Raw genomic sequence first — 72,089 nt, forward strand, 5'->3', positions numbered from 1 at the left:
TGCAAGTTCCGTGTGGTAACGACCAGACCTCTATGGCACTGTAGGCATGGTCCATGAACTTTTTCAATTTTTGATACAGCTTAGCCCAATTTTCTTTTTCCTTCTCCTTTCTGATACGGACTTTGAGAGCTAGAGGAATTTTTTAAAAACAAGAGAATTTTGATAACCAACTGGGAGACTTTGGTTTAGAAACCTTTCCTCAATTAAATAAAACTCAGTTATCTGAAATGACTGTCTTGCTTCAGTGTTTCTTTTCACATTGGGAATCAATCACCCATACCCCTCTTGCAAAGTGTCTTTGCAACTGTAATGACACAGTTGAACTGACTAAGAGGGATTATGACTCTGGCTACTTCAGCTAAAAAAGAGGCATTATTAGAATGTGCAAGCAAACAGTGAGCACAGCAAATATCAAGTTCAGCCTGGAAAATCACATTACCTTCTCTGATCTCTTTAATGTGCTTTCTTTCTAGCCCATGAACTCTAAAAGGCAAATAGAAATACGATATTAATCTGAGTATTCACAAGTCTTTGTCACACTTCTGCAATCTAAGTGTAATTAAACTTATGGACAGGGTTAAAAACACTGTGGAGAACCTACACGTGTAAGAATTGAATCTGTGGCATCTACTCTAATGATCCAGAACCAGGCTGACCAGGCAGTGAAAGACACCTCAGAGCCCATGATTCTTACAAGTCAAAACTAATTTAAGAACAGAATCAGTGAAAACCCAACACATCCATGCAAACACAGAATCTGAACAATAAGATACGAGTAAGTTTTCAGGTAAGACACTAATGAAAATAGAAAACTATGCCAAATAGCATACTTCTCTACAATTCTCTCTGCCATGATGATGACAATGGTCGGGGTGAGATAAATTGAAGGACAGCTTTGGAAATATTCTCAATCTATCCACAAGGCTTCGCAAAAGCTTCTTTAAGAAAAAAAGAACCAAGAGTTCAATTAAAACCACAGATGTATGAATTGAAGATGTTCACAGTGCCAGTTCTGGGCAAACTGTGAGCATGGGGGGAGTGTGCCTAGCCTGGGTTTTGTGCCTGTTTGCAGGTGTCCTCCTGCTGGAGCCTGATTTCATGGGTTACATGAAAGCATCAGCCCTTTTTCAGGAGGGAGGCCCTGGGGTGAATATGACATATGGCACCAAGAAAGAGATTCTCCATAAATAAAGAAGTTTCCCACCAGGAGACCATAGGCTGTGCCCTCACGAGCTGCATCTTGGAATGGTCGTAGTTATTACTGTGAAAGACTTGTCTTATGGGATTTTGGTCCTCTACCCTCTTGACTACTTTGCCTGTGGGTCCTGGAGAGTTTGAAGAGGACCCTTAGAGAGCCAGAGTGTTTTACTAAACAGGCCAGGTGCCATTATTATAATTAAAACACCAACAACAAACTGAACTTACCTAAGTTAACACAAGGAGGCTCACACACTTCATAATGTAAACTTTGAAAGTTATCTGCTTAACGTGAGTATCACTACCCAACTTTAGACTTATTGTCTGGTAAAATTAGCCTATTGTTTGTTAGTTAACCATCAAGGTCCAACCTTATTTGCACTGAGTCCCAGCAAGCAGTAGGGTGTTTCACTTGCAGTAACTCAGGGGGGAACAGCAAACATGTGGGCGAGTCACTGCTATGCACCTAGATCCTCTTCTCCCTTCCTTCTGGAGCAAACAGAGGACTAGGCTTCCTGGCTCCCTGAAGTTAAGTGGGGCCACGTGACTGGTTCTGGCCAATGAACTCTGAGCAGAAAAGTGCCCATGCTGCCTCGGGGCAAAGGCAGAGGAGAGTCCAAGGGCAGTTCTCCATTCCCTCTTCTCCTGGAGGGGCAGCTGGCAGCAGAGAAGCCACTCCTTCAGATGATGCTGTAAGAAAGTGGAGCCTCCACCAGCCTGCGCCCTGGGGTGACCATGGAGCAGGGTCTTCCACTGACCCATTCTGGAAGGTACCATGAGTGAGAAATAAACCTGTGTAGCTACCACCGCACAGCCTGGCTTATCCTAAGTCACACAGGATGCCATGAAGAGAAGGCTCAAGAGGGCAGGAGCAAACCACTCTTTTTTATTTCTATCATTCATTATACAAATAATTCACTGTGGAAAAATTAAGAAAATACAGATCAACACAGTAACCCATGATCCAGAGGTAATCACTGCTACCTTCCTGGGGTATGTTCTTCCAGACATTTCCACAGTCAGGTATATAAATGTGTATTTATGTATTTATGTATGTATAAATACATAATGTATTTATATAAATATAAATACATATGTTTAAATGTACTATTATAACTCAAATGTTTTTGTTTCACTTCATAATATCTGTAACAACTTCACCCACAGGCCTTCTCTCGAGGAGTCTGTGGGGGATCTGGACACCCAGAGCTGACCTGCAGCGACAGCCCTGGCCTGGCCACTGCTGGCTCCACGGCCGCCAGGTCGCTGCACTTCTCTGAGCCACCTGCTCATCAGGAAATGCAGAATTTAGACCAGATCAGCCTTAGGTTCCTCCTGACACCAAAGTACAGATTCTGTGACTGTTCCACTTCTAGAGAAATATTCCAGACCTGGCACAGGGCCTTAGCCATAGTGGGTTCTCGTGAAATATTTTGTGAGTGAATCAATTTGTATATTCTGTATACAATAGAACCCCACCCACTTCCCCCATATCTCGAACTCCTCTCTCAGGTCTTATCTTAAATATTACTTGCCCAGGAAAGGCTTCCCTCATCCTACACGTTAATTCAGGTCTTCCTACTGTATGCTTTCATTGTGTATTTTCCTTCAGAACACTTATTTCAAAAGGTGAAAAGGATTACTCCTGTAATTTTATGTTTGAGATCTGTTGCTCCACTGGGGTAGGGATGACCATGCTTGTCTCATTCATCACTGGGGCCAGCGCAATGCCTGGCTTACAGTAGGCACTCAGTACCTATCTGCTTACTGATTTATTGAATTCAAAGAATAGCTGATAAAGTTAAGTGTTTTTTTATGGAGGCCATTCTTATAACACATGCATTCCTCTTTGCAAGTTCAGTCATATGCGAGAACTCATTGACTTTTTAAGATTATTTTTAACACTTTACTTGGAAAAAATTTCAAGCTTACAAAAAAGTTGCAAGAATAAAAATAGTACATAGAACTGAATCTCTCACCTGGATTCACCAATTTTAACTAATATACTGATCCTTAAAATTTGTGCATTAAGAACCAGTTATTTTGGGTGATTTCAGTCTCTTCCCAAAAAGATGATGTGCATATCAAACACATGATAAAAACAGATTATTCAGAGATACTACGGGAAAATATGATTATATGTGAGTTTTAGGATCTCAAATCTCCAAAATTTGAAATGGGAAAGTATGAATATTGTAAACAATTGAATCTGTAATGAGCTCACACAGAATACACACTGCATATAATGTTTTGTATCTGAAGTAAGTTATTGATCTTGATACTATTCTGAATATTTTATTTCAAATGTCACCATCAGAAGCAGAAGATATGGTTGGCATAGGTTACATTTACTCAATGTATGACGCATTATTGAACATAAGGAAATTGCAAAGACCCCTTACCAGCACTTTGCATGCTTTTCCTGCCTTTCAAAAGTACATCTCCAAGAATTTGGTGATAAAATATCAACAAATGAATGGAGCACATACTTCCAATTAATGTTTCTGGCAGTAGACTATTAAAGAAGAAAAAACAGTATTCATTAAACAACCCCTACAATCCAACACGCAATGTTTTTAAATGTATGTTTTTACTTAAGGAACAGTTCCAAGTTTTGCTTCATTATTGGAAAATATGGCAACAATTTTAAGGAAAATTTCCACTATAAGTTGGCCACATTAAATCTCAGATAATTTCTATTTTTATGTGTACACTTTCAAGTCTCAACTCCGTGTTGCCTTTCCTGTGCTTCCATTTTAGCATACCCACCCATGCTAAATGTCAAATAAAAAAGAAAAGTCATCAATTACGTGTTTTGGATAGAAAGGGACTAGTCAGCTACCAGTTTTAACAAAGCCATGTGGCCACGCCTCTTGATGTGATGAAGGCCGAGGAGACATGAGTTCAGACCGTTCATGAGGCTGGGTGGAACATGGGAGGATGTGGCAGACCTGGACTGAATTCTGACTTTGCTACTTCCTAGCTATGAGACTTAGGGTTAATTAATTATTTTCCTTGTATTTTGGTTTTCTCATTTGTAGGATGCAGATAGTAACGCCTGCCTTTCAGAAGGTTACTAAAAGCATTAAAGTAAGGTAAATGTGGAGTGCTTAATGCAATGCCTGGGATACAGTAAGGGCTCAAAACAGAAAAACATTTCAATATTGAAGTTAAGTTAGTATCAGTTTAAAATAGATTGCTATCAATTTAGACAGTTATATGTAATCCCCATGGTAACTGCAAGGAAAAAATCTATAGAATATACACAAAAGGAAATGAAAAGGGAATCCAAATTTGTTACTACAAAAAAAATCAATTAAACACGAAGGAAGGCAGTAAGGGAGGAAATGAGAGACAAAAAATCTATAAGACATACAGAAAACAACAACAAAAAAATGGCAATAGAAGGTCCTTCCCTATCAGTAATTACTTTAAATGTAAATGGATTCAACTCCTCAGTCAAAAGAAATAGATGAGGGGGCCAGCCCCGTGGCTTAGCGGTTAAGTGCGTACGCTCTGCTACTGGCAGCCGGGGTTCAGATCCCAGGCACGCATCAACACGCTGCTTGTCCAGCCATGCTGAGGTGACTTCTCACATACAGCAACTAGAAGGATGTGCAACCGTGACACACAACTATGTACTGGGGCTTTGGGGAGAAAAAGGGAAAAAAAGGAGGAGGATTGGCAATAGATGTTAGCTCAGGGCCCGTCTTCCTCAGCAAAAAGAGGAGGATTGGCATGGATGTTAGCTCAGGGCTGATCTTCCTCACAACAAAAAAAAGAAACAGATGAGCATAATGGATGACAGGATCCAACTGTACTCTACCAACAAGAGACTCAATTTAGATCTAAGGACACTCACAGGTAGAAAATGAAAGGATGGACAAAGATATTCCATGCAAACAGTAAAGAAAAGAGAGCAGAGGTGGCTATAATAATATCAGACAAAATAGACTTTAAGCCAAAAAAACTGTTACAAGAGACAAAGAAGGGTATTATATATTGATAAAAGAGTCAATTCACCAAGAAGATATAACAATTATAAATATATAGGCACCAAACATTAGAGCTCCTAAATACATGAAGCGAACATTGAGAAAATTGAAGAAATACAGAGATCTACAATAATAGTAGGAGATTTCAATACTGCCCTTTCAATAAGAGACAGAACATCCAGAAAGAAGATCAATAAGGAAACAGAGGATTTTAACAACACTGCAGATCAATTGTAATTAACAGACATGTACAGAAGACTCTGCCCAACAATAACACAATACACATTTTTCTCAAGTGCACATGGAACATTCTCCAGGATAGACCATATGTTAGGCCAGAAAACAAGTCTTAGTAAAGTTAAAAGACTGAAATCATACAAAATATCTTTTCTGATCACAATGGAATGAAACTAGAAATCAATAGCAGAAGGAAAACTGGAAAATTCACAAATACATGGAGATAAACAACACACTCTTTAAAAATCAATGGATCAAAGAAGAAATCACAAGGTAAATTAGAAAATACTGAGATGAATGACAAAGAAAACACAGCATGCCAAAAATTATGGGACATAGTGAAAGTGGTGTTAAGGGGGAAATGTACAGCTATAAAGGTTTACATCAAAAAATAAGAAAGATCTCAAATCAATAACCTAACTTTACAACTTAAGGAAGTAGAAAAAGAAGAACAAACTAAACCCAAAGCCAGCAGAAGGAAGGAAATAATAAAGATTACAAAAGAGATTGAAAAAATAGAGGCTAGAAAAACAATAGAAAAGATGAATTAAACCAAAAGTTGCTCCTTGGAAAAGATCACCAAATTGACAAACCTTTAGCTAGACGGACTAAGAAGATAGAAGACCCAAATTACTAAAATCAGAACCGAAAATGAGGATATTACTTCTGATTCTACAGAAATAAAAAGGATTATAAGAGAGTACTATGAACAACTGTAAACAAAAGATTGAATAATCTAGATAAAACGCACAAATTCCTACAAAAACAAAACCTAGTAAGAGTACATCATGAAGAAATAGAAAATCTGAATAGCCTGATAACTAGTAATGAGTATGAATCAGAAATAGAAAAAATCTACCAACAAAGAAAAGCCCTGGATTTGATGGCTTTATTGCGGGATTCTACTAAACATTTAAAGAAGAAGTAATACCAATCCTTCTCACACTTTTCCAAAAAGTTGAATAGGAGGGAACACTTCCTAAGTCATTCTAAGAGACCAGCATTACCCTGATACCAAAGCCAGACAAAGATAGTACAAAAAAAGAAAACTACAGGCCAATATCCCTGATGAATATTGATACAAAAATCTCCAACAAAATACTAGCAAACAGAATTCAACAGCACATTGAAAGGTTTATACACCAAGCGGTATTTATTCCTGGAATGGAAGAATGGTTCAACATGAGAAAATCAATCAGTATCATACACTACATTAACATAACAAAGGAAAAAAGCTACTTGATCTTCTCAGTTGATGCCAAAAAAGCATTTGACAAAATTCAACACCTTTTCCTGATAGAAACACTCAACAAACTAGGAATAGAAGGAAACTACCTCAATATAATAAAGGTTATATATGAAAATCCCACAGCTAACATCATATTTGATGGTGAAAGATCAAAAGCTTTTCCTCTAAGATGAGGAACAAGAAAAGGATGCCTGCTTTCACCACTTCTATTCAACATGTTACTGGAAGTCCCAGCCAGAGCAATCAGGCAAGAAAAAATAAATAAGGCATCCACATTGGAAAGGAGGAAGTAAAATTATCTCTGTTCACAGAATATTTGATCTTATATGTAGAAAACCTAAGGATTCCACAAAAAAACTGTTAGAACTATTAAATTTACAAAACTTTCAGGATATAAAATCAACCTACAAAAATCAGTCATGTTTCTATACACTGACAATGAACAATTTGAAAAGGAAATTAAAACAATTGCATTTACAATACTGTTAAAGAGAAGAAAATACTTGGGAATTAAAAAAATACAAACAAAATTTCAATATTGAGATTTCAAAATAACAAGCTTGAAATATGATAAGTGAGTACTTTAAAACCCTGACACATGATACACACTAAATGTTTACTAGGAATATATTGGCCACAAGAGTCAACTTTAGAAGATGCCCTTGTGTGGCATCTGCTGTGACAGTCCCTGCCCTCAAAGAGCTTATGATTCAGTGACAGAAGATGGAATAAACGGAGAGTTGGCAAATTTTCTCTGCAAAGGGCCAGAGAGTAAATATTTTCAGCTTTGTGAGCCACATGGTCTCTGTCACAACTGTTCAGCTCTGCCATTGGGGCACAAAAGCAGTCACAGACAATACTCAATTGAACGGGCATAGCTGTGTTCCAATAAAACTTTATTTACAAAAACAAATGGTGGGCTGGATTTGGCCCATGGCCTTTAATTGCCAACCCCTGAAACATATGATTGTTTATACTTGTGTATTTTGAAGAATAAAAATGTAGCGTACTTGAATCGACATTTTGTACAGTGATTGCTAACAAATTATCTGTGATAGAACCAGCCTTCCAGGCATAAAGCCAACACCTCTCACTGCACTTCTATCTGTTGCATGTTTCCTGGATGTTCTTCTCTAGGAGTTGCCTTGTGTCTTATTTTATTTTTTAACATTTTTAAAAATCACAGCAATCACATATGTATTCCTTCTCAGTAAAATTTCAGACTATAGAGGAACCTAAAGGCCCTCTTGATGCTCTTCTATCTCCCCCGATCCCAGGTGCCACCCCCAAGGAAACCACTGCTCTCGTTTTGGTATCTTTCCTTATGACATTTTTTAATGCTTTTATATACATAAATACCCTAAAATAAATATATAATTTCTTCTTTTTAGAAATAATTAAATTATATCACATAGTACATACTGTCCTATAATTTACTTTTTCACTCAATAATAGGTCTTGGAAATTGTTCCACATCAGAACCAATAAAACTACCTCATTCTTTCAATTTGGTGCAGAATATTTCATAGGCGGATATGCCGTATTTCATTTAACTATCCCAATACTGTTGGTCATTTAGATTGTTTTCATTTTTTGCTTTACAAATAATGCTTCAGTGGACATCCTTGTCCAACCACACATGTGCCTTGCACCTGTATGGGGGTGTTTCTCTAGGTAACACCATGATGTGGAATTACCAGCTGTTAGGGTGGGTACATTTACAATTTTAATAGACAGTGCCAAGTGGCCTGCCAAGTGACTTACATTAGGTTAAGCTCCCACCAGCACTATCATTATCTGTACACCCATTGCCTGGCATTTTAATATTTAAGATGTGAATATTTTTTAAAAATTCTTATTTACGTGTGTTTTTAAACCTTCAGGGCATCATGGCCTTCTGTGGCCTGGTCTGCATATCTCTGTTATGAGTAATGGAGCCGTGCAGACCATTGCCCAGAGAAGCAAGGAAGAGCAGGAGAAGGTGGAGGCTTATATGGTCCAGCAGAGACAGGAGTGGGACCAGAAGAGGAAGATGAAGGTTAAACAGGAGCGAGGATGGAGTGGAAACACGTGGGGAGGTGTCAGTCTCAGTGCCCCAGACCCTGGTCCCAATGGAGGTATCAGAGTCCTGGTGTTGCTTACCTTTGTGACAGAGAGATTACTTGTAATTCTAGAATTCCTTATTATGATTTTATTTACTTGTCTGGTTAGATTACGTTTTCCCAAAAGAGGATTTGAGCATCATTGCAATAACTTCACATTATTATACAAATGATTATCCAAATGTATATTAGGAACACATGAGACCCATAACCAAGAAGATTCCACAAACAAGATGCAAAGCACTGGGTTCTGGCATCTTGATTGTGTAGCTTCTCAGAGCCTTAATGTGGTGGTGTGCATTGTGGATCTATACAAGCCACCTACATGGTACAGTTTCCAAACACAGTTGGTCAGGGGGTGTCTATGGAGCAGCATAGCTTGGGAGTGCTGTCTCCATAACAGAAGATAAACCAACTGGATAGTTGTCATTAAGCCCCATAAAAACACACAAGAAATAAAAATTGATGATACTTATCAGGCCAAATTAGAAAACCAAGTCCTCCCCCCACTCCGAGTACATAAAGAAGTAAAAATCATCTGAATAAAATTTATTCTTGTCAATGAATAGGAGATGAGGAGATAGAGGAGAGTTTGGCTGCTACCTTAAGTTTGGCTTAAAGAGGAGAGGAGACGCTGAGATGGAGAGACTTATGCAACATGGTTAGAACTTCTCAAAATGCTTCCACTGGGAGGATAAAGATATGGGAGGGAGAGAAAAACCCGACAAACTCCGTCCCTAATGAGGGCTCTGATCTAGAGTGTAGATAAATGGATTAACTCCTGACAGAAGAAAGGGCAGGGTACAGACTCAGGTGAGCCTGTGTTGTTGGTAGTGGACGTGTGTGTGGGGGCGGGGCACGTGCGTGGTATCTATCTGGTGACATCATTTAGTCCATAAGGAGGAGGTGGGGTCATCTGCTGAAAGTAGGATGATGGCATTGATGAACATGGACAACAGAATATTTTGACGAAAAGGTAGGGTATCTGGACTGGCTTCAAAATTATCCAGGGGAGTGGAAATTGGACAGAGTTTGGAGGAAAGAAGATTTATATGGGTTGATAATTGTCGAAGTTGGCTAAAGGGTACAAGCTTTAATTTTGCTGTTCTCTCCATTTTTGTACATGATTGAAATTTTCTATAGTAAACAGTTAATAAAAATGAAAGAACGCAGAGAGTGTTTGAAATGGCTTCTGTGGTGAGTGGAGAGAGACCTAACTAAAGGACATGAAAGGCCAACACGCAGCAGGGAGGACTTGATTGAGTTGGAGACCATGGATTTTCAGTGGCCCAAGTGTGTACTCTGCTTTGACTTCTCTCCAGCAGCACCCAGCAGGCCAGGTGTGGCAGACAGCTGCGTGGATTCAGGCCTGGACGGTGTGGTGGAGAGAGAAAAGGGTGAGAGAGTTGAGGACATTCACAAGATCTGGTGGAGGTGATGGACTGTGGTGTCCTGGCTGAGTGGGAGAGGCTGTGAAGAGCAGAGGGCGTGAGAGATAAGGGGAAAACAGTGGTCAAGAGTCTGGAGGTGCTGGGAAGCTCCAAGAACCATTGCCTTGGGAGTCGTTGAGTGCGAGAGCTGGGGGGTTAGGAGGATGCAGTCAGGGAGATGGTGGCCGAGCTGGTGAATTCAGTGGTGGAGCAGTCTCTGGTGATGATGGAGGACCAGGGCGTGGCCTTGGGAGCGGCACCAAAAGATCTGAGATTCTTTCTCACTCAAAAGTCGGTGATGGAGCCTGTGTTGAAAAGTGCTTTCACGCACTAACTGTACAGACACATTTACCTGTATGCCTGTTTCTTCTCTCCCTGCAGAAACATATGACGATTTTGATGCCAGGATTCTTGAGGTAGGCATGCTGCATTAAATACCCAGTTAAGCCTTTGGAGAAGTTGGGGTGGGTGGAGTGGGAATAGGGCAAGAGGAACTGTGAGGGAAAGCTTTGATGCGTGACTTTTTCTGAGACACAGAGCTGATTTGAGTAAGTAAATGATGAAACTTGAACTTCAATGACTTGATACTGGCTTTCCTGACTGCCGCCCTTTGTGGGGGCTACCAGTTGAGGTCCCAGGACAAAGCAACTTCGGTGGCATTGTCGGTAACAGAATTTGGAGATTAAGTTTCCTCCTTCCTAAAACTAAACTAGCATTAGCAATCTGTCCTTGAATTATACACCAGCTGTATGTGGCACTCAATGCAGGGAGCAGAGCCTGAGAGGAGCCGTGGGGTGGGGGTGGGAAGCTTGGAGTTGCTGTGAATGTCCAGCTCTTGATGGGAAGTGACCTGCTGGGCTGCTTGCAGGCACAGGGATGTGGTGAATTTAGTCAACTCTCCAGGGCATTCCCTAAAAGAGTCAACTTCCCTGTGAGCTAGTGCTGCACACTGGGTGTTAAATACCATAAGGAATGACCATTCATTGAGTTCGTGATTGAGTATGTATATTGTTTCTTCAATGTCAGTTGTATCATAGAATTTAACATCTGGTCACCAGTGTTTTATGTCTTTGGTCCCAGTTTGTACCTTTTGGAAGTTAATCCCTTTGAAGAATCCTGTGTGTGTGGTGGTTTCCTGTCAGGTCGTGCACAGGGTGGACGGGAGCTCCCGTTTCCTTGAACCCATTTTATGGGAAAGGGGCTGCCGGGTGAGCAGTTTAGCTCACAGTTTCATAGTCCCTGCCCTTTTAAATATGCCCTAAAATTGCATATTTTCCTGTAGTTCATAATAAGCAGTTGTTTCCAGGTTTTCTATTCTCAATTGAGCCTAGTCCTAAGCATAGAGATCCAGTCCTATGCTAATTCTTTCTGTAGGCTGCATTTGTCATTTCTAAGATGCACATTTTCTTCATATTTTAACATCTCTGATATTGGGTATGTCTTATAGTCAATCAGTTATAAACCGTGTCAAAGTATAATCAGCAACTTTTTTTTCTTTCTTGCGGTACGTTCATTAAAATAGGGTATGTTGAGTTGTACAGTTTCAGGTCCCTTTAAAAGTTACCTCAGTGGCACCTTCTAACAACCCTGTGAAATAGGAGGAGAAAGTCTTGTTTCCTTTTTGCTCCTGAGGAAACAGTCCCGAGAGAGGTTCCTTTGGAGAAAGTTTGCGTTTGTGCTCGTGGACTTGGAGGATGATGTACGATTCAGCACATGTGTGTGTGTAAGGAGGTCACCCCAGTTCCCTACTCCAGAATGTTATTAAGGTGTAATATTTATGAAACACCTTGTCTTTTAGGTCAGAAATGTTTTCAATATGACAGCAAAAGAGGGAAGGAAGAAACTGGTCTGCGCCCTGGTCGCTGTGGGGAACGGCAGAGGAGCCGCAGGTGAACGGGGTGTGATGGTCACGCGGTGCTGGTGGTGGTGGCAGAGGACAGGCGTGGCCGGGCTCGGCTGTGGGGTCTGCGGGTTCATGCTGCAGCCAGGGATTTCCTCCTGATTAAATCTGTTAGTGGTTTGGGCTCAGGAGCCTTGTGGTAAATCCATAAAATCCCTTACAGAGGAAAGAAAGAATAGATCTTCCTACATCTGTCCTTTCCTATGAGGACAATGGATACTTAAAAGACTTAAGACACTAAGGTGTTACATTTAATAGTGAAAAATTAGGGAGAAAAAACACCAAATATTCAACCATAGGGACATAGTTACAGAGGGAGTATAGACACACATTGTAATGTTTGGTGGCCATTAAAGAATTAAGGAAAATCACCTACAAAATACTGCTAATTAAAAAAGAAACTTCATATAAGACTGTGTAATATAATCCCAATTTTTGTTTTTTTTTTAAAGTATGTTTACATGCAAAAAAAGACTGGAGAGATATGCAATGAAAAAGTTAATAATGTTTAATTAGTAGGTTTGCCAATTGTTTAAATTTTCTTCTTTCTACTTTTCTGTAAAGTTTTCATAGTGAACATCTGTTTTTGAAATGTATACATGAATATGTAAGGGAGAGAAAACTGGGAAACTATCTATTCAAACCATACTGACACTTTGAAAACAAGTACTAGATCTAGATAGTATTTGCCAAAGGAAACGACTCTGGGTGGATTGTGGGGGAGGAAGGGTGGTCTGGGTGAAGGGAAAGCAAGATGAACAGAAGGCATATTTTGAGGCTGCCCGTCCCAGTAACATCCAAGACAGGACGCAAATCAAATGCCAAATGAAACTGCAAATTTCACAATGACTCGGGATGGGAGGAAGGAGAGTCACGTCAGAGCATCATCTGCAAAGCCTTGGACTATTAAGGGTTTATCCTTAGACCAATTTGCCACCGAAAAAGAGAAAATAGAGAATGACCATATCAAAACTCCTTTCAAGAGAATTATCAAATTTTTGAAACATGGAAAAACACTAGGGAAATCCAACTAACCCTTTTGTTTCTTTTCTTTTCTTTTTTTTTTTTTTTGGTGAGGAAGATTGGCCCTGAGCTAACAGCTATTGCCAATCTTCCTCTTTTTGCTGATGAAGATTGGCTCTGAGCTAACATCTGTGCCCATCTTCCCCCATTTTGTATGTGGGACGCTGCCACAGCATGGCTTGATGAGCAGTGTGTCAGTCTACACCCAGGATCCGAACCTGCAAACCCCAGCCTGCGAAAATGGAGTGTGTAAACTTAACCACTACGCCACTGGGCCGGCGCCTGTTTGTTTTTTTTTTTTTTTCGATGAGGATCAACAATGCGCCTCTGATGGCATCATGGTGTGGCTTCTCAGATTGCAATCAGGCAGTTTTGTTGAAAAAAGTGAGACTTCCCTCGATCAACACTTGATTGCACATTTTGTTAAACACGTGACAAACTTCCTATCATTTCTTAATTTGTACTTTAATTTTTCAAGATAAAGCCCCAATTAAAGCTTTGCTTCTAATTTACTACGAAGTTTTTTACTTAAATTATGTTTTAAGTGGACTCACTAAAAGTGGCCCTTTACTGGTATAATTATCCTGGGATAACAGAGGACCTCCTGGAGACACCACTGAGACCCAAGTTAGTCATGGGGTCCCCAAGGTGGATGGGAAGGAAAATGTCACCCAGTGAAACCTCTGCCTGAGGCTTGAAGCTTTGTCCTCATGGCCCCTCCCCAGAGGTCAGCCAGCTCCTGCCCGTCCGCCTCCACGGCTGGGGACTGAAGGCTTCTGAGGCCCCTGTTCTAGTGTCCAGCTCTGGAATGTCATGGGTTCTCTGAGGGAAGGATGAAGGAGCACTTGACACCAGGAGCTGACTTTCAGGGTTCCTGACTGAGCGCCCCTTCCTATCACCTCCTCTCCTTTCACCTGGACATCTCACTCCGAAACGTGACCTCAACTCTGTCACCTCACTTCCTGTCACTCTGTAGTCTGGTCTCCTTCCTCTCCTCTGGAGTGGCCCAAGGAAATTCTAAAAACAGTTTATTATCCAAATCACTAACTGGAACAGAACACACAGCCCACCGCCCAGATCATATCTGATCAGCTTCACAGAGTGAGAAGAAACTTCTGCACCTTGTTTTCTTGTGGCTTGAGGATTTTCAAATTGAGCACAGACCCCTTTGTCTTGTAGGAAAAAGAAGGGGACTCCCAGGCCAGTACTTGGCAAGTTTCCAGAGAGGGTGAAGCCATCTGACGCCCCTGGTAGCTGGGAGAGTGGGAGACCGAGCGCCGGGCTCCCTGAGTGCAGTGGCCGAGCACACACAGCTGTCATCTGAACTGCCATTTGATGCTGCCTTTAGAGATTCCGTGTAAGCCAAAGGATTCCCCAGAAAGAAACTGAAATGACGGTGTTCCTGATACTGGGGAATTAACAAAACCCAAAAAACACTCCACAAAAGTATTGAACACAAAGGCACTTTATAAAGTAGTTCAAAGGTTTGTCATCTTCTACCATGGACATCTGCAGATATTTGTGGGGGAGGTTTACTCCTTATGACACGTAGAATATCCATGAAGACTTAGAAACATGCCACTAGATTGGTTCTCAAAAGAGCCTGTGGAAAATTCCAGTAGAGACTTCTCAAGATCCAGTCCAGGGATCAGCAGGGGATCTTTGTTTCCTGGTCTCTCAGATCACAATCCCCACTTCCCACCACACTGCCCCCTGTCACAAATAGGAAATGACCCTGAAAGACGGCTCAGTAGTTGGAGGTTAAATGCAGCAAATGCCCAACCCTGACATGAAGCGACATGGGAGAGTCAACATAACCGCCACAAGATGCAGAGTGTTGCTCTTCTTTTGGTTTCTTTTTTCCACCATCGAGAACATTTCTGCATTCTAAAGAGTTATGCTGGAAGGCAGGCCAATCAGCTAACACCGCCTGGGTTTTCAGCTAATGGTCTTCAACTGTCGTCTAGCAAAGGCCACTTCCATCTGACTACAGAAAACACTGCATGGACCACGTACAGCAGCGTTGCTATGTATGAAAACATCTGAAACCAAGATAAGTGACCATTAATGGGCATGCATGGGTAGAAGGTAAAGCATGGGGTGTCCACACTGGGCTGACCACTCCCATGGCACTGGGGATGATGGAGCTGAAGTGTGTGGACTGCCGCTGCTTCCCATCACTCAGGCAGACATCCTTTCTTGCTGAGCCCAGATGTGGCCCCAGAATGCTTTCAGCATGGAGCTCCAGGCGCCCTAATGATCCACCGGATGTGGCGTGCAAGGTCAACTATCTGTCACCTCACAACAACATGTGGGTGCCACCCAACTGGAAATGGGAGGCTTCAGGGGCCCCTCAAATGATACAGGTGAGTATCAACTGCTCTCCATGGGAAATTGTCTTCCTCCACACCAGTAAGACTGGAGTCCACCAGCTGTGATCCCAGCGGCCTTGGCGAGGAGAATATGAACACACGGGTTTGCTGGCTCTGGTTAAGGTCTCCATGCTGCCTGGACATTCTCAGACCCCTCTCAGAATTTTGTTCTGGATTCTTAATTTCTCAGGCACGGGCAAGGGAGCCAGGCTCACAGGACTGAGGGACAGGGACAGGCAGGAGGATTTTGAGCTTTTGCAGAAAGGAGCAGGCTGACTGAGAAAGCTGCTGGGAAGATCCAGTCAGCTGTTTTTGGTGCTGGGAAGAAAGACCCTGGAAATGTGGCAAATGGTCACTCTGTGGCCTGTCAAGCCCCTGACGTGTTGTGTCACGTGGGCACCATCTATTCAAAAGGCTTGCCTGCCCCCAAGTCCAATATCTGCACCTGGTTCTGTGACCTTGGGCATAGGGTCAAGAGTTTCCAGCCCAGGCACAGCATTTAGGGGCTGCGCTTCCGTGACCCTTGAAAATGCCCATGAACACCAGCCGTCCCCGCGCCTGCTCTCTCCCTGCCCCACACAGGGGCGAACCCTGCACCCTCATTGACCAGAGGCGATGAGTAAGCCCAGTTATTTAATAACAAATTTAAGAGAACTCATCCGGGAACTCTGAAGTACCCTGGCTGAAAGGAGCAGTCACACGTGTGAGCAGCCCCCAAAAACACCTCTCCCCATCAGGTGGGAGCAGTTTACTGTCTGAGCTGTTCCAGACCCAGTGAGAACCCTTGGGAGATGCACCTCAGAAGTCCCCACGGGAACAGGAAACAGGCTTATTTTCCAAGTGAGGGCAAGAAATGGCACCCTGGGGACATTGACAGCCAGGGACATGAAGGGTCATCCTTAGGGTTTCAGAAACCCCTCTCCCTAAATGGCTGCCATTATTGCCCACCACTGTTAAGATCCAGAAACCTCCAGCTTTCTGCAGAAATTTGCAGCTACCCTGAGTCAGCTCCCACCAATCCCAGGGGTCCCTTCAGTGCAGACTCTGTGCTGCCAGCAAAGGAGGGAGAAGCTCAGCTTTTGAGGCAGGTCCCCATCAGGAACCACAGAGGGCAGGAGGAGGCCAGATGCTTCCAAAGGCCAGGGGTGTGTGGAAGAAGGTCTTGAGACGCCTAGACCTTTGGGAAGGGCATGTGATGGTTGGGCGGGGTCTGGGGTTAAATCCTCAGTAATCATGACCCCTCCTCCCCTGTGCACTGACACAATTGATATTGTGAATAGAAAGGTGAGACTTCACAGTGAACCGGGCTCATATTTCTCCTTGGTGGTTCCAGCCCAGCGCCCCTGCCTGCCGAGAACATCGTGATGCTTGATTCTGGCACTCCTGACTGTGCCTGGGCATGCTCATGTTTCTCCAACTCAACTAACAAACGGGGGGACACGATCAATGGTGGAGTGGATAAAGGGACGCTGGTGTAGTCATGAATGGAATACTCCACAGCAACGAGAATAAACACTGTACATCTCCACCCAACAGTGGGGCTGAGCCTCACACACCTACGGTGGAGAGAAAGAAGCCAGACATAAAAGAATACACACTGTGTAATTCCATTCACGTGAAGTTCACTAGCAGGCAAAATTAAACAAAGCAGCTAGAAATCAGGACCGTGGTTCTCCTTGGTGTGAGTGCACAGTGATGGGGGCAGGACAAGAAGGGGATTTCTGGGAGCTCTGTATGATGTTCTATTTCTTAATCTGGATGCTTGTTACACGGAGGATTTCACTTTATGGAAACCCATCAAGCTGTGCACTTGCATCCTGCTCACTTCTCTGGATGTGAGTTGCAGTTCAATAAAAAAGTAAAAGAGAAGTCAGAATTTGGTGGAGCCCAGAGGTTCTCAGCTAGAGATCTGTCCAGTGGGCAAGGGCACTAATTCACCCCATCTGGGTTGTTCCATCAAGTGCTGACCCACTAGCCACATTCCATCTACATTTTAGTACCGTGGTCAGCAATAATTTTATGGAAGTTGTTGTCAAATGCCTTGCTGATGTCTGTTTGGAGAGAAGCCTTGTGGGGTTGGGGTGGGGGAGTATAAGGCTCTCTAGGTGAGGGGGAGATGAAACAGAGTCATTTGAAGAAATAACGGAGGAGGCAAATGACCAGCCTCCCAAGGGATGGGAGAGCAAGCAAGGGGCTGCCTGGCTGTCCCACTGTTTAGAAACCAACCATCTTGGGAGATGAGCCAATATGGGAGACATTGCCACACTGAGGGACATTTGAGCGGGATGCAGGGACCATGAGGTGGCCATGTTGATGACCTGGGGAGTAGGCTGGGAGCTTAAGAGGAGCATGTGCCTTCCCCAGGGCAGAGGACGGGCCCACAGGGACCAGCAGACAAGGCTTTGAGGAACTTTCCCCCAGAGCCCAACAGTGCCCACCCTGTGGGTTTTCTCTCAGCCTCTGCTCTGTCCTCTCCAAAATGGGGGGACAGCACAGCTTTGGCTCCTGGAGCTGACATCTTGTGATCCGTCATTACGTTTGACCTCAGGCTTTCTGTAATTCATAGGTTGACCACTAGAATTCTGAGGAGTGCTACTTCCGGAAATTCTTCTTATTTCTTAAACAATACCCATGGTTAGAAATAATTTTGATATGGTGCATTAGCATACTGGTGCAAGCCCACCCATGCACGGCTCTGGAAAAAAGTTTTAGGAAACAATACATTCTCTCCCTCCTGTCATTCCAACCCATTCCATTAAAAAGAAAATCCAGGTCATGACCTCACATGACCTCACCCACCGATGGGTCTGGCCCCTCAGTTGGAGAACGTTCCTATTAGAGCTCACAGACCTGCAGGCAACGTGCCCCCCAGTGACACACAGTTGGCACCCCCATTTGTTCTGCTGATGGGGTGAATGAGGTTCAAGCCCCTGTTCCACCCAGTGCTCCCTGTGAGGCCTCGGGAGGAAGCTGTTTAATATCTCTGCAGTCCTCGAGGGAAATGGGCAGGAATTACCGTCTCATTTCATAGACGAGCAGCCGAGGCCCAGAGAGCACAAGGGACCTGCACAGGGAATTGGTGGAGACGTGACCTCCAGCCCTTCCTCCTCCCACAGTTTCTCAGAGCTGTGGGGCAGGAGACACCGTCATGAAGAGCTGAAGGCCTGATCACAGCAGCAAACACCCACAGCTGGGGGTCGGCACATACTGGGTCCAGAAGGGCCTCCCCACAGCCTCAGCCCCAGAGCCAGGGCCTGGGGAGACACTGGTCACTCGATTTTCCAGCCCAGGCCTCAGTGCTCCCTACCCCACTGTGTGCTTCCACGGAAGACCACTCAGGGAGAGCCAGGAGACCCAAGTGGCCAGACTCACTGCTCCAAACTGGTGCTGAGTGTGGGTGACAGAGCACCTGGCCGGGACACCAGCCCCACCAATTCCTGGTGATCTGGAGCAGGTTACCCATGCTCTTGGTGCCCTGGCTCTCCACCTGTGAAATGGGGATGATAACAGCGCCTACATCCCAGGGCTGTTGTGAGGGTTCAATACAATTGTTCACGGAGAGCTCAGGCAGTGCTGGGCACTCAGCGGTCATGTTTCCTCACACATCCGCCCCCACAAAGCCCACCCAGGCACGGACCCCCGGCCAGCCCCGGCCTGGGCAGCGCAGCACTGACTGGATGATAAAGGGAGTCTTGGGCACTTCCCTTCCCTTCTCTGGGGTTTGTTTTGTCAGAAATGAGGGGGAAGTTTATCTCACTCAAAAGTTAGTGAACTAAAATGGGGGGTAGGCAAAGGGGTAAAGCAGCACATTTATATGGTGACTGATATATAACAATATACACCTGAAATTTCACAATGTTATAAACTATTATGACCTGAATAGAAAAAAAAAAGTTTTCATCACAGGAAAAAAACGTTTGTAACTATGAATGGTGATGAATGTTAACTAGACTTATTGTGGTGATCATTTCATAATATGTAGAAATATTGAATCAAAAGAAAATCTAAATGCCAAAAAAATCCATTGTGAACAAAATATCCAAATTTTAAAGATGGGATGAGTAAAAAAAATATTTAGTGAACTAAAAAAAGAGGGGAGGCGTTGGGCAGCCTTCCTCTCAGACCCTCTGTCAGTGGGCGGTGGGAGCTGTGAACGCGGGCAGGACGACTCACCGCAGCAGAGATGTTTTCAAGGTACTGTTCGTAGGTGACGCTATCTTCCATGGAGATGGTGGCCAAAGCTTCCAGGAAGGAGGCGCTGAGGTAAAACAGGGCGGCGATACAGTGGTAGGCTGTGTCCTGCAGGGTCAGAAGGGGCCATCAGAGAGATCAGGAGACTAGACGTGGAGACGTGGTGCATCTGTGGTCCCAGCAGGGCCCCTCCACCCCACCTGTCCCCTCTCAGCATGCTCAGGTCCCTTGGACATCCTATGCTACTTCCTTTGACTCCCCCCACCCTATCCACCATCACCATATCCTCCAACCCCCTCCTCCCAGAGGTCATTTGCCCCCCTGAGTTTATTCTTGCTGGTTTGGGGGCGACAGTAAGGACTTCAATGGAGAAGGGACACTGCTTTCTCTCAGGGGCGATCAAGTGAGGGGGGGCAACTTGGGATTGAATAGGTAGAAATTGGTTCTGGACCTGAGGAGTGTCATCCGTGGTCACAGTCCTGGTTCAGATGTGGCCTCGGTGACCAGCGCACGTGAGAGAGGCCCAGGACATTTCCATTGTTGTTTTGTTGCTGCTCGTTTTTTTTTTGGGGGGGGTGCTGCAGGCATGTTTACAAGCAAAAAAGTACTAGAATGGGGTTTTGAGTAGCTGTAATGTGGAGGTGATTTCACAAGTCTGAGGAGGAGACCTTTGGAGACTGAGAGGCCCGGTCAAATGGCCCCCACCCCCTTCCAGGCGACATAAGGGGAAGGGGTCCATGTGTAAGTTTCACCCTCTTCATGGGCCTCAAGAATTTATGCAGAACAGAGACCACAGGCCTTCTCTCTCCCCCACCAAGCCCCTCTCTGGTGACCCGGCTTTAGAAGGCTGTGACTGGGAGCTGGGCAGTAAGCAGGGCCTCACACGGGCAGCCAAGGCCAGTCCCCAGGACCCTGCTCCCCCGAGATGGAACCCAGCCCTCCTGGACGATAGGAGGTGCCAACAGGCCCTGGCAGGTGCAGGCGGGATGGGAGGGGGGTGGGCTGCTGGTTACCCATGAAAAGGCCGTCCTGCAGGAGGAGGCAGAGCAGCCCCAACGGGATCAGACAGCGACAGCCACCCTCTGCCCTCACCTCCTCCTGACCTTGCTGCAGGAGCCCTGGGCTGCTGTGCACACTCGGAGCTGAAGGCCTGGCCAGCTCAGCCTTGGAACGCGGGTGGGAGACATCTACAGGGCAGCCTCACCCAGCGCTGGAGAAGCCAGCCTCCCAGGGCAGAGGGTCCAATACTACCCACCCCCTCAAACATCCAGGAATGCGACTCACCAGCGAGACCCAGGGAATATTCCCTTTATTGGCACCAGTTAGGTAGAGGAAGAGCAGGGCAGTGGTGCCTACGAAGCAGAACACAGACACGACCATCACCCAGCCCTGGACCAGGGGGAGGGGCACCTGGGACAAGGCGATCAGGATCCACACTGGGGCCCCCAAGACCTGCAGAGGGAAGGAGGGCAGGGGTGAGCATTGGACCAGGAGAGCCCATGCCCAGGAAGGGCCAGACCCAGAGGTCACGCTGGGGCACGAGGGGCAGAAAACAGGAAGGAGGCAGAGAACAGTGGCGGGCATTTTCCTCACCAAAAATGACTCTTTCATCCCCCAAGGCTCTAGTCTGGATCTCCAGTCTCAGTCTTTCCCAATCCTCTGCTTGCTTGCCTTTATTCACTTTTTAAATAAAATTTAATTTTTTTTATTTAAGGAGCACTTAGATCACATTTATATGCCAGGCACTGACCTAAGTGCTTTACAAATATTAACTCAGGCAATCCTCACACAATCTTATGAGGAAGGTAATGGCCCATTTGTCAGATGGGGAAATTGAGGCATGTGGAAGTTAAGTAATTCATCACCCCAAGAAAGGACTTATGCCATCCAGTATTATCATTAGGAAGGCTAATTCTGAAATTATATACTTCCTAGTATTTTTTATATAAAAATATCCTTTCTTTTATGAAATGGTAGTGACCAGAAGATTCTTTTGGTCTTTATTGGCAAAATAAATTACCCAAACTATGTCACTAGTCTGTTCTTATAAAAGAATTGACCCCTTAAGTCCCCAAGTCCAGGACATGCTCTGAGCGCTAGAGTTGGAGCTGGAGAAAGGGCCCAGGTCAGCCCCATCTCCTCGGGTGGCCGAGGATGGGCGTGAGAGAAGCACTCCCCCGTCATTACCCAGAAGACACCCCAGTTGATGCTCACAGGGTCAGTGAGTCCCAATCAAAGAGGAGAGTAGGGACAGACGTGGGGTCATGACACCCCTCAGTGCCACAGTCCCTCTCCCCCTGTGGACAAGCACACCCCAAGGTGGGATTCTCTGCACTTCTCTCCCTTCTCCTTGTCCCTCTTCATCCCAGTGACATCAGCTCAGCCTCATCCACTGTCCCCACCCGGACAAGGACTGTGCTGGGAGTGGGCTGGGACACGGGTGGAGATGGCTTTGCAGTCAGAGGTTCCAAGGTACTGTGACCCGGGGCACCATCCTCCCGGGCACCTGGGGGCTGAGGACGGGCTGCCCCCACAGTCCTACATCCCCTGTGGTGTGAACTCAAGTGGTACCTTGTCCTCGTCTCCTGTACCCGCTGCCCACCTGCTGGGTGAGAGGTACCACTGTCCTCACAGGTGTTCTCCGAGCCTGTGAGCTGAGAAGCATCAGGAGAGAATCACATCTGGGTAGAAAAGTCAGTGCAATGAAGAATCTGGAGTTATCAAAACTGAGTTGGGCCTCATGAATCAGATACGGGCATCTCTGAGCAGAAGACTTCCTCTACTGATGAATCTGAGATTGCCTGAAGGAAGGCACGTGACAGAGTCAGTGGGACACTATTTATACCTTATAGTAATTGGAGCTAAATCAGTTAAATACAAATTAAATACAAATTTAAATACAAATCCTGCCATGGAGTAAGCTGTGTGTGTCGATCTCATCCATAGCTGCCTTTAAGATCAAACATGTTACTTGGCCTTTTCCATAACGGGCACTGACAAGGGACATGAGTGTGCTGATGGCTGAGATGGACTTGGATTTACCAGGCAGAAGAGTGTAGCATGGAGAAGAGGGAGGATCGGGCATGCCTATGTCGAGGGCAGAAGCAAGGGCCTGGGAAACACTACTCCTGAGCATCCTTTGCCTAGTCAACCGGTGACTATCCAAAGAGGACCAATCTGAGTTAGGTCCCCATTCACATGCTCTCAGGGAGCCCTGAGTTCTCCTTTGCAGCATTCAGCACAAGACAGTGTATCTGGTTAGTTACAAAATGGCACTGCCCCTGACCAGGTGAGGGAGGGGGTGAGGGTCCCCCTGCTCACAGCTGATCTGGGGCAGGGACATAGGGAAGGCCTGTCCAGCATGTGTCAGCGTCCGAGTTAGTTACCTGGCCCTCAGAGTCTCCTGTGAGAGGGCTGTGCCTAAACATGTGACTGATGGACAAAATCCCAAAGGAACAACACGTGTTGCACGTGGAGGGGAGAGCCCTCCCGCATGGGACCCAGCGGGCTGGAGATGCTTGTATGTGGCCAATGGACATGGCATTGAGGGACACTGAATGCCACATCAGGAAAATGATTCTCTTTGTCACTGTCTTCAGTTTTTCTGACTAAGGCAAGGAGAGGGGCTCAAGGTGGAGCCAGGTGTCTGGACTCCCCTAGAACAGGAGCTCCAAGAACGAGCAGGCAAAGGTGATCTGGAGAAGGGCAGTGTTTTTATTTTTGAGGCAGTGATAGAGTTATTTTATTAAAAAAAATTAACTGTAGAATACATAGGAGGTAAATGAATGCACAGGTGGTGCCTGGAAATGCTAAAATCTGAGAAGGCGGCTCTCAGAGCCTGGTCTGCAGACTCAGCTCACTGCACCTCCTTCAGCTCGATTCCTCCCTTGTTGCTCAGTCAGGAATAAAAGACAGGAAAAGTGAGGGGAAGTCAGAGCACAGTCACCACACTGAGTGTTGCCACAGAGTCCTGAGTGTGCACTAGCGAGCATGGCCCCAGCTCTGGGCTGAGCTTCCGGCACCCAGTGCAGAGGGAAGCTTCCAGGTCAATCCCGACTCTCCACCTGCTGTGGGCGTGTGCTGTCACCAGTGTGATGAAGACTGTGTGCCAGCTCCCTAAGAATGCTCTCTCTCTCTCTCTCACTCACACACACACACACACACACACACATACACCCTCTTATGCAACATCCCGGGGTCTACGGAAGAATCTCTGTCCACAGGAGCAAAGCCCCTCTATGCCCCATCCCAGCCCTGCCCCCTGGTACCTCAGGACCCTGTCCCTGCTCTGGATGGACCACCTTGCAAAGGGCCTTATAAAATCATGGTGACTTTTTTCTTTGTATGGTTTATCTATAGCACTAAGTTTCATAGTAAGATAGTGGGGAGAAATTCTCTCTCTCTTTTAGACAGCTTTAATGAGAGATAAGTCACATAATATTCAGCTTACAGTGACAGTTCAATGGTTTTAGGATATTCACGGATATGTGTAACCATCATCTCAAGAGCCAATTTAGGACATTCTCATCACCTCAAAAGAAACCCTGTGCCCTTTAGCTATGGCTCCCCTCCCCTCCCATCCCTAAGGGACCACTGATCTACTTCCTGTCTCTATAGATCCCCCTTTTCTCAACTTTCACATGAGTTGAATCATATAATAAAAGGTGGACTTTTGTGACGGGCTTCTTTCATTTAGCATGACATCTTTCAAGGTGAGAAATTCTCCCTCAAGGGGACTGTTACAAAATATCTCTTCCCTCACAGCACACCCTACTGGCCATTCTGACCCTCTGGGGACAGTGAGTGATTTGTCTCATCTCTCTGGAGCCTCCAACAGCAAAGAGCTGAGGAACCTCTGAGGCCGGGGAGATTCTCACAGGAAACATGCCACCAGGCCCCTTCTGTTCCAGAAACATATTTTAAGTGACACATCATGTGAAGGGAATGTCCTCAGCACAGAGGAAATGATTAAACCTGGGGGTTTGCTCCCAGGAGATGGGCAGTGGGCCTGCCCTCTCCCCCTCACAGCCCTGCCCAGCAGGTGCCCCGGGGAGAAATGCAGGGCGACCTGCACAGGGGACCATCTGGGAGGGGGGCTGACGTGGGTGCAGAACAACCCTGAGAGAGGATGTGGCAGTAAGGAAAAAAGACGAGGCTGAGAAGAGAGAGAGTGTGTTCCCCGCTAGACGTCTGTGACAGTGCCCTGGACACAGACCCCGCTGCTGTGAGAATTCCAGTGCAGATGCGTGTTGGAAGGGGTAACGGCTGTGACAGCTGTGCATGTGTGCAGGCTCCAGTCCTCCCGGCACATGCCAGCCCGCGCAGCACCTGCACCACGCAGCGTCTGCACGGGCTGGGAGTCCACGTGAGCCCTTGAGAGGGGCTCTCAACCAAATGTGCTGGAGGAGGCTGGAGCATGTGACTCAGCCTCTCGGGCCTCGGCTCCCTCATCTGTAAATGGCAATTTGCAGCTGTCTCCCCACTTCGCGGGCTGGTGCAAACTGGGTGAAACTGTGGATGTCAGTGTAAAGCTTCTAGCACCGTGCCCAGCGCCACCCAACAACTGGGGTTAGACACTGCCCACCCAGGAGCCGACAGCCCGGTGGAGACAGATGCAGAGGCAGCCAGTTACAATGCAGGATGATCTCCAGCCCCGAGGGGGCAAAGCAGCCTGGACTGGGGCATGGGCCCCTCGAGTCTTGCTGGGAGAGGTGGCCGTAGCTGGTTGACCTCGACAAAGGGTCAGGAAGGAGCTCCGGGGGAGGAGAGAGTGCACGCCGCGTCCAGAGGAGCTGAAGCACAGTGAGGGCGCAGAAGGCCGGGGAGCCGCGCACGAGGTGGGGGACAAGGAGTGGCAGGAGATGGGGCTCGAGGGAGGGAGAGCTGGAGACAGCACTGGCCGCGGGGCCGGTGTGAAGGCCTCCGAGGCCCTGCTCAGGGGAAAGCCGGGACTCAGCGTGAATCGTGGACACAGCCCGTGCCTGCCGCGGTCCCACACTCAGTGTGCAGAGAGCAGCAGGGCGCGGGCGCTGCGCCCACCGCCGGGAGAGAAGGCCTCCTGGGCAGGGAGCATCCACCCACCCTGGCCTCAGGACCCCACTGGACAAATATTGTCAAGAGCAAAGGGGTAGCGAGAGGTCAAGCATTTCCCTTCGTACAGAAAACTCTAAGCGGCTCCAGTTTCCAGGTGACAGATGCTCAGAGGCGACCATCTTGACAACGTCAGGCACACAGGTGGAGGCACTGCCTCAGTTTCCCTTCATGTCTGTCCACAGCACAGGCCGGACTTCCCTCCACCACCGCCTGCACCTGGGTCACCGTTCTCCACACCAGAGAGGGGGCGGCTGGCTAGGGTGCTCTCTGACAAAGGTCTCTAAGTCGGGTGGACCGACAGTCCCCTGGGGTTGAGCTCTCTCTCTGGGCCCCAGGTCCTCAGGCTAGGAAATCGGGGTGGCGCCTGGGCTAAATGCTCTGTGGTTCTCAGCCCTCGGTCTACACTAGGATCACCCGAGACACCTGGAAAAACACCAGTGCCCAGGTCTCGGGCCCAGGGTCTGACTAGACAGGAGAGAAGCAGAGTCACAGGACAAGGGACAGACAGCCCGGGCTCTTTCCCAAAGGCCTGGGAATGTGTTTCCACAACACGAGCCTGTGGATGATGTTCTGGTAACTCCCAGAAAACAGAAGAAGAAACGCCTGCTGTCTCCATGCCCTGCCCGGCTCTCCAGCAACGCCGCCCAGATGCCTCTCCAGGTCCTGCCTGGATCTGGATGCAAAGTTCCCTCTCCTCTCCTCTCCTCTCCTCTCCTCTCCTCTCCTCTCCTCTCCTCTCCTCTCCTCTCCCTAAGCTTCAATCCCTGTCTTACCTTCAACGTGAGACTCGCTTGACCTTGGCTGTCCTCTAGACGCCAGGTCACAGCCTCAGTGTCTGTGAACAGTGGGGAGCTGGGGATCTGAGGCCCCACCCACCCTAGTGTTTCAGGGTGAGTCTTTAATTCAGTCCAGTATTGGACACTGAGCAGAGCTGAAGTCCTCTAAGAACCAAGGATAATGTACAAAAGGAGACAAAACATTTCCAAATCCTTAAAAGAGTTTACATCTGTGGTCTACATCATCAAACGATTTCTATGACAAAAATTTCCTCAGGAGATAGTATTGGAGAGGTGTCGCGTAAAGTCAGAGAAGGTTCTCTCTTTTTCTTTCTGGATTAATCCACAGGAGGCTGAGAGGGTGGTTAAGGGTGGACACTTTAGAGCCACAGTTACCGAGTTTGAATCAGCTCTGCCACTTACTAGCTGGGTGGCCTGTTGTCCCTGGGCAAGTTACTTAACCTCTCTGTGCCCTACCTGAAATATACTGATAACAACAGTGCTGACCTCATGGCGTTGGGCCTGAGTGCCTGGCACATGGGGAGCACTCTAAGTGCTCGCTGTCACAACTACTATGTGAGGAGTCAAAGCCTCACCTATAACTCCACTCCAAACCTTGGTGGGACTCAGAATTTAAAAATAACTTCAAAAGCATCAAAAAGAGAAAAACCTGTGACCTTCCAGAAATGAAAAGTTGTGGAAAATGTGTGTGCCTCTGCAGAAGGAAACACAAAGAACGTAAAAATAGGAGAAAGTCTTCCTTCAAACAATGAGCCTTGGTCACAAAAGGGGGAAAGGAATCCTCCAGCACATTCTTGACATTCCTACGGTGGCCCCATTGCTTGTGTGGGCCTGAAGGAGCTCCGCATCCACAATCGTCCAGTGTTTTTGTTGTAGGACTTGGATAACTGAGGTCAGTGCAGAGGAATTGCCCAAATTCTCTGGAATTTCTCTGGGGCTCCATTTGCTCTGTCAGGGTCTCCACAAGCAGACCCTCTTCCAGTAACAAGTCAAGACGTGACCCACAGAGGATTCCCACACACACATCTGGTAGTGAGGCCCCTCAGACCCAGAGTCAGATTCCCACCAGCTCCGAGGGAACGGTGTGCGCCCTGAAGGCGCATGTGACAGGACTTTGAGCCTTGAACTCTCGAGAAGTAAAGGACACCAGCCACAGAACACAGGCTGTGCACCAAACACTCAGCCGTCCTGCCGTCCTGGGCAAAATCATCTCTCCAGGGAGGAAAAGAAAAGATGGCCACACCGGATGAGACTCGTCCCTGCTGCCGTGAGCTCGGAGCCCTCTGCTGCTCTCCCGAGGCCACCAGGACTGCAGCCCCGGTTCTGCTGCTGGAAGTGTTTACACCCGCTGACCTCTTCCAGCAGTCAGGGGTCACTGCCATGCCAGGAGGGCGTGTGCTGTGGGGACTGACCAGCATAGCGACTGTGTGCTCAGGGAGGGGCTCAGCACTCCAATTCTAAGGGGGGGGGGTGTGCGCGTGTGTGTGCGAGTGTGTGTGTGTGTGTGAGTGTGTGTGTGTGTGTGTCTGTGTGTGTGTAGAGGCAGGTTAAGGATGAGCTACTGCAGAGAAGGGAAACACCATCAAGGTGAAGTCAAGGAAACATAAGCACCAGGGGGCAGGAGGATGCACGGAGAGGGAGGTCAGAGGAGAAAGACCAAGACCCCGACACACTGAAGCCTCCCGGAGACCCCAGAGAACGGGGCTGAGAGGGAGACGGGGGACTGAGAGGCAGGGGTAGCAGGAGGCAAACACGGAGGGGCTTCTGCCAGCTCCTCTAGTTCCTGTGTGAGCCCCACCCCCTTGTAGGGAGGACTCAGCTCCCAGCAAGTCAGAGGAGAGGCGTCCTTCACTTTCTCACTCACTCAACCCACTCATTCATTCATTCATTCATTCACGCATCTAACAGACACTGAGAGTGACCATGACCACGGCCAGCACTGAGGCAGGAACATCCAGGGACACAGACTTTAGTCAAAGACACACACTAATAAATGGAGTCCCTCTCTCCCTTCCTGTCTCTCTCTTCCCGTCCCACCACCAGGCCCCCCTGGAGCAGATCTGGGTCCACCACGGGCAGAGTCAGGTCCTGGTGAAAGTGTCGGGGCCCAGCGAGGGTGAACACCAGCTCACACCTCTGCCCAGGACAGGGAGCCCGGAAATCTGCACAGGATCCCCCACTCTGACCCCATGGGGAGGCGTCTGGGTGGGAGTCAGAAGATTCCTGTGTGGGGACCCCCACCTCTTCTACCAATTATTGGGAGTCTGAGCTCTGAGGTGACTCCCAAGGTAAACACCGGGAGAGATATTAAGGCCACCTGACTCAGTTTACCTATGCCTGTTGCTCTGCCCTTCCAGCCCTTCATCAGCAGGCTCCTTCCTTCCAGGGGACCTATCCTGCCATCATCCCTCCCAAGGCCAGCATAGCTAGTGTCCTTTCATCTACACTGAAGGCAAGACCAGGACTCAGGGGGCCTGGAGTCTGTTTGTAAAGAGGGGATGGTGAGTTGGGATTCACAAAGAGAGGAGGGGAGTTCAGGTCTGTAGCTGATATTACCAGGGCGAGTGTAGACTGGGAAAGGCCCTGTTCAGGCCTGCACCCCCACTTCCCTGAAGTCCCAGGGCGATCTTCTCTCCACAGTACCCACTACGCCTCTGCCCCCCAGCACTGGCCGTGAGCATGATGAACGATCTCTGACCAGTATCGCCCTCCCACGTGAGGCAGAGGACAGTCACTGGTTCCTGAGTGGAGGAAAGCTCCTCCAGAGTCACAAAGCTGGGAGCCCTCACACAGGCTTGTCTTGGCCTGGATGGAAAGTTTTCCTACCACACCTGTACCCCCTGGCTTTACCCAGCAGGATAAACAGAAACAAGGAGGTTCTGTGAAAAATACTGGTAAGCCACCTAAAGAGACAAAATCCGTGGAAATGTAGACCAGATGGGAGAGGCTTCGGTGCAAGAAAAACAAAAGGTATTGATGGGGGTCACCAAATAGGTCACTAATGACATCAGCCAACAAAACAGGTGTGCGCCTGCCAACAGTGAGAAGAAATCCCCATCAATGGCCTGGCGCTTCTCTGAGGGTCCCGGGGTCTCCCTGGGGAATTGGTGGTGACTGTCAGTTTCACCCTCTGTCTACCCTTGGGGTCAAGGACTCTCTTGTGATTCACAAACATCAGCCAGCTGGGAGATGAGACCCTAGCCCCTGTCCTACCACTGCCCGCTGAGGACAAATGTGTCAGAGGGCACAGTCTGTGCAGGGACATGGGCGGACTCTGGGTCCAGGCGGGAGACAGACCACAAGCAGGGGCCTGCAGGACAGGAAAGGGGTGCCCACAGGGTGGGCTTCCAGGTGGAGGTGTTGGGTATGCCAGGCCTGAAGGACAGAGCACTTAGCCCCCCCATTGCCACCTGCAACAAAGGAGTACCACAAATGAAGACCAGCGAGGACTGTGGGGCTGGTTCTGGAAACAGTCCTAAGACATAAAAGCTGGGTGCTTCCTTCCTGCTAGACCCCTGAATCCACCTCTGCCTGGCTTATCACCAAGGAGCTGTAGGGCAGAATGGGTGCTGGGGGAGGTGGGGCACAATTTTGTGCAGAGGCTGCCCTCTCCCTGCACCAGTGCCCGCCCAGACGGTGAAGCACTTACAACGAAGACAGATCAGTTCTGAAAGGTTTAATCCCGGGCCCTCTGGTGACTGGCTCCTTCACCTTCGGGCAGATGCAGCACTTTGCTCTGCACTCAGGATTCACAGAGCTTTCCCCAGCTGTCCTGGCACCAGGCTGGCAGGGCGGTGCAGGAGACGCTCAGGAAGTGCCCACCCCCAAGGCAGAAGGCAGCACAGACAGCCCCTCTTCCCCTTGGCCACCCCATCGGGCTGACCAGGGGTAGCTCCGAGCAGAGAAGCCACTGGGAATGCCTACAGAGGGTGCTGTCTGTGCAGTACTTCTGGAGACCGCAGGGACAAGTCACATGTCCCCTCCACAGCCCTGCCCACCCCAAATCTCACTCTCCCCTGCCTCATGCACCCTGCCCGGGAAGGGCATCTAAGGTCATAGGTGGTACGGGATCGCCTCACAGCCCCTCCTGCAGTTGCCCCTTTCAGCGTGGATTGGCCAGTGGATCTCGGGGCAGGTGTTTGACTTATTAGTAAATTAATGATAATTGCACCTAATGGCTATTGAGCAGGAGCGTGTGCATCACGTTGTTTGAAGAGCTTTATGTACATTAAACTCACTTATTCCTCATAGCAATCCTTGAGGTGGGTGCTATTACAGCCCCATTTTATTGATGCAGAAACTGAGGCACAATGGCCGGCTCACATTCCACAGCTGCTGAGGGCCGGCTCTGACGGGTTGCCCATGGAGCCAGGTCAGGACGTCCCTGCATGTGGCAGGTACCCAAGGAGACCCACAGGCCGTTCACCATGAAATCTCCCCGGTGTGGGGTCGGCTTTGGAAATGGCCATGAGAATAGTAACATGGGGGGAGAGGAGACTAGCCTCTTAGCCGTCATCCTGCTCCCAGCCGCCCTGGGTCTAGAGGAGACGAGATCACAGAGGAGGAGGCGACGGGAGGCAGGCTCCCCTCCCCAGCCCTCCACTGGCTCAACAGGCTCTGTTCCTTCAGAGGAAAGAACACCAGGGTTTGTGTTTAACACCAAAACACAAGAAAAGATCAGAACCCTGAAGGACATGGCTCCCTCTTCAGCAGACACAGGGCTGTGGTCCTCATCCCTGGGACCATCAACACGACCTTTGTCACCCCCACCCCCACCCCTACTAACAGGGTAGGGACGTGGGCTTCACCTTCTGTTCTTCCTCCTTTGCTCTTTTCCTGGAGTGACCGCCCCACCCGCCCCCAAAGTCTGTACCCTGGGCCCTCTAAGGGCCTCCTTCAAAGTTGGACCCAGGAGTTTCAGGGGTCCTCCCCCTCCTCCTCCTCTTCCTGCCCCCTCCCCTCCCAGCCCAACTGCCTTCTAACAGGAGTGGGGGCTCTAGTGTGGAGTTTCAGGTCAGCTGAGACTGGCTGAGTGGCCCTGGGCCTTCCTCCTCCCCCTGCCTGTGCCTATCAGTGTGTGATGGCTGCTGACAAGGCTTTTCCTTTAGTTCCTACACAGTTTCTCAGGCCTTAGGGCCTTGGTGCATTGAAGTGATTCAACACAGGGTTGTTTTCCCCCAGTGTGGGCAGAACACTAGCTATTACTGAGCTGGACTAGTGAGAGCCTGGAGCGGAGAACCAAGGCCAGTAGGTCACCCTAGGAAGTCATTATGCTGCTGGTGCCCAGCAGGAGCCAACCAGGAGGCAAACCTTCCACCAGAATCTAGAAGGCAAGTCAGGGCTCCATGATGCAGAGAATCCAGGGAGCTGCTCCGTGCTCCCGGGAACAGTCTGAATCCTGTGGGGAGTCGGCCTGCACCTCCCCCTGGCATTAGTGCTTCAGGGACGAGGGGGCCCCTCACCCACTGTCCCCATCCATCAGCACCGAGGAGAAGCCTTGCTGGGCTAGCCCATCAGTCCCGCCCTTGGCGGCCTTTGGTCCAAAACACTATTTCCAGGGCCTGGTACTTGAGAGGCCAGGAGGGAGCCCCAGACTGTCTGTGTCACAGGTGGAAGCCAGGGCTCAGCTCTGAATCCATCAGGAGTCAGCCACCAGCCCCCAGCCCGTCAAGATTGGCTGGCCCATCCCACCTTAAGGCAGGCCCCAGGGGGCCCAGTCCCCACTCCAGCCCTTCCTTCAGAGAATGTGCCTGAGCCCAGAGCAAAGCCAAGCCCTTCCTGAGGCTGCAGAAGTGGCCTCGGCCAGCAGCCCAGTGTGCTCTCCTCTCTCCGTGTGCCTGCAGGTGCCAACAGTCAGCCTTTGTCCCTGGCCCCACCTGAGCATGAGTTCTCCCCTGCCATGGCATCTGGGGTCCTCCTGCTCTCTCCTAGAAGCACTGGGACAGAGATGGGCCTTGTACCACCCCCCACATTACGCCACCTGTGTCATATCGAGGAGTGACTCATGGAAAGCTTAAGAGCAATCTTTCTCAGTGGAGCCTGGTTGTGCTGACATATGTATGACCTCCTAGAGCTGAGCCCCATCACCACACTTAGCAGCTTCCAGAGAACAGCTCAGTCACTGACTGCTGATCAGAGCAGGCCTCTGGTTCTAGAAAAACCAGAAAAGTCACTTCTTAACTCCAAGAACAAACCTCTGAGAGTCCTCTACCTGTAATTCCCTCTCCCTTTAGAGAGGGGGAAAGGAGAAAACCCAGCAGTATACTTAGCCCCTTCTAAACAGCTGCAGAGAGGGGCCCCCAACACAAGAAGATGACACAGGGCCAGGGGTCAGTGGGCACAGCTAGGGAAGGCCTGCCTCAGCCCCTGTCCTGAACTGGCCATAAGGGCAGCCCCCACTCTCTGGTGACTGTATGAGGGGTCCTGGACTGAGGCAGTGCAGAGAGGGTGCCTGCTCTGGACCCAGGAGAACCTCAGGGCACGTAGATTCCTGCCCTAGCTTCTCACTGAGAACTGTCCCCACATCCTGTCCCCCCAGAAAAACGTCGAGGGGGTGGGCTGGCCGACCCTTGACCACTCCAAACCTCACTGAATCAATGGAGGCTGTGCAGTAAAGTGCAGATTCCTGGGCCCTCCCTGGACCTAGTGACCCAGAAACTCCAGGGTGTGTTTTTGACAAGGAAGCCCAGGGTAGTGTGAGCTCCCCACTGGCTCAGAGCTGTCCCTTCACTCCCTGGGGGGAGAGAAGGGAACCAGGCCTTGCCCAGGGCTCCCAGGTGGGCGGGGCACCTGTTCATGGTCCTTCTGCTGTGGGCAGAAGTTCATCCCGGGTGTCTGGGCGAGTGCAGAGACCTGGACGTGATCTGCTGTCACTGCAAGAAGCAGCACCCTGGAGACTGAGGGGCAAGCTGCCCCCCTCTCTGAGCCTCAGTTTCCTCCCAGCGCTGGAAAATCAGGTTTCTGATTCTACATGTCTCATCTCCTAGGAGTCCTCATGGGTCCTTCTCAATGGAGCAGAATGTGGACCACCCACCAGAAAGCTGCTCCATCATCCTGCCCGCCCACCCCACTGCCCAATCCTGGCTCTGGGGCCACTGTTCCCAGACAGGTGAACATCTAGGGCAGGTCCCAGGACTTGTTTGGTCACCTCAAATAATAAAAACTCCCCAGTCACAGACACAGGCTCATTTTAGTAACTACTATGTCCAATTCACTGTAAGAATAGAAACTGCAAACCGACTCCAGGTGGTTCCCCCACCCAACCCCCACCCCAAAAAGTGCACCCTACAAGCATTGACTCCCACCCGTTGACCCTAGTCCTCTGAGTCCCCAAGATCCTGAGAGGTAGGGCCGGCCCTGTGGCTTAGCGGTTAAGTGCACACGCTCCGCTACTAGCGGCCCAGCTTCAGATCCCGGGCGCGCACCGACACACCGCTTCTCCGGCCATGCTCAGTCAGCGTCCCACATACAGCAACTAGAAGGATGTGCAACTATAAGATACAACTATCTACTGGGGCTTTGGGGAAAAAAAGGAGGAGGGTTGGCAATAGATGTTAGCTCAGAGCCGGTCTTCCTCAGCAAAAAGAGGAGGATTAGCATGGATGTTAGCTCAGGGCTGAACTTCCTCACACACACACACAAAATAAAGATCCTGAGAGGTACATGCAATGAGGAGACACCAGCCCCTGGATAGGTGGGTGGCATTCCTAGCAGGATCTTTCCAAAGAAATGTCTTCTCTGAATTCCCAGCCATTCTTTCAATCAATCCACTCCTTTTATCGGCTGGGGAGGAGGCAGCTGGGTTAATGATTTCATAGCCCCTTTCCAGGCATTTTCTTCCCAAATTCTGAAAGTGAGGGTGTATGTCCTGGTGCTTTGTCAGAGAAGTTTCCTCTTTGGGCCGCGGCCAGAGTTGAGACAAAAAGTGGCCTACGATAACATCTTGTTCTGTGAATGGTGGCTGGAGTGTCATGATGCTCCAGATTAGAAAGGAGGAGGAAAAAGAAACAGAGACTGTGGTTCTAAAAGGAATGGTCCCCTTGGGTGGGGATGGGAGAACAGGCCAGAAGCAGTGCCCTGGGTGGAGTTGTTGTGGACACTCCACCGGGGCCTGTATGGGGGTGCACCTGTGACCCCACTGCCTGCAACAGCAGCATGGCCTCTGGGGCTCTGGGGGTGCTCAGATTGCAGGGTCACATCCCCTGGTTGGGCTGCCTTCCACTTCCTGTGGGGACTCTGCAGCTTTCAGGGGTCAGGAACTCTGGGGTAGGGGTTGCTGGGCCAGGGTAAGGTTACCATGCCCCACCCTGAGCCATGACCCTTCCCTGCTCCTGTGGGCAGTGTCCCTACCTTGAGAGCGCAGTAGAGCTCCACCCTGTGGGCCCTGGAGGCCAAAGCTTTGACATCTGCCCCTCCCAGTCTATGGTGAGCTCTGGCATGAAATAGGAACTCTGAGTCATCAACTCACTGGAAGACAGATTTAAAAAACAGTCAAGCATTTCACACCCATTGGACTAGAATAAAATTACAAAATCTGACGCTGCCAAGTGTAGCAAGGATGAGGAACAACAGGGACTTTCAACCACTGCTGGTGGGAATTGAGAAGGTCCCGGTTTAGCCTGAAGCTTATACAATTTGGGGACCTTCTTTATAAAAGAATAAAAATGAGTCTGGGTAGGGAATGTCAGCAACGTGGTGGAGTGAGCTGTTCCCTGTGTCTCTCCCCCTTCCAACTACAACTAAAAGGACATTCATTGATCAGCGGAGGATACCCACACAGCACACCAGGATGCCTGAGAGACCTGAGCAACTATACATCTGAAGGTGGATGGGTTAGCCACCCCCCCACCCAGGAGGTGGTGGAGATAGGTGAGCACCCTCTGGACCCCAGGCAGCCCAGTGCACATGTGTGACTACTTTCCCGGCTGGAGCAATCATAGCACTGCTGTGGCCCCCAAGGGTGGGAGCATGCCTCAGCATGACTGTGAAAACAGGTGACAGCAGCCCTGAGCCCCCCATGTGATCCCTTCCCCGTCTACTTGGGGAGCCCTCAGGGCCACGCAGCCCACAGAGAGTGGCACAGGCTTGGACCCAGTGGGGAAGCCCCACCTGCCAAGCACAAAGGTCGGTGCTACCTAGGAGCAGAGGGCGGTTGAGCTGCAGCTCAGGTGAACAAGGTCCCAGCTGCCGTGAACACCCATAGTACTGCTGCAACTCCGAAGGGGGAAGTGTGTCTCGGTGGGATTGTGGGAGCTGGCAGCAGTAGCCCTGAGCCCTCGTGTGATCACTCTCTTGTCTGGTGGGAGAATCCACAATCCCACCCAGTCCCAGGGAGTGGCTGGCTCGGTCCCAGACGGGAGCTCGCGCCCACCAAGCACAACGGCTGGTGTGACCTAGGGGCAGAGGGTGGCTGAGATCCCAGTCAGGTCGAACAAGCTCCTGGCCGCTGTGAATGCCCACAGTATCACTGCAGCCCTGAAGCAGGGAGCACAACTCCGTGGGTCTGTGGGAGCAGGCGGTAGTAGCCCTGAGCCCCCATGTGACCACACTCTCATCTGGTGGGAGAATCCACAATGCCACCCGGTCCCAGGGATTGGCTTTGGCTCGGTCCCAGATGGGAAGTCACGCCCACCAAGTACAATGGCTGGTGCGACCTAGGACCAGAGGGCGGCTGAGATTTTAGTCTGGGCAAACAAGCTCCCAGCTGTCATGAACACCCATAGTACTGCTGTGGCCCCAAAGCAGGGAGCACAGCTCTGTGGGTCTGTGGGAGCAGACAGCAGTAGCCCTGAGCCCCCACATGACTACTTCCCCACTCGGTGGGAGACCCCACAGGGCTGCTGCGATTCCAAGGAGTGACCCAGGCTTGGACAGGCACAGCTGACAGGGATCATGGCAGTGGGCTCAGACTACACAGCTCCTGTCCCCCACCAAGTGGCAGCAGGTGGAACCTGCGTCCAGAAACTATCACTATGCACTGGCACAAATACATTCCATCAAATGGCATAAAGAAATATATTAATACTCCAGACCAGAAGGAAAAAGACAAACACCCAGAAACCAATCCTGAAGGCGTGGAAATCTACCATCTAAATGACAAAGACTTCAAGACAGCCATCATAAGAAAACTCAATGAGCTACAAGAGAATTCTGAAAGACAGTTCAATGAAATCAGGAACCAAATTACTGAACAGAGGGAATTCTTCACAAAAGAGATTGAAACTATAAAGAAAAACAAAACAGAATTATTAGAGATGAAAAACAAAATGGATGAGATAAAGGAAAATCTGGAGTCCTTAAACAAATGGCTGATAATAAAGATGGGATTAGCAATCTGGAGGATAGGAACACAGAAATACTTCAGATGGAGGAGGAGAGAGAACTTAGACTAAAAAGAAATGAAGAAAGTCTCCAAGAAATATCTGACTCAAATAGGAAAGGCACCATAAGGATTATACGTATTCCAGAGGAAGAAGACAGGGAAAAAGGAACAGAGAACTTGTTCAAAGAAATAATAACTGAGAACTTCCTAAACATGAAGACAGAGCTAGAATTACATGTAAAAGAAGACAACAGGACTCCTAATTACATCAATGTAAAAAGACCTTCTCCAAGGCATATATAAGTAAAGTTGGCAAAAGTCAACGATAAAGAAAACAATATTAAGGGCAGCAAGACAGAAGAGAATAACCTATAAAGGAAACTCTATCAGACTTTCAATGGATTTTTCAGCAGAAACCTAACAGGCTAGGAGAGAGTGGAATGATATATTCAAAATTTTGAAACACAAAAACTTTCAGCCAAGCATACTATATGCAGCGAAAATATCCTTCAGATATGATGGAGAAATAAAAACTTTCCCAGATAAACAAAAGCTGAGGGAGTTCATTGCCACAAGACCCCCCTACAAGATTTGATCAAGAAAGCCCCCACACCTGAAAAAAAAAAGAAGAGAGGGTTGACAAAGCCTTGAGCAAGCAGAAAAATAGGCAGACAAAACCCGAAATTGCAACTCTCTATCAGAACAGATTAACAAACACTTAACTATAACTCTAAAGATAAAGGAAAAGAAAACATCAAAAATAAATATTATCACTTCATTTTAACCACAAATTTACAACACATAACAGAATAAATTGTGGCAACAACTTAGAAGGGGAAGAGGAAAGGGATGAAACCTGCTTAGACTAAGGGAACAAGAGGCTATCAGGGAATGGACTATCTCATCTATGAGATCTTTTATACAAACCACATGGTAATCATGGAACAAAAAAATCAGAACAAAGACACAAATGATAAATAAAGAGAAAACTAAGAAAACCATCATAAAGAGCCACCAAACTGAATTAGCAGTCCAAAATACACAGGACGAGAAACAAGGGAAAAACATAACAACTGAAAAACAAGAGATAAAATGGCAGCATTAAGCCCTCATATATCAATAATCACTCTAAATGTAAATGGATTGAATTCCCCAATCAAAAGACACAGAGTGGCTGGATGGATTAAAAAACAAGACCCAACAATTTGCTGCCTCCAGGGAACACAACTCAGCTCTAAAGACAAACACAGGCTCAGAGTGAAGGGATGGAAGATGACATTCCAAGCTAATGGAAAACAAAAGAAAGCAGGTGTTGCCATACTTATATCAGACAAAGCAGATTTCAAGATAAAAAAGGTAATGAGAGACAAAGAGGGACAATATATAATGATAAAAGGGACACTCCACCAAGAGGACATAACACTTATAAATATATATGCACCCAACACAGGAGCACCAAAGTATATAAAGCAACTATTAACAAACCTAAAAGGAGATATCAACAACAACACAATAATAGTAGGGGACCTTAACACCCCACTTACATCAATGGATAGATCATCCAGACAGAAAGTCAATAAGGAAATAGGGGACTTACATGAAAAACTAAACCAGATGGACTTATTAGATATATGTAGAGCACTCCATCCAAAAAGAACAGATTACACATTCTTCTCAAGCACACATGGAACATTCTCAAGGACAGACCATATGTTGGGAAACAAGGCAAACCTCTATAAATTTAAGAAGATTGAAATCATAACAAGCATCTTTTCTGACCATAATGCTATGAAACTAGAAATCAACTAGAAGAAAGAAGCTGGGAAAGTGACAAGGATGTGGAGACTAAACAACATGCTACTGAACAACTAATGGATCATTGAAGAGATTAAAGGAGAAATCAAAGAATATCTAGTGACAAATGAAAATTAAAATACACTATACCAAATCATATGGGATGCAGCAAAAGCGGTCCTGAAAGGGAAATTCATAGCAATACAGGCCCACCTTAACAAACAAGAAAAATCCCAAATAAGAAATCTTAAACTACACCTAACAGAATTAGAAAAAGAAGAACAAACAAGGCCCAAAGTCAGAAGAAGGAGGGAAATAATAAAAATTAGAACAGAAATAAACAAAATTGAAACCAAAAAAAAAAAAAAAACCGTAGAAAGGATCAATGAAACAAAAAGCTGGTTCTTTGAGAAGATAAACAAAATTGACAAACCCTTAGCCAGACTTACCAAGAAAAAAAGAGAGAAGGCTCAAATAAATAAAATTAGAAACGAAAGAGGAGAAATCACAATGGATACCACAGAAATACAAAGGATTATAAGATAATACTATGAAAAACTATATTCCAACAAATTGGACAATCTAGAAGAAATGGATAAATTTTTAGACTCATACAACCTCCCTTGATTTCATTCAAGAAGAAATAGAGAACCTGAGTAGACCAATCACAAGTAAAGAGGCTGAAACAGTAATCAAAAACCTCTCAAAAAATAAAAGTCTAGGACCAGATGACTTCTCTGGAGAATTTTACCAAACATTCAAAGAAGATTTAATACCTATCCTTCTCAAACTATTCCAAAAAATAGAGGAGGATGGAGCACTTCCTAACACATTCTACAAGGCCAACATCACCCTGATACCAAAGCCAGAGAATGACAATACAAGGAAGAAAAATTACAGGCCAATACTGCTGATGAACATAGATGAAAAAATCCTCAACAAAATATTGGCAAACTGAATACAGTAATACATTAGAAAGATCATACACCATGATCAAGTGGGATTTATACCAGGGACGCAGGGAGGGTTAGACATCCACAAATCAATCAATGTGATACACCACATTAACAAAATGAGGAATAAAAACCACGTGATCATCTCAATAGATGCAGAGAAAGCATTTGACAAGATCAAACATCCATTTACAATAAAAATTCTCAACAAAATTGGCATAGAAGGAAAGTACCTCAACATAATAAAGGCCATATATGACAAACCCACAGCCAACATCATACTCAACAGGGAAAAACTGAAAGCCATTCCTCTGAGAACAGGAACAAGACAAGGGTGCCCACTCTCACTACACTTATTCAACATAGGGCTGGAAGTTCTGGCTAGAGCAATTAGGCAAGAAAAAGGAATAAAAGGAATCCAAATAGGCAATGAAGAACTGAAACTCTTGCTGTTTGCAGATGACATGATTTTATATACAGAAACCCCTAAAGAATCCATTGGAAAACTATTAGAAATAATCAACAACTACAGCAAAGTTGCAGGGTACAAAATCAACTTACAAAAATCAGTTGCATTTCTATACTCTAACAACGAACTAACAGAGAGAGAGCTCAAGAATACAATCCGGTTTACAATTGCAACAAAAAGAATAAAATACCTAGGAATAAATTTAACCAAGGAAGTGAAACATGGTTTCACAATACAAGGAAAACTATACAATGAAAACTATAAGACATTATTGAAAGGAATGAATGATGACATAAAGAAATGGAAAGATATCCCATGCACATGGATTGGAAGAATAAACATAGTTAAAATGTCGATACTACCTAAAGCAATCTACAGATTCAATGCAATCCCAATCAGAATCCCAATGACATTCTTCACGGAAATAGACCAAAGAATCCTAAAATTCATATGAGGCAACAAAAGACCCCGAACAGCTAAAGCAATCCTGAGAAAAAAGAACAAAACTGGAGGCATCACAATCCCTGACTTCAAAACATACTACAAAGCAATAGTTATCAAAACAGCATGGTACTGGTACGAAAACAGACACACAGATCAATGGAACAGTATGGAAACCCCAGAAATAAAATCTCACATCTATGGGCAGTTAATTTTCTACAAAGGAGCAAAGAACATACAATGGAGAAAGGAAAGTATCTTCAATAAATGGTGCTGTGAAAACTGGACAGCTACTTGCAAAAGACTGAAAATAGACCATCTTCTTTTGCCATACACAAAAATTAACTCAAAATGGATCAAACACCTGAAGGTGAGACCTTAAACTATAAAACTCCTGGAAGAAAATGTAGGCAGTACACTCTTCGTCATTGGTCATAAAGACATCTTCTCGAATTCCATGTCTACTCAGACAAGGGAAACAAAAGAAAAAATAAACAAGTGGGACTTCATCAGATTAAAGAGCCTCTGCAAGGCAAATGAAATCAGGATCAAAATGAAAAGACAACCCACTAGCTGGGAGAAAATATTTGCAAACCACATATCTGACAAGGGGTTAATCTCCATAACATATAAAGAACTCACACATCTGAACAACAAAAAAACAAATAACCCAATCAAATAATGGGCAGAGGATATGAAGAGACATTTTTCCAAGGAAGATATACAGATGGCCAATAGACATATGAAAAGATGTTCAACATCACTAATCATCAGAGAAATGCAAATCAAAACTACACTAAGATATCACCTTACACCTGTGAGAATGGCTATAATCAGCAAGACAAAAAATAACAAAGGTTGGAGAGGATGTGGAGAAAAGGAAACCCTCACTCACTGCTACTGGGAATGCAAACTGGTGCAGCCTCTATGGAAAACAGTATGGAGATCCCTCAAAAAATTAAAAATAGAAATACCTTATGATCCAGGTATCCCACTTCTGGGTATTTATCCAAAGAACTTGAAATCAACAATCCAAAGAGGCTTATGCACTCCTATGTTCATTGCAGCATTATTCACTATAGCCAAGACATGGAAGCAACCCGTGTCCATCAACAGATGATTGGATAAAGAAGATGTGGCATGTGTATACAATGGAAAACTACTCAGCCATAAAAAAAGACAAAATCGTCCCATCTGCAACAACATGGATGGACCTACAGGGTATTATGTTAAGTGAAATATGCCAGACAGAGAAAGACAAACACCATATGACCTCTCTCATATGTGGGATATAAACTAACACACGGACAGAGAGAACAGTTTGGTAGTTACCAGGGGGAAGGGAGTTGTGGGGTGGGCACAAGGGGTGAAGGGGCGTATTTATATGGTGACTGACAAATAATAATGTACAACTGGAATCTCACAATGTTATAAACTATTATGACATCAATAAAAATTTTTAAAAAATGAGTCTGAGTCTTGGAAGCAAGTGAGGGTCCTGAGCTTAATTAAGCTTCACAGAGAGGTGTCAAGATGGCAGTGTAGGCGACTCTGGACTCATCTCCTCCCATACACAAAGCAAATTTACAACTACTCTTGGAAAAATTACCTCTGAGAGAGAACTGAAAACTGGATAAAAAGAACCCTTGCAACAAGGGACAGTCCTAACTGAGGTGGAAGAGGCAGAAATTCCTTTCTGGAGAGGAAAAAAGCCACCTTTTAGCTGTGGCACTTCATGGCTGGCTGGGATCAATTCTAAGGTACACAGCCTTCCCTGGGGGAGTGGGGGACCTGAGCAGGGGAGCATTACTACTATAAGCATCTTTTGGACTCATCACAACGAAGATGAGTGTCATAATATCTAGCTTTTCTGGCTTTCAACTACAACAGAGAATACCCCCAGAAAAGCTATTGGATATAAGGGGGAAAAAGTCTGCTCTTGAAGGGCCCATGCACAAATTCACGCATTTAGAAAAGCAACCTAAAATCACCACAAAGACAGGTGTACAGTTCTTTGGTGAAAAGATTCACCTGATAGGCTTTGGGTGCATCTCTCCAGGGACTGAAACATTGGTGGCAGCCCTTATTGTGACCTAGTACAGGCATGCTGGCATGGAGGCTGGCAGATGCCTTTGGAGTTCTTCCACTGGTCTGTTAGCCCAGGGTCTGCCCCACCCACTAGAGCACTGATTTAATCCAGCTCAGCCAGGACAGGCAGCCCACCCTAGGGACTGGTCCCACCCAACAGCAAGCCCTGGGGCAACTTGTCTGCCTGCATAGGCTGGAGGTCTGGATCTTCTGCAGCCAGGTGAGTGGGTCCACCTCTGCAGGGCAGGGCAAGCATGAGGAGCGGGTAAAGTGTGTGGGGCATTGGAGGAATGTGTGGAGCCTCTGCAGTGGGGCAACTGAGTCCACTTCAGGTGGTCAGGGTGTATGCATGGGGCAGGACTGTGTTGATGGGGTGTGTGGCCCTATGGGCAGTGGGGCTTGTCGGCTACAGAAGACTTGTGCTTCTCAAACAGCCACATAGAGGATTGGCCCCACCTTCTAAAGCCTGAAACAACTGGGAGCTCCCATGCCTGGGGCAAGCCACACCTAGCTTCAATCCTGAGAGAGCTGACAAGAGCCTTGCAAGCCAGAGGCCTACAGCAATTGTAAGTCCCTGAGCCTAGCAATCAGCCACACTGAGGGCCTACTCATTTAATAGAAAAACTACAACAGGAAAGTGCTATTAGAATTTGCAGCCAACTGTGCTGGGGCTCCCCGGGCCCAATAAAGTGACTGAAGGGTCCATAGCAGCCAATACAGCTGAGCATTACAACCAGCTGGCCAAGGGGACAGCCTAGCCTCCTCCCTAGCCCACACAGGGGTCACTCCTGAAACATTTGGAACTTGTGATGAGATGGAAGCACACTGCTGGACCTCATAAGGCATCTCTAACATAACGCCACCTCTCCAAGATCAGGAGATGTAGCTGATCCACCTAATACATAGATATAAGCGCAGAGAAAGAGGCAAAATTAAGAAGCAAAGGAATACTGTCCAAGTAAGGGAACAGGATAAAACCCCAGAAAAAGAACTAAATGAAACAGAAATAAACAATCTATCTGGCAAAGAGTTCAAACAAAAAGTCATAAGGATGCTCACTGATCCTGGGATAAGAATGTATGAACTCAGTAAGAACATCAATAAAGAATTGGAAAATATAAAAAAGAACCAATCAGAGATGAAGAATACAATACTGGAAATGAAAAATTCAGTAGACGGACTCCACAGCAGAGTAGATGATACAGAAGAACAGATCAGCAAGCTGGACAAAAGACTAGAGGAAATCAACAAGCCAAATAGATAAAAGAAAAAAGAATTTAAAAGAACGAGAACAGTCTAAGCGACCTCTGGGACAACATCGAGCACACTAACGTTCGTATTATAGGTGTCCCAGAAGGAGCAGAGAGAGACAAAGGGGCAGAAAATCTATTTGAAGAAATAGTAGCTGAAAACTTTCCTAACCAAAGGAAGGAAACAGACATCCAGGTAGAGGAAGCACAGAGAGCACCAAACAAGATAAACCCAAAGAGGCCCACACCAAGACACATTATAATTAAAATGCCAAGAATTAAAGATAAAGAGAGAAGCCTAAAAGCTGCAAGAAAAAGGCAACAAGTTACATACAAAGGAAACCCCATAAAGCTATCAGTTGACTTCTCAGCAGAAACCTTAGGCTAGAAGAGAGTAGGCTAGAAGGGAACGGCGCAATATATTTAAAGTGCTGAAAGGAAAAAACCTACAGCCAAGAATACTCTACCTGGCAAGGTTATTATTCAGAATGGAAGGAGAGATAAAGAGTTTCCCAGACAAGCAAAAATTAAAGGAATTTATCACCAAGAAACCAGCTGTACAAGAAATGCTAAAGGGACTTATTTAAGTGGGAAAGAGAAGACCACAAAGTGGAATAAGAAAATTATTCGAAAAAAGCAACAAAATCACTGGTAAAGGCAAAAATACAGTAAAGGTAGCATATCAACAACCTATGAAGCTAATATGAAGGTCAAAAAACAGAAGTACTAAAAATACCTATTTCCATGATAAGAGGGTAACAGATACACACACAAAAAGAGGTTAGATATGATATCAAAAACATAAAATGTGGGTGGAGGGGAGTAAAAGAGTAGGGCTTTTAGAAAGAGGTCAAACTAAAGAGACCATCAACTTAATATAGATTGCTATATATGTAGGCTATTATATATGAACTTCATGGTAATCAAAAACCAGCAAACTATAACAATTTTTTTACAAAAAAAAAATAAGAGAAAGGAATCCAAACAATATAAAGAAAGCCATCCAACTACAAGAAAAGAGAGCAAGAGAAGAAGAAAGGAACAGAGAAGAACTAGTAAAACATTCAGTAAAAAGGTGATAAAATGGCAAGAAGCACATACTAATCAATAGCTACTTTAAATGTCAACGGACTAAATGCTCCAATCAAAAGGCTTAAGGTGGCTGATTGGATAAAAAACAAGACCCATATATATGCTGCATACAAGAAACACACTTCAGACCTAAAGACACTCACAAACTGAAAGTGAAGGGATGGAGAAAGGGATGCAAATGGCAATGAAAAGAAACCTGGGATAGCCATACTTATATCACATAAAATAGACTTTAAAACAAAAACTGTAACAAGAGACAAAGAAGGACAACACATAATGATAAAGGGAACAATCCAACAAGAGGATATAACACTTGTAAATATCTATGCACCCAACATAGGAGCACCTAAATCTATAAAGCAATTATTAATAGACGTAAAAGGAGAAATAGACAGTAACACAATAATAGTATGGGACTCTAACACTCCACTTACACCAATGGATAGATTATCCAAACAAAAGATCAATAAGGAAACATTGGCCTTAAATGACATATTAGACCAGATGGACTTAGTAGATATATACAGAACATTCCATCCAAAAACCAAAGAATACACGTTCTTTTCAAATACACATGGAACATTCTCCAGGATTGATCACATACTAGGCCACAAAACAAGTCTCAATAAATTTAATAAGACTGAAATAATACCAAGCATCTTTTCTGACCACGAAGGCATGAAACTACAAATCAACTATAGGAAGAAAATCAGAAAAGCCACAAATATGTGGAGATTAAACAAAATGCTACTCAACAAGGATGGGGTCAATGAAGAAATCAAAGGAGAAATCAAAAAATACCTGGAGACAAATGAAAATGAAAATACGACATGCCAGAATTTATGGGATACAGCAAAAGCAGTTCTAAGAGGGAAGTTTATAGCGATACAGGCCTATCTCAACAAACAAGAAAAATCTCAAATAAACAATCTAACAGTGCACCTTAAGGAACTGAAAAAAGAAGAAAAAACAAAGCCCAAAATCAGTAGAAGGAAGCAAATAATAAAAAACCAGAGCAGAAATAAATGAAATAGATGCTAAAAAAAAAAAAAAAAAATAGAAAAAAGTCAATGAAACCAAGAGCTGGTTCTTTGAAAAGAAAATTGACAAACCTTTAGCTAGACTCACCAAGAAAAAATAGAGAAGGCTCAAATAAATAAAATCAGAAATGATAGAGGAGAAAAGACAACGGACACCTCAGAAATGCAAAAGATTATAAGAGAATACTACAAAAAGCTATACAACAACAAATTGGATAATCTAGAAGAAATGGCTAAATTCTTAGAATCATAAAATCTTCACAAAACTGAATCAAGGAGAAATAGAGAATTTGAATAGACCAATAATCAGTAAGGAGATTGAAATAGTAATCAAAAACCTCCCCAAATATAAAAGTCCGGGCCCAGATGGCTTCCCTGGTGAATTCTACCAAACATTCAAAGAAAATTTAACACCTATCTTTCTCAAACTCTTCCAAAAAATTGAAGAGGAGAGGAAGCTTCCTAACTCATTCTGTAAAGCCAACATTACCTTGATACCAAAACCAGACAAGGATAACATAAAAAAAGAAATTTACAGACCAATATCACTGATGAACATCGATTCAAAAATCCTCAACAAAACACTAGCAAATTGAATACAACAATGCATTAAAAAGATCATACACCATGATCAAGTGGGATTTATTCCAGGGATGCAGGGATGGTTCAACATCTGCAAATCAATCAATGTGATACACCACATTAACAGAATGAAGAATAAAAATCACATGATCATCTCAATAGATGCAGAGAAAGCATTTGACAAGATACAGCATCCATTTATGATAAAAACTCTGAATAAAATGGATATAGAAGGAAAGTCCCTCAACATAATAAAGGCCAGATATGAGAAACCCACAGCTAATATCATTCTAAATGGAGAAAAACTGAAAGCTATCTCTCTAAGAACAGGAACCAGACAATGATGTCCACTTTCACCGCTCCTATTTAACATAATGTTGGAAGTGCTAGCCAGAGCAATCAGGCAAGAAAAAGAAACAAAAGGCATCCAAATTGGAAAGGAAGAAGTGAAACTGTCGCTATTTGCTGATGACATGATTTTATATATAGAAAACCATAAAGAATCCACCAAAAATGGCTGGCCCGTGGCTTAGCAGTTAAGAGCGTGTGCTCCGCTACTAGCGGCCCAGGTTCAGATCCGGGTGCACACCGACGCACCGCTTCTCCTGCCATGCTGAGGCCGCGTGCCACATACAGCAACTGGAAGGATGTGCAACTATGACATGCAACTATCTACTGGGGCTTTGGGGAAAACAAAAAAGGGGGGAGAAGGATAGGCAATAGATGTTAGCTCAGAGCCCGTCTTCCTCAGCAAATAACGAGGAGGATTAGCACAGATGTTAGCTCAGGGCTGATCTTCCTCAAAAAAAAAAAAGAATTCATCAAAAAACTTGTAGAAATAATAAACGAATACGGTAAATTTGCAGGATACAAAATCAACATACAAAAATCGTTGTGTTTCTATACACTAACAATGAAGTAGCAGAAAGAGAAATTAAGAAAACAATCCCATTTACAATTGCAGCAAAAGAATAAAATGCCTAGGAATAAACTTAACCAAAGAGGTTAAAGATCTGTACACCGAAAACTATAAAACATTTCTGAAAGAAATTGAAGAAGACACAAAGAAATGGAAAGATATTCCATGCTCTTGGATTGGAAGAACTAACGTAGTTAAAATGTCCATACTTCATAAAGCAATCTATAGATTCAATGCATTCCCTATCAAATTTCCAACATTTTTCACAGAAATAGAACAAAGAATCCTAAAATTTATATGGAACAAGAAAAGACTCCAAATAGCCAAAGGAATCCTGAGAAAAAAGAACAAAGCTGCAGGTGTCACACTCCCTGACTTCAAAATATACTGCAAAGCTATAATAACCAACACAGCATGGCACTGGCACAAAAACAGACACACAGATCAATGGAACAGAATTGAGAGCCCAGAAATAAACCCACACATCTATGGACAGCTAATTTTCAACAACGGAGCCAAGAACATACAATGGAGAAAGGAAAGTCTCTTCAATAAACGGTGTTGGGAAAACTGGACAGCCACATGCAAAAGAATGACGGTAGACCATTATCTTAAACCATATACAAAAATTAATTGAAAATAGATTAAAGACTTGAACGTAAGACCTGAAACCATGAAACTTTTAGAAAAAAACATGGGCAGGACGCTCTTCAGCATCAGTCTTAGCAGCATATTTTCAAGTACCACATCTGACCGGGCAAGGGAAACAACAGAAAAAATAAAGAAATGAGACTATATCAAACTAAAAACTTTCTGCACAACAAAGGAAACCATCAACAAAACGAAAAGACAACCTAACAATTGGGAGAAGATATTTGCAAACCATATATCTGATAGGAGGTCAATATCCAAAATATATAAAGAATTCATACATCTCAACAACAAAAAACTAACAACCCAATCAAAAAATGGGCAAAAGATCTGAACAGACATTTCTACAGAGAAGATATACAGATGGCCAACAGACACATGAAAAGATGTTAAACACCACTAATTATCAGGGAAATGCAAATCAAAACGACAATGAGATATCACCTTAAGCCTGTCAGAATGGCTATAATTAACAAGATAGGAAACAAGTTTTGGAGAGGATGTGGAGAAAAGGGAACCCTCATACACTGCTGGTGGGAGTACAAACTGGTGCAGCCACTATGGAAAACAGTATGGAGAGTCCTCAAAAAATTAAGAATAGAACTACCATACGATCCAGCTATTCCACTGCTGGGTATTTATCCAACGAACACGAAAACACAAATGCGTAAAGATACATGAACCCCTATGTTCATTGCAGCATTATTCACAATAGCCAAGACTTGGAAGCAACCTAAGTGCCCATCAAGGGACGAATGGATAAAGAAGATGTGGTATATACACACAATGGAATACTACTCAGCCATAAGAAACGATGAAATCTGGCCATTTGTGACAACATGGATAGACTTTGGGGGTATTATGCTAAGTGAAGTAAGTCAAAGAGAGAAAGTCATATACCATATGATCTCACTCATAAGTAGAATATAAAAACAATAACAAACAATCGCATAGAGACAGAGATTGGATTGGTGGTTACCAGAGGGGAAAGGAGGAGGGAGGAAGGCAAAGGGGGTGATTAGGGACATGTGTGTGGTGATGTATGGTAATTAGTCTTTGGGTGATGAACCTGATGTAACTACACAGAAACCAAAATATAATAATGCACACCTGAAATTTATATAATGTTATAAACCAATGTTTACAATAAAAACAATTAAACTTCATAAGCTTCCCAGTAACTCCACATCTGGGCTGTGTAAATTGGAATAACCCTTTTGGACAGCAATGTGGTAGCATCAGGGAAAATGAAGATATGCATTTCCTATGACCCAGCAGGTCAAATCCTCTGTGTGTTCCTCCAAGAAATTCCCAACATGTAACCAAAATGGCAAATACAAGAATGTTCTCTGGCAATGCTGTCTGCAATAGCAAAAAGCCACCAATTGGAAATAGCCAAAATGCCCATCAACAGAAGAATGGATAAACAGCATCAACATGTATAAACCTCAAAACGATGTTGCATGGAAAGCATATTGCAGAAGGATACGTACAGGAAGATACTATTTCCATAAAGTATGAAAACAAAACAGTGCCCTGTGTAGTGCATATGCCATCAGGTGTGCAGGGAAGGTCTAAACCCTGCTTGGGAGTCATGAACATCAGATTCAGCCTGGGGGGCATCCTGAGGATGGAAGGAGGAGAATAAGACAGCTGAATATTGAGGGGCTTAGATGCCTCTTGAAAAGCTTTATTTCCTTAATACTGAAAGTAAATAAGGCAAAATACTAAGATTTGACAAAGTTGAGTCATAATTACGTGGGTGCCTATTAAAGTATTATATATACTTTTCCGTAATATTTGAAATATTTCTTAATTTTTGTTTTTTAAAAATTGAATTTTGCATAACATAAAACTAACCATTTTAACTCGACCATTTCAATGGTATTTAATACATTCACGATGTTGTGCACCAACCACCTCTATCTAATTCCAAAACATTTTCATCGCCCCAAAAGGAAACCCCGTACCCATTAAGCAGTTGCTCCCTGTTTCCCCCTCCTCTCAGCCCCTCGCTAACCACCAGTTTGTGTTCTGTCTCTACGGATTTACCTATTCTGGATGTTTTATATAAATAGAACCATAAAATATGGGACCTTTATGTGTTGTTTCTTTTACTCAGCACGGTGTTTTCAACTTTGTGGTCTGTCTCCATACTTCATCCCTTTCTACGGCTGAATAATACTCCACTGTGTGAATATATCACAGTTTGTCCATTCCTCCGTTGATGGGACATTTCGGCTGTTCCACCTGTTGGTAATTGTGAACAGTGCTGCTATGAACACGCGTGTACATGTACCTATTCAGGTCCCTGCCTTCAATTCTTTTGGTTATAAACCCAGGTGTGGAATTGCTAAGTCATATGATAATTTTTTTTGAGGAACCACCAAACTGTTTTCAACGGCAGAGAACCATTTTACATTCCCACCAGCATGTATGAAGCCCCCAATTTCTTCACATCCTGGCCCATACTTGCTATTTTCCAGTTTTTTGATAATAGTCATCCTAGTTTCATGTGAAATGGTACCACATTGTGGTTTTAATTTCATTTTCCTCCTGACTAATGATCTGAGCATCTTTTCACATGCTTATTGGTCATTCATACATCTTCCTTAGAGAAATGTCTATTGAAGTCCTTCGCCAATTTTCTAAGTGGCTTGTTTATCTTTCTGTTGTTGTGTGGTAATAGTCCATAATTCAAAAAAACTCTCCCAGGGTGGCCAGTGCCTCCTCGGGCCCTTCAAGTCTCTGCTCTTTCACACACCAAAGCACATCCAGCTTCCTGTGTACAAAGTGTGCCTAGGAAAACTTAAGGACTGGTGTCTGCTTTCTTTCCTGTTCTCCCAGGCACCCTGGGACCCATCCCCAATCTAGAGAGGAAGAAAGAGGTTGGAGGTGACAACTGAGGCACCCAGAGCCTCTCAGGAAGTGGGAGGCGGGTTGGCTTTGGGGGAGAGGGGCTGAGCGGGAGGAGAAAAAACAACTTCTAAGACAGCTGAGAGGGAAGTGGTCTGGGCAAGGGAGAATTATTTCCTCTAGAAGCCCCTACTATCACAGGTCACCAAACCGCCCTGGAGGAGTAAGTTTCCACTACTCCACAGCTCTGAGATTTCCTACACCCCTGCTCTCTCCTTTCACTTGGTAGGGTGGGGTGATCCTCCCATCCTCTTCCCCACAGATCACCCTGCCTGCCTGGGCTGTTCCTACCCCCAGGGGCACTCCTTCCCCTAGGCTGGGGTACCAAGAGGAGTCAGCGGGCACTGGGAGGCTGTCCCCTCTGTGAAGTCAAGTCCCCCACACCTGCCACCACCTGCCGCCACCTGAGCCAGCTCTTGTGAGGGCAGGAGAAGGAGGTGCCCCTGAGTCTTTTGCATGAAGCCCAGCTACCACCCTCTCTCGTGATTCTTGTCACAATGCTCCCCGAACAGCTACAAAGGCAGAGGAAGCCACTCATTAGGGCAACTGAAGAGACACTAGGAATACCTTTTGTTGCTTCAAAATCTCTCTGTCCCATCACACCTCACCATCAGCCATCATCTCTTTTGGTCATGAAACTCTGCCTTTGTAAATACAGTGGCATCTGAAGGAACACCCACTACTTATTCCCGGGTCATGGGCACTGTGTGATCATCTTCAGAAATCAGCCTTGGACAAGCACAGGCCAAGTGCTGAATAGACGCACCCAGAGGAGCCATTTGGGGAAAGAATGTCGTAGTAGGTGTAAGACCCTCCCCACTCTGGGCCTGGCTGTCCCTATCTAGAAATGGTGGTGGGCATAGTGGTGTCCAAGGTTTCTTCTAGATGTCACTTCCTTGATTCTGACTAGCCCCAGGATTTGAAGTCACTCTGGATACATACAGGTGTGAGCTCAACTCAACGCTCACAAATGCAGTGATAAGGTGCCACCAGGCAACCTGGGTCCCCTTAGCCCTTTGCCCCAACCCCTCCACGGGTGGCAGAACCTGCTCCCTCAGCTGTTCACACCCTCCTGCCACCGTCAGGCAGTAAGAAGCTGGGGTCCTGAGTTTAAACAGTCAGGTTTGGACATACTCTTTTCCAACCACAGAATACACACGGCATGCCCCCTCCCAGGTAAGGGCCTGTGGCCCCTGGAGGGTTTACGCTGAGGGTAGTCTGAAGCTTTAGGACAAGGTGAGCACTTTACCAAGAGCCCAGGGTAGGAAGTACTTTCCTGCAGCCACCAGTGGAGCTTTGGGGCTCCAGCCTCAGGAGGGGCCAACCACAGATACAGAGGCCTTGGGACTGCTCAAGACCAGCCAAGGCACAGGACCCCTGGCGCAAGACCCCTCCCTCCCCTCCCCCTACTCCATACACAGGGCAGAATGACTATGGCAGAGCAAACGATGGCCTGTTTTATTATTTCCAGATCAAAGCTGTCGCAAATACATTCTCTCACCAGAAACTTTAAAAGGCCAGAAGAGAATTCTTTGGAGTCAGTTCCTCCTACACCAACCATATCCCCAAACCTCGGTTGGTGATACTGAGGTTACTTTGGCTGATTTTTGTAAACGAAATCCTACCCCTGGACAAAGCTGGGCACCTCTGTAAGAACATCCCTCTCTATAAGAGCTTCCTCTGCGTGGCCCATGGGAAGCGGGTCGGAGCGCAGCTTTGGAACCAGCGCAACAGATGGACCCTGACCCGCTTCCAACATCTGACCCATGCTGCGTATTTGGTTCTTCCACTGAGTTCTGGAGACTGTTTCCCTCATTGTCGTTGGTCTAGAAGGGGCCAAACGACTGGGGTGGCGGGGAGACTTTCCGCTTTCCTCTCCCTGGCCCCGCTATCCCGATGCCCCCGGGACCAGCGCAACTTGTGGATCTGGTCGCATCAGCTGTGCGGAGCCGGGTGACAGCGCGCAGCACAGCGCATCCCGCCCCCGCCCCGGCTCAGCGCGCCAGCCACTCACAAGCTCCCAGATGAAGAGTAGTTCAGGGCAGGTAGTGAAGACTTTGAGGCCGCTGGGCAGGGGGCTGTCGTCCATGGCGGCATGCTGGCGTCAGCCTCAGGACAGGACGGGAGCGGCTCAAGGTCCACGCTGACCGCTCGCTTGCTCAGCGGAGCCCAGTGGCCCCGGCGCACACCCGCGGGCGGGTTAAGAGCGGAGCCGCCCGGTGCCCAGAAGGGAGGAGCCCGGGACACCGCCCGCCCCGCCCTGACCGGGGCAGCCTGGCGCGCCCAAGGGACCCAGCCGGAGCGCCTCGGGCGCCGCCCTGAGCCGCCAGAGGGCACACGACCGGCGTGCCGGGCTGGGGGCGGAGGCCTGACTCCTGCGTCCCACCTCCGGGTGCCATCTCCGTGGAGAGCAAAACAAAGCCTCTTTGACAAAAGCGGCTTCCTATGCTTTGAACTCTTCGCAGGGGATCACCATCCCTTAAAAACGATTCCATATCGGGGCAAGCCCGGTGGCGGCGAGCGGTTAAGTTTGCTCTCTCCGCTTTAGCGGCCCCGGGGTTCGCAGGTTCGGGTCCTGGGCGCCAACCTGCGCGCCACTTAACAAGCCATGCTATGGCGGTGTCCCATATAAAGACCAGGAAGATGAGCATGGATGTTAGCCCCGCCAATCTTCCTCAGCAAAAAGAGGAAGATTGGCAACAGATGTTAGTTCAGGGCTAATCTTCCTCACACACACACACACACACACACACACACACACACAAAGAATGATAACCATCAATAACTAGGCCCCCCAACTCCCCACTATGGCACCTCTGGGGTTACCATTGCTTTAACTGTACCTAAGTTGGGTCTCCTTCATCTTTCCATTGGGCGCGTTAATATGCGCGACCTCCGCGTCCAGGCTCACGGTGGGACGAGGTCCTAGTCCTGTCCGCAGCTGCAGGCTGGGGATCTGCAGGGGCGGCATTGAGACCAGCTCTGGCCACCACCCCTTCTCCCCACGCCTTCGGAGCCGGCAGGCAGAATGGTACACACATAGTCCACTCCACTGGGTGCTGGAGCTTCCAGTCTGTCTGACAGTAGAGGCTGCTTTCGGTCCTGCCAGCCCCGGAGGAGGCGAGTGGTGGTGCTGGGGCAGATCTGCATGGAATCCAAGGGACAGGAAGGGCCTCCTAGAGCAGATCTATGCCCTCTCTCAGAGGGGGCAGCCCTGTGCCTCTGCAGTGCGATGACTCCTCCCCGTGTCCTGTGAGGACCTGTTGCTGCTGGGTTTTTGTTTTCTGGATCACAATCTCTTTATTCTTTTTTGACTTTATTTTTAAACAAGTATCACACTCCAGGAGTTTGCCTGTTTATTTTAATTTACATACTATTACTGAGCGTTCTCCTACAAGTCTCAAAGCCAAATATCTGCCCACAGGCCAGGGCATGCCGCCAGCTCAGACTCCCCAGCACTTCTGTGGCTTCACCCACAGCCACAGCAGGGCACAGCCCCCCTCTCCCCAGTGGGACCCTCACCCTCTGCCCTCTACACAGCTCTTCTTCCTTCCCAGTCCCTATGGAGGGAAGTAAGTTCCTGGACACATTTTCCAAAATAAAAAAGAAACCCATGCCCATGAACTGTCCATTCTGACCATGTATGGCGAGGGATCAGGCCCTTGAAATGAAAAAATCCCACTGCACCTCTGTGAGCCTCCTCAGGACTGTGGGTCTTGGTGGCCTGAGACCCAGGGTGCCATTGTGCCAAGGCCTGTAGTCCCCCACCAGGTCCCAAGGGCAGGACCTCTCTACCTGGATGAGCCTTCCTGGGCACAATGGGCTGTGAGATTGTCAGGGGCCCTCCTCCCAGCTCCTCACCACTCAGGGCATCTTACATGGTATCAGTGGATCCTGCTGGTTGTGGGAAGACATCTTCTTCCTCCCGAGGAGACTCTGGTGGGGACGAACCACAAGCCACCCTCAGGCAAATCCAACCAAAGCTGTTTGACAATTTCTCTATCGGTATTCACTCATTAAAACACACAAAGGTCTTGCCAACTTTTAATAATCTCTTCACCCGACCTTGAAGTTTTTTGTATGTGTCTTGGTTGGGTTTTCTGCTGTTTCAAACCTGTGTTGCTAAATTCCTCAGGCTGAGCTGTGACTCTGGGGAAAATGCACAGCCCCCTGGTGTAGCCCAGTGAAGCTGAGCGGCACCAGCCCTCCTGTGAGAAGGCCTAAGAGGCCACAAAGGGTTTAAGAAGGTCCCTTTCCCTGTGACCCTCATCTCACCTCAATCCTTTGCTCGATGTTTCTCTTCCTGACCACACTCCACCCTCTGCAGGGCAGCCCCCCCCCCACCCCATCCTCCTGTCTCCTTCCTGCCGTATCATGTCCTCAGTGCCCAACCAAGACCCTAGCCCACGCACGGTGCTCAGTACATATCATCCACTGCCAGGATGGACCCAGCCTTGGCCGTGCTTGACCGCCTGAGGAGGAAGTGGAATGACTCTGTGTGAACGGAGAGTATTGTCAGTAGAAACGGGTCTGTCTTCACGTCACAGAGCTTCCCCAGGGTGCTCTGGGCCACCAGCTGATGATTTAGGTGGTTCATATTTATAGGGAGACCAGGACCACACTGTGGCTTCCAGCAGGACACAAAAAACCCACCTCAGCCAATAGTAACTCATTGCAGTGTCCTCGGTCTTCCTAGCTGCATAGTGGGTGTGAAAGTGGGGGTCAGTCTGGGGAGGATCCGGGGCTTCTGTCAAAATAATAACATGGCCTAGGGTGGGTTTCTACAAAGTAGGAACTAGAAAGTGACAATTGTTGTGCCAGCCTGAGGGTGGAAGAGGTCATCTCTGGCGTGGGGGTGGAGGGAATTGGGGGTGGGAGAAGGATTAGGGGAGATGGACATGTTGAGGGAAAGATTACTGGGGCAGGACTTGCCAGTAAATAACAGTAGGTGTGGTTTACTTTGGCATCTGTGGACTGACTCCTATTTTACTGATGAGGTGATGGAGGCTCAGAAAGGTTGAGTAGCTGCCCAAGGCCACACAGCTGTGAGTGGTGGAGCTCGGCCTTGACCCTGAGTGACGTTGTGCCCCCACAGCTGCGAGCCCTTGATTAAGACCATGCTCAATGGACGGATGATCCATAAGGAAGTCGTGGTATATATATACAAGGGAATAAGATTCAGCGAAAAAAAACCGAGGAAATCCTACCATTTCTGACAACATAGATAAACCTTGAAGGCAATATGCTAAGTGGAGTAAGTCAGGCAGAGAAAGACAAATACTGCATGATTTACTCATATGTGGAATCTAAAAAACACACAAAAAAAACAACAATCCCATCAAACTCATAGAAAAAGAGATCAGACTCGTGGTTCCCAGAGGAGGGGGCTGGGGGAAGGGGGTTGGAGGAGGGTGGTCACAGGGTACAAACTTCCGGTTATGAGATGAACAAGGACCAGGGACGTAACGTGCAGCAGGGTGACCACAGTGAACACTGCTGGATGAGACACAGGAAAATTGTTAAGAGAGAAGATCCTGAGAGCTCTCACCACAAGGAGAAACTTTTTTTTCTTCTCTTTTTATTGTATCTATATGAGATGATGGATGTTAACTAAACTATTGCGCCAATCATTTCACATTTATATGTAAATCAAACCACCAAGCTGTACACCTTAAACTTACACAGTGATGTAAGGCTATTATTTCTCAATAAAACTGTAAAAAACAATCAAACAATACAGAAATGAAGAAAAAGAACCGTGCTGAAGATGGACAATTGCAATCAAATGGCATGTTCCGTGCAGACCGTCGGCAGCCCCCCAAATCCAGCCTTCGTGCTCATCTCAAACGTGGCACTGGGCACTGGATCCCTGAGGCATCTCTGCCCGGCTGACAGGGCTCTGGACCTTTCCTCCTCTGACTGGGGACACAAGGTCGGAGGTCATCATCCCCATTTATGGACGGGGAAGCTGGGTGAAGGCCCGAGTTCAGAGAGCTACCCTGGGCCAGCGCTGACCCCGAGGGGTTGCATCTGTTTAACAGTCTCCCGCAGCCCTGGATTTCCACTCCTGGCAGGAAACAAGGGCACCTGTGGGCCGATGGACTAATGGTGGTCCCCACTCCTTGACTCTAGGAGGGCAGAGGAGAGAGCACTGCTGAGGGCCTACTAAGTGCCCGGACCCACCATAGGCACTTTGCCCGCATGACCTCATTAACCCCACAGAGCCTTTCTGGTAGCTGTCACCCCACCCTACAGGCTCAGATGGAGAGGGAATGTGCCCAGGCCACAAGGAGGACACCCAGAACTCTTGACTCCAGAAGGTGGACTGCCCCCACTGCCCCTGTCCCTACTGCATAAAGTCCACTCACTTGAAATCAGAGGTGGTGAGTTTGCTCACCAGGAGCTGTCCTGTGATGGGCCGATGGGGCACCTGTGCCCTGCTGCCCCCAGTGACAATGAGCCACCACATGTGATCGTTCTCACTTGTTCCCAACCTCTTCTAGGCTCGTGTCTCTAGTGCCGGGGAGACTTGGCACTCCCCCCCGAGAGAGTCATCACCAAGCTCGAGACCCAAGCACCAGGCAGGGGCTGGCGGAGGCTGGTGTCTCAGGGACAGGAACAGAGGGGGGAGGGTCTGTGAGTAGGGGAGACACAGTCCCTGCTCCCAGGTGAGCTCCATCCAGAAGGGACAGCACATCAGAGTCAGTAGACACCTGGGCTGGGCCTGCACTGGGCGCTTTCCCATCTCTGCAGCCAGACGCCGAGAGGCGGCACACAGCCAGTCATCCCACACCCAGGTCGGGGTGGGGACAGGCCCCCATTTCTGAGCACCTCTTGGGTGCACTGAAGATGTAGCAGCAACAGAGGCCCCTGCCCTCGATGCCCCATCAGTTCCAGTTCAGTAAGTGCCGGGCAGTGGGAGCAGGGCAGACAGGATCCCTGCCTTTTTGAAGCTTATCATGGGGGGAAGGAGACAGGATCAATCACATACCCGCATAATAAATGTATAATGAGGTCTGGTGCTGGAAGGAGCCCCAAGAGCATATACCTGCACAGCTTGGCTTGGCCTAGGGGTCAGGGAGCTTGTGGGAGGAGGTGACTCCTGAGTGAGTGAGCAGTGGTTAACTAGGGGGAGGGAGAAAGCCTTCCCTACAGAGGAGCATCCTGCGCCAGGCCCCAGGCCATCTCCTGGAGGAGCACTGGGCCCTGCTCCCCACACTGCAGGGCTACAGCGTAAATAAGGAAATCCATCAGAGAGTCAGAGGCACTCGGGGAGGGGCGAGAGGGAGAACGTGGGCAGCCACGGGAGCCCAGGGCAGAAGGAAATGGGCACAGGCAGCGAGTTCTAGAAGAAGACAGGGCTGATGCCCACAGGGCAGTCTGAGGAGGGCCTGTGCAGAGAAGAGGGAGAAGCGATGTGCCAGGCCAGGGGAGCAGCATGGGTGAGTCCCAGAGGCCGGAGAGCCTTTGATCTCTGTGGGGAGCAGGAGGGCTCCTGGGGCAGAGCTGGAAAAGCCAAGGGCAGGCTGGGCTCAGGAGAAAGAGACAAAATTCAGAGTATAAAGCATCCATCAAGCTTAGACATTTCCCCTCTTTGGCCCTGAGAGTAATGGGCTCATTCTGTCTGCCCCAGAGAGGGGCCGGACCCTGCACCTCTGCCTGATAGCTCACGACCTGCCCAGTGAGGTGCACCGGGAATTCGGCCCAAGTTGCCTGAAACATCAGAGGCGCTAGCAGTGCTGGGCCAGTGGGTCCTCAGAATGCAGCCTCAGCAGGTTGGGGCTGGGCTACCTGCTCCCGAGTTAAGCACGTTCCGTCCAGGTTTCATGTACAATACCATTCAGAGAGCCTTTGTCACACAGCAAGCTTCCTAGACTGAGAAGCAATTCTTGAGTGAATATCAGAATTTAGCAGATGCATCCTGGAACAGCCTTGGCCCCCTGCCTTTCACTCTCAAACGCATCCTTCTACCTGGGCTTCCTCCAAAGGCCTCCCCATGGGAACTGACCCCTCATGGATGACCAGGAACCCACGTTCTAGAGAAGCTACCTGCCCTCCAGTCATCGAGAGAGTGAGAGGAACCTTTAAACTCCCACCTACCGCACCAGTGGACCCTGTCTGGCTCTCTATTCTTCTCCTTAGCATTTCTGATTTCTGTTGGAGATGATATACTTACACTTAGAAAACAAAGAAAGGGAAATTGTGGCCCCTGAATCTTCCAAATGAAGGCAACTATTTTCATCCCTGCATACTATCTTTTGGAACTCATGGAGAGGCGGACTTGTTACCTCTCTGAGCTTCTATTTCCCTGTAGTGACTTGTCCATTCATTCAGCCTCAACATTTGTCCATTCATTCAGAGACCCAAGCTGTCTGAGCACAGGTACCAGGCCAGAAAGGGAGGTGCCTGTGGGATCGTTGGTGGTGGAGGTGAGGCCACTGATCCTGCCAGCATTCCAGGGTGGGGACCATCGAGGTCCTTGCCAAGGTCAGTGTGAGGTCCTCTCTGGGGGAAGAGAGGGGACTCCAGCAGGTGCCCACGTGTCTTCATTCCTCAGGATGCTTGGTCAGTGCCGAGAGCTTGGAACAGTGCCAAAAGAAACAGGGGTCCAGGGACCAGCCCAGAGGTCTCTGAACTGGCCCAGGGAGCCTGGAGATCTAGAACAGCAGCAGATCAGAAAACACAATAAAATCATAGAACCTCATCAAATAGAGTATAAAACGGTGCAAAGAAGAATGGCATGTTCTTATGGAGAGTAGTAGGGACTTGCTGATTCATCTCTTGGTGCCCAGTGCTTAGCACAGAGCCTGGTCCGTGGGAGAGGCAGTGAGTGTTTGTTGAAGGACAAGGAGAGAGAGTGGAGGGAAAGAAGAGAAGGAAGGAGGGAAGGAAAAGGAAGCATGCAGACAGGATTCTGGAAAGCTGAGAAATCCTTAAACTCCACAGGGGCTGTGTTCCATTGGTTTCCTAAACTTGCCAACCATGACACCAAGTGTGTCCTAAAGGAAGAGGAAGGAAAAGCTCTTGGCTGCCCTGGGTCTTGGTTATGACTCAGAGCAGCCAAGCCCTGGGTAGGAAGGGAGGGGACCCATGGCTGCCTCACCTGGATGACAGAGAAGGAAGCTCCAGAGAGCTGCACCCCAGAGGTGTGCAGGAAACAGCCTGGCTGAAGAGGGTGGACGGCAACCACAGCCTGTGGGGAGGAGGGCTGGACCCTCATCTGACCAACTCAGCTGGTTTCAGAGCAGTCCTGACTGTGCGGAGCTTCCCATTGCACCATGGGAGATGATTCAGACCCCATCACCTCCCAGACTCATCTTCTCACAAACCCATCACCTCACAGACCCAAGACCTCCCAGACCCCACCATTTTCCCAACTATCACTTCCTAGACCTCATCACCTCTCAGATCCAACGTCTCCCCTAAACCCCTTACACACCAGAGAGACCAGAATCCTGGCACTACCAGGTTCTCTGAGACACGACATCCTCTCCCCGCCTCCCCCACCTCTGATCAGTCGCTCAGAGGGAGCAGCTCTGTGGGAAAGGACAACCCATTCTCAAGAAGGCCTTGTGACCACATCCACTCAGCATAGGACAAGTCACCCAGACACACGAGGTCTGTGTCCACACTGTGGGAGACCACACCAGTGCTGGAAAAGGGGCAATGGACACCCATGTGCTGACACAGGAGGATGGCCAGAATGGCATCTTTGGATGTGAAAAGAGGAAGTTGCAGATCAATACATAAGGCATAATCCATCTTTCTCCTTTAAGAAAATAATGCTTGTAAATGCATACACATAAATAGTACCTGGAAGGACAGAAGCCACACTTTTCCTACTGGTTCCCTCTGGGGATGAGGATCGATGGATGAAGAAGAGGTGGGGCTAAGAGTTGGAGAGATGTCACTTTCCCTTAAATAGAGGACATAGAATATAGAACTTGTGATTGGAAAACCCGTAAAGGAAAGCGCATGATGGCTTCAGCCTGCTGACCTGTGGAGGGCCCTCCTCCCTGCCATGCCGGGACTCCTGCAGGAGGCAGAGCCAGCTAGCTGGGGCAGGAGACCTTGGATCTCAGTGCTCCGCCCTTCAGAAATGTCATTTTTCCTCTCCCTCCCCCTAAGTGGCTCCAACCTCTCAGAGACAGGCTGGAGGTGTGACTGTCAGAGCTGGTTGCACACCTGAGACCAGGGACAAGGAGGCCGGCCTCCCGGCCCCTGGGGGCCTGGCTGATGGACGCCCCGAGCACTTCACTCCCTTGGGCTTCCTCAGGTGATCTGCTGTGACAGCCCTCTTGCCTTGGGTTCCTTCCTGAAGGAAGGAGCTGAGCATTCGGGCATCTGGTCATTCTGAACTTTCACTTCTGGCTTTTTCTTCGCCTTCCACAGAGACAGCTATACACTGGGTCAGGGCTGCACCTCTAATGTTATCACAATCCTCACTCTCCCTCTGGCCCCATGTTGAATATACAACAGAGACCTTGGAAAGCCCTCAGACTATACAAAGTCAATTTAGGACCCGGGTTAAAATCTCCCTTCTGCTGATTACTCGCTGTGCAACTTCAGACAGATTACCTGATTTCTGTGCCCTGGTTTTCTCGTCTATAACATGGTAACAGTCATCCCCCTCTCACAGGCTACTTGTGGATTCAAGGAGACAATGTGTGTTGAGTGCCCTTTGCAGGGCCTACCATGAGGTAAACTTCAGACGTGGAAGCTGCTGTTAACAGACACTCACAGAATTCCCCCAAGACTTATCACCGTCACCTATGTGTGTGCCCTTTACTCTCAGAAGAGAAGTCTTCTCCCCTACTTGGACACAGATTCCATTAGAGAACACTCTGGCTCTCGCTCACACACCTGCATCCCGCCTCATTTCCTGGGGGTCACCTTCCAGGTCTGAGGCTGTTGCTGTCCCTTCCTCTTTCAGCAAGTGGAAGTTTCTGTTCTGGTGACTGCAGGAGCCACCAACCGTGAATTCCTGTAACTCAGAAGATGGGAAGGCCATGGGAGCCAACCCCACAGTCAGCGGCTGAGAAAGAAACCAGAGAATGACCCATGTGAGAGTCACCCCTGCCTGACTTTGAGCTCTTAATTGGGTACTCATGGTCTTGCAATGCTAGGGAAGGAAAACCAATTCCAGAAGTTCCCAGAATCTTCATCAGCAAACAGAATCTCAGCCCCAGTAGGAACTGCCCTTGGTGGACTCGCTTCTTCTGTGGTTCACCCCTCTTGCTCCCACTGTGCCATTAGCTGGCATCACATCATGACATGGATCAGGTGACACCCAGGGCAGCTGCTCAATGCCTCCTCCCCTGCCTTGTCAGGCCTTAGTCACCCGGGCAGCCTGCTCTGGACATTTCACCCTCAAGTAACCTCTCGGGCCTGTGGGGGTCGATAGGGGCCTCCCAGCTCTGAACTAGGGACAGAAGCAGAATTGCCACTGGCAGCCCCTTGGGCTCTGCCTTGGCTCAGGCCTGGTTCTGGGGGGTCCTGAGCAGCTGCCTTCAGCCCAGAAGGCTCCATGTTGCCTCCATGAAAACCTCTTGCCTCCTGCTCCAGCACCGCCCACTCAGGGGGGCTGGGTCCTCTCACCCACCTACAACTGCACCCCGCTGGCCTCTGAGTCCTGCCCCGGGATGCAGAGGAGGGGGAGCATGACTACCTTGCCCTGCTCCTTACCCCTCTGCTTCCCCACCCCCCGCATCCTGCTCACACCTTCCTGCCATTGCCCCCACCCCCCACTACCATCTGTGGGAGCCCCTCCCAGCCCCCAGGCTCCTCCTCTACAACCAGGCCAGGACCAGCTCAGTCACAAATTCTCTTTCCCTCTCCAGAGATCTCTTGTAGTTCACAAACTAGGTTCACATCTTTCTTCTGGTGATGTGGTGTGGGAATGTCGGTTACTAATTATGTTAACAATACCCGCCCCCTTGGCTCATGTGTTTCCACGTGCTCGCTATTTTACATATGGTACCTCATTAATTGCCCAACAATTCTACCTAAAAAACATTTGTTTTTTATTGTGGTAAAACACACAAAGTTCACCATCTTAACCATATTTAAGTGTACAGTTCAGTGGTATTAAATACATTCACATTGTTGTGCAACCATCACCACCATCCATCCCCATAACTCTTTCCATCTTGTAAAATGAAACTCTGTATCTTTTAAAACAATAACTGTCCATTCTGCCCTCCCCCAAGCCCCTGGCCACCACCATTATACTTTCTATCTCTATAATTTTGACTACTCTAATTACCTCATATAAGTGGAGCCACACAGTATTTGTCTTTTTGTGACTGGCTTATTTCACTTAGCATAATGTCTCAAGGTTCATCCATGTTGTAGCATGCTGCCGAATTTTCTTCCCTCTTAAGGCTGAATAATGTTCCATCGTATGTATAAACCATATGTTGTTTATCCATTTATCTGTTGATGGACACGGGTTGCTTTCACATTTTAGCTACTGTGAATAATGTTGCTATGAACATGGGTGTACAAATGTCTCTTCAACACTGCTTTCAATGCTTTTGGGTACATGCCCAGAAGTGGAATTGCTAGGTCATATTGTAGTTCTAATTTTAATTCTTCGAGGAAACACTATAGTGTTTTCCACGGTGGTTGAACAATTTTATATTCCCACCAACAGTGCACAAGCGTTCCAATTCCTCTGTATCCTCTCCAACACTTATTTTCTGGGTTTTTGCTTTTTTTAAGCTGATGTGAGGTGGTAGCTCACTGTAGTTTTAATTTACATTTTCCTAATGATTAGTGATGTTCAGCATCTTTTCATGTGCTTATTAGTCATTTGTACATCTTCTTTGGAGAAATGTCTATTCAGGTCATTTGTTCATTTTTGAATTGGGTTATTCACTTTTTTGCTGTTGAGTTTTAGGAATCCTCTCTATATTGTGGATATTAACCCCTCATCAGATACATGATTCGCAAATATTTTCTCCCATTCTGTGGACTACCTTTTTACTCTGTGGATAGTGTCTCTCTTTTTTTGTGTGTGTGTGAGGAAGATCAGCCCTGCGATAACATCCAATGCCAATCCTCCTCTTTTTTGCTGAAGAAGACTGGCCCTGGGCTAACATCCATGCCCATCTTCCTCTACTTTATATGGGACGCTGCCACAGCATGGCTTGACAAGCGGTGCATCAGTGTGTGCCCAGGATCCGAACCTGCGAACCCTGGGCCGCCAAAGCAGAGCGTGTGGATTTAACTGCTGCGCCCCCGGGCCAGTCCCAGGATAATGTCTCTTGATGTATAAAATTTTTAAAATTTTCATGAAGTCCAGTTTGTCTATTTTTTTTCTTTTATTGCCTGTACCATTGGTGTCCTGCCCAAGAAATCACTGCCAAATCCAGTGTTGTGAAGCTTTCATTCCATGTTTTCTTCAAAGAGTTTTATGTTTTACATTTAGATCTTTGACCCATTTTGAGTTAATTTTCATATACCATGTTAGGTAAGGGTCTATATGTTTTCTTTATGCCAATACCACACTACTTTGATTACTGTAGCTTTGTAGTGAGTTTTGAAATCAGGAAGTGGGAGTCCTCTAGTTTAAGTCTTCTTTTTCAAGATTGTTTTGGCTACTTGGGGTCCCTTTAGATTCCATATGAATTTTAGGATGGGTTTTTCTATATCTGCAAAAAATGTCATAGGGATTTTGAGAGGAATTGCATAGAATCTGTAGATTGGGTAGTAGTGACATTTTAATGTCAAGTCATCCAATTTGTAAACATGGCATGTTTCCATTTATTTATATCTTCTTCAATTTCTTTCAACTATGTTTGTAGTTTTCATGGTACAAGTCTTTCACCTCTTTGGTTAAGTTAATTCCTGAATATTTTATTCTTTTTGACACTATTGTGAATAAAATTTTCTTGTAATTTTCTTTTCAGATTGTTCATTGTTAGTGTATAGAAATGCAGCTGATTATGTGTGTTGACTTTGTATCCTGCTAATTTGCTGAATTAATTTATTAGTTCTAACAGTTTTTTAGTAGAATCTTTAGGGTTGCTTACATATCAGCACATGTTGTCTATGAACAGAGATAGTTTTACTTCTTCCTTTCCAATTTGAAAGCCTTTTATTTCTCTTTCTTGCCTAAATGCTCCAGCTAGATCTTTCAGTACTAGGTTGAATGCAAATAGTAAAAGCAGGCATCCTGGGTGGGCCTGCTGGCATAGTAAAGTTCGCGTACTCCGCTTTGGCGGCCTGAAGTTCACAGGTTTGGATCCCGGGCACAGACCTACACACTCCTTGTCAAGCCATGCTTTAGCAGGCATCCCACATATAAAGTAGAGGAAGATGGGCACGGATGTTAGCCCAGGCACAATCTTCCTTAGCAAAAAGAGGAGGATTGACAATGGATGTTAGCTCAGGGCTAATCTTCCTGACTAAAAAAAAACACTAATAACAAAGAAGCAAGCATCCTTACCTTGTTCCTGATCCTTGAGGAAATGCTTTCAGTATTTCACCATTGAGTATGATGTTCTCTGTGAGGTTTTCATATATGGCTTTTATCATGTTGAGGTAGTTTCCTTCTATTCCTAATTTGTTGAGTGTTTTCATCACGAAAGGGTGTTGAATTTTGTCCAACACTTTTTCTGCATCGATTGGGATCATGTGTTTTTTCTCCTTCATTCTGTACTACATAGATTGTAGTACTTCAGTACATCAGTGTCTACTGCATGGATTGATTTTCAGATGTTGAACCATCCTTTCATTCCAGGAATAAATCCCACATCATCATGGTGTATAATCCTTATAATATGCTGTGAATCCTGTTTGCCAGTGTCTTGTTGAGGATTTTTCCAACAAGGTTAAGAGGGGATATTGGTCTATAGTTTTCTTTTACTGTCTTTGTCTGGTTTGATAATCAGGGTGATGCTGACCTCATAGAGGGGTTTGGAAGTTTTCCCTCCTCTTCCATTTTTTTGAAACTTTGAGAAGGATTGGCAGTAGTTCTTCTCTAAAAGTCTGACAGAATTCAGCAGTGAAGCCATCAGGTCAGGGGCTTTCCTTTGTTGGAATATTTTTGATTGCTGATTCTATCTCTGTACTAGTCATATGTCTATCCAGATTTTCTATTTCTTCACGATTCTGTCTTGGTAGGTTCTGTGTTTCTAGAAATTTGCCCATTTCATCTAGGTGATCCAATTTGTTGGTGTACAATCTTCATATTACTACCTTATAATCCTTTTTATTTTGGTCGAGTTGGTAGTCATGTCCCCACTTTCATTTCTGATTTTAGTAATTTGAGTCTTCTCTCTTTTTTTCTTAGTCCACTTAGCTAAAGGTTTGTCAATTTTTGTTGATTTTTTTGAAGAACTACTTTTGGTTTCATTGATTTTCTCTATTGTGTTTTTATTCTCTATTTCATTTATCTCTGCTCTAATCTTTATTATTTCTTACTTTCCACTAACTTTGAGTTTTGTCTGTTCTTCTTTTTATAGTTCCTTAGGTTGGAAAGTTAGGTTGTTGATTTGAGATCTTTCTTGTTTTGTAATGTAGGCCAGAAGGGAAGCTGGTTCTTAGCTCTCTATTCTGGGTTCTGTCTGACAGGGCATCCAGTAGAGAAAGATAATGAGGTGGGTTTGTTTTCATCAGCTGTGGTGTGATCCACAGAATCAATAGCATGAAGAAGAGAGCCCAGCCCTTGAACAAGCAGTAGAACCTGGAGCTCTGCACAGGGCAGGGGGCAGGGCAGGACCAATGAGTAAAAAGGGTGGTGGGAAAGCAGGGCATATGGAGCCCTAGGAAGCAGAAGCGAGAGTGAAGCTGGAAGGCGGCTCTCTCCTGCTCTAACCTGGGCCTGCGGACACCCATCAGGCAGCATGATGTCCTCTCATCAGCTTTGCACCAAAGCCCGTGAAGCCTCCAAAAGATCTCACCCCTCTGTCCATTCTCTCCCTCTCCCTCACCACCCTGGTCCAAGCCTGAGGCCTCCCTGGGCACAGGCACTGCGCAGCCTCCTTGCTGGTGTGGAGGAGCCTTTTGGAGCTATGCTCAGGGCACTTCAAGCCCGTGCTCACCACCTTCTGATGGCCTCTCCTCCACAGCACTGCCTGGTTCCCCCCACCCACTCCAGGTTCATCTCAGTGGTTCTGGCTGTTCAGGTCTCACCGCCCCTCTTCTCCTCTCTTCAGACAGAGGAAACCTGTCCACATGTCAGGGCCTTTGCGCTCTCTCCACCCAGAACGCCTCTTCCTGGAGGACTCAGTCACATGATCTCCTCTTACAGAGACCTCCCCTGAGAAGCCCAGCCCAGAAGCCCCTTCCTCCGTACATCACTTATCATGTCCCCTGATCACTTCTCACGGCACTTTCTTCTATTGAAAATTGTCCAATATTTACTTGTTTAAGGAATGCTCACCCTGTGGAATGCCTGCGTGTTCTCCAAGCCTGGAACAACCCTGGCACAGAGAAGGCCCTCAATAAACAGTTCTTGGGTGAGTCAATGAATCTCATAGGGTAATGAGGTGAGCTCCTCTGAGAAACTGGAAGCCAGCCTAGTTCAGAAAGCACCGCTGGTCCTTTTGTTTACACGGATGAGAATTAATCTGCAGTCAGCACTTGATGCCGAGCTCTCTTGGAGCCAGCGCCCCCAGCAGGTCCTGGGATGGAGACGGTCTGTGAGCGGTGTCAGGAGGCACCACGTTCTGAATTGTTTACAGTCTGGTTCATGATCTGTGCTGCTTACATGGGGCTGCCCTACTTTCTTAAATCCCCAATCAACATCATCATTTTCTCTATATATGCACATTTCCTCTCCCTCGGAGATCAGTCAGAATTCCCTCAATGTGCACTCATTTTACCCCAGAATTGATGTCTGATGTGACGCTCACAGGTCCTTTGTATACTGACCAGAACTTTCCTGCCCTTCTCTGCATCTGTGCATTCGCCTTCCACCGTCTCTCCCTCTTGATGCCTCTTGACCCCAGGTACCACCTCTGTGGCCCCCACACCTCTCCTCCCTGCACTCCCTAGGGCAGCTCTGTGACAGCCCTCTCAAGGCACTTTATTCACCCAGCATTTTTTCTACAGTAATTATTTATTAACCCAGGGAACAGGCCTGGGAGCTTTTCAAGGAAAAACCAATCTTAATCCTCTTTCTATCCTTAAGTCCTGGAGCATATACGTTTGATAAACAAGTGAATAACCGAGTCCCTGAACGAGTGAGTGAGTGAAGGAATGAATGTGTGTGAATGAGTGAGTAGGTGAATCAATGAGTGAATGAATAAGTGAATGAATGAGTGTGTGAATAAGTGGGTGAGCAAGTGAATGTATGAGCAAGTGAATGAATAAATGAGTGAGTGACAAAATGTGTGAATGAGTTAATGAATGAGTGTGTGAATGAGTGAGTGAGTGAATGAATGATCTAGCCTTCCTGGCTGTCATGGTGCCTACATGGTGGTTCTGACACATGACCCTCCAGGGACAGACCTGGACTGGCAGCAAAGTTTCTCCTTTGTGGCTGACCTTGGTGGCGGTCTACTCACATCCATCCCTATCTTTCCTTCTTCCTTTCTCAAGACCCAGATTTCGGTCAGGTCCTGGGCCCCCGTAAGCGCCACAGCACCTTCCCAGACCTAGTGTGTCCCAACAATTCCTGAGTCAGAAAGCACTTTGTGTACTGGTGTTTTACAAAATTTAAAGATTCTTTTGATAGTGAACACAACACACTGACACTTGAAAAGATGAAAAGCATCTGGCAAGGGACTGAAGACAGGGGAGTTCACCCCCTCCTGCAGGTGGAATACGTCAGAGGGCCCAGGTTTGGCTCCATCCTATACCAAGGAGGCCCCCATCGCTGTAATGAGTTTGTGGGGTGCTACTTTCATGACCCAATGGCAGCTTGGGTCTCTCAAGGTCTGAGAGAGCCTCTGTTTGCAGGAGACCCCAGTATCTGGTCGCCATTTGTGCTCTAATGTGTATCACATGGAGCTGAGAAGGGCAGTCTCTTGCATCAGAAGCCCATGGGCAACTTCTGGGCAGCACAGGCAGCCCAGAGACCCCAGGAGGCCCAAGGGGAGGATGTTATGGCCTCTGCAGTGAAGGAATTTCTAGAGCCCCAGCAGGAGGGCTGTTGATTTTCATCTGGACAGCTTCCAGAGCCTTTGTTGGTGAGACCCCATTGAAGGAGGGCTGATTTGTAAGTAGCAGGATCAGTGAGATTAAGTAGAATTTGTCAATGAGGAATATGTTGCCTCCAGAACTCAAAAAGGACTAAAAGACGCTGCACTTGTAAGTACTTAATGAGTGGATTAAACAAAATTCCTTCTAGGAGGATGTCATCAATGTAACCTCATAGCTGTGCTCCTGGGCAAAGGGGGATGCAGTTAAGATCTTGCCTGTGAAGACTGTGCAATGGCAGAACTATCGAGGTAGCCCATGGGTAGCCCAGAAAAGACATATTGTGTCCCATGGGAGTGTTTTAAAATGTAGATTTTATTATTGTTCAGGTGTGGGGAGGCCAACAGATCAGCTTTCAGACTGCCACTGAAAAGACAGTTTGCTACTCACAGTCCCAAGAGGAGGGGACGTGCCACACCAGGCGGGGTCACATGGGGAAGCATCAAGGTCAGTGAGGGGGGGGGGTGGGGAGCCTTTACTGTGGATTTGCAGGAAGGAATGGGCAGGGCGGGGTAAGCAGGCTGAGGATTGGCTACTTTGAATCATTTCAGCAGGCTCTGGGGCAGAGGGCTGTCCCTAGTTGTCTGGGACCTGGCCCTGGGTCATAAGGATAGAAGAATATTGGCTTCTGGAGTGTAAGAGCCAGGCAAAGGAGGTGGCTGGAGGTATGGGCTGTGGATTGATTGGTTTGCATGTGAGTTGTCTGTATCTCTAAAAATTGGCTAACCTTGGGAGGGGCAGTCTCTCATTATCAGCAAGACCTCAGATGCCAGAGCATCAGGAATACAGAAAATAAGAAAATATAGTTACTTCACAGAGGTGAAGACACACTGCAGCTGAGGGGCTACTGAAATAGGCACTGAATATAACATACTATCCAAACCTATAATAGCAAAATATTCACTGGCTGCTGATTGGATGGAGTTAGTGATTTCCACAATGGGTAGTGGGTGTGGAGGTCTTAACGGATGGGACCACAGCATTAAGGCTGCAATAATTCACCATGAGGTGCCATATATCTTTTCAGGTTTAGAGCAGGCAAAATTGGGCTGTCAATGGAGATGCAGCGGGGACAATCACCCATTCAATAATTAGATCTTATATAAGAAGTTTTAATCCTTGACAGCCTTCTTCTAACTTAAATAAAACCATAGTAACTATTATAACTGGGGGTCTGTGGGGTTCATTTTGTCAAACCAATTTGTAAATGCCAAAGACTTAATTTAATTTTACCTTATTACTCATTGTGTTAGAGCGTCTATGGGATATTTTAGGGAAACAGGTACTATAACTATGAGAAATTTAGCCAAGGCTATAGTTAAAGGGAGGCATACATATTTCTTCTATCTTATATTTAGTTTCTTTCCTAAGATTATAGGGGATACCATGTTTAATTGTAGTAGGGTCCCCAGGCATAATTATAATTTGAAACCCAGTATTGATTAAGTCCATGAAACTTTGTCAATTGGCCCACTTAAACAAATGTTAAAGTTAATTTAGAATCTAGGTTTTTAGGCAGAAAAACAATCAGCACTCTTTTATTTTTTTGTTACAGAAGTTTTTAAAGTAAAGTGTAGATTCTCTTATGGACTTTTGTTTCAATTTAACTATACATATATGTATATTAATGTATAATTATACATATTTTTTAACCCCCTCCCCCACACCGTCTCCAGGTTTCTTTCTGTCTCTTTTTTTGGAAGGGAGGCTTCTAGCAGCCTAAAGCTATGGTTTTTAGTTTTTGTCTCTGATAATTGATAGTGCGCGCCTTCTAGAAGGTTACAGGAAAGGAGGGGGATTAGGAGAGAGAACAGCCTCTCCTTGGACAGCACAGTTAGCCCCCATCTGAGGGATCAGGCCCTCTGCATGTGGTCACGCGGGGCCCTTACTCAGGCCCGAGCACACTGGCTGGGGCCCTGCAGTATTGAAGCAGCTGGGTAACTTCTGCAGGTGCTGGGGGTGGGGGTGGGGGTGTAACTCACAACACCCTGAGGATCTGGGGGCAGGAAGTGTGCAGGTGATAGCAGCCAGGTGTGAGCAGCCAAGAGACAAGTAGGCCACTACCCCCACCTGAGAAACATTCACAGTGAGACCAGGGAGCCATTTCTCCACCACAGGGGAGGCCAACCAATGCCTTCTTCCACAGGGGTCGCCCGAAACACACCAGGGTTCTGCCGCAAATAGTAATAGAGACAAATGACACTAAAGCAGTGCCCTAGGGTGGGCCTCGCCTGAGCTGGTATGCAGTCCCCAGAGTTGGGCCAATTAGCACCACTCATTTGGAATATCCCCACACTGAGGAAATTTAGGTCAGGAGAGTGGCGACCACTGGCAGACACAGCAGCGGGCAACAAGGCCACACACAAGCTCTGTGCCAAGCCCTCTGCCATGGTCTGGACCAATTAACAAACGAAGAGCAGTCTCCCGACGAGGTCATCCAAGAGCCAGAGGTCACGGCCACACCATCCTGTCACAGCACCAATGGGTTCATGAGATTTAAAGGTTCCTTTGATGGTAGACACAATACGAAGACCCTCAGATGAAAGGCAGACCCCTTGTTACTTACAGCTCCAAACCAGGGCAAGCTGCCAGGCAGTGCCACACAGGGGCTTGTCCACGGGGACAGGGGTGCAGGCAGCTGAAGCTGGAGGGGCAGCCTGTGTGTGGGGAGTGCCCCCAGGAGGAGAGTGAGCCGGCGGGGGCCCTGGGAGGCTTCACAGCAGCAAGAGGGTCAGGGGGGAGGCTCCCAGAGGAGGGGGGATTGGCTTGTCTGAGTAATTCCCTGGGCTGGTAGGGAACCCATACCTGCTGCTCAGGGATAAACAGGAACTGTGCCT

General features: G+C 47.0%; 1 protein-coding gene across 1 annotated transcript; it reads right to left on the reverse strand.

Annotated features, from left to right (window-relative positions):
• Window positions 1-15,085: 15,085 nt before the first annotated feature.
• On the reverse strand, window positions 15,086-53,202 carry LOC101399406 (myelin and lymphocyte protein-like). Its single transcript, XM_087426081.1, has 4 exons — window positions 53,117-53,202; window positions 20,981-21,148; window positions 19,679-19,804; window positions 15,086-15,175 (listed from the first exon to the last, which is right to left on the reverse strand). Exons 1-4 carry the CDS (start codon window positions 53,189-53,191, stop codon window positions 15,086-15,088), a joined length of 459 nt encoding a protein of 152 aa, XP_087282207.1. The 5' UTR covers window positions 53,192-53,202.
• Window positions 53,203-72,089: the final 18,887 nt, after the last annotated feature.

The sequence above is a fragment of the Ceratotherium simum genome, chromosome 40 (assembly GCF_057802395.1).
Source record: "Ceratotherium simum simum isolate JZ-2026a chromosome 40, ASM5780239v1, whole genome shotgun sequence".
Lineage (NCBI taxonomy): Eukaryota > Metazoa > Chordata > Mammalia > Perissodactyla > Rhinocerotidae > Ceratotherium > Ceratotherium simum.

Coding starts and splice junctions, on each gene's coding strand:
- LOC101399406 (XM_087426081.1), bottom strand. CDS start 53,191: ATGGACGACAGCCCCCTGCCCAGCGGCCTCAAAGTCTTCACTACCTGC. Junction 19,805..20,980: donor ATATTCCCTGGGTCTCGCTG/GTGAGTCGCATT, acceptor CTGACCCTGCAG/GACACAGCCTACCACTGTAT. Junction 15,176..19,678: donor TTGAAAACATCTCTGCTGCG/GTGAGTCGTCCT, acceptor TCTTGGTTTCAG/ATGTTTTCATACATAGCAAC.